The 70,210-nt window shown below is 32.3% G+C and overlaps 9 protein-coding genes, 1 non-coding gene and 1 pseudogene across 10 annotated transcripts in view; 2 read left to right on the forward strand and 9 right to left on the reverse strand.

Annotated features, from left to right (window-relative positions):
- Positions 1-3,036: 3,036 nt before the first annotated feature.
- On the reverse strand, positions 3,037-6,948 carry LOC105787519 (uncharacterized). Its single transcript, XM_012613941.2, has 4 exons — positions 6,788-6,948; positions 4,283-5,055; positions 3,641-4,069; positions 3,037-3,561 (listed from the first exon to the last, which is right to left on the reverse strand). The coding sequence occupies exons 2-4, from the start codon at positions 5,049-5,051 to the stop codon at positions 3,380-3,382; spliced, it is 1,380 nt and encodes a 459-aa protein (XP_012469395.1). The 5' UTR covers positions 5,052-5,055; positions 6,788-6,948; the 3' UTR covers positions 3,037-3,379.
- A 908-nt stretch (positions 6,949-7,856) lies between these two features.
- LOC105787520 (auxilin-like protein 1) lies at positions 7,857-14,457 on the reverse strand. Its single transcript, XM_012613942.2, has 8 exons — positions 13,867-14,457; positions 9,345-13,095; positions 9,193-9,268; positions 9,033-9,103; positions 8,889-8,954; positions 8,710-8,799; positions 8,351-8,527; positions 7,857-8,213 (listed from the first exon to the last, which is right to left on the reverse strand). Exons 1-8 carry the CDS (start codon positions 14,298-14,300, stop codon positions 8,178-8,180), a joined length of 4,701 nt encoding a protein of 1,566 aa, XP_012469396.2. The 5' UTR covers positions 14,301-14,457; the 3' UTR covers positions 7,857-8,177.
- A 9,492-nt stretch (positions 14,458-23,949) lies between these two features.
- LOC105787521 (gamma carbonic anhydrase 1, mitochondrial) lies at positions 23,950-27,931 on the reverse strand. Its single transcript, XM_012613952.2, has 5 exons — positions 27,692-27,931; positions 27,331-27,474; positions 25,695-25,820; positions 25,462-25,613; positions 23,950-24,629 (listed from the first exon to the last, which is right to left on the reverse strand). The coding sequence occupies exons 1-5, from the start codon at positions 27,804-27,806 to the stop codon at positions 24,351-24,353; spliced, it is 816 nt and encodes a 271-aa protein (XP_012469406.1). The 5' UTR covers positions 27,807-27,931; the 3' UTR covers positions 23,950-24,350.
- Positions 27,932-30,148: 2,217 nt separating this feature from the next.
- On the forward strand, positions 30,149-32,537 carry LOC105787522 (protein RER1B). The gene is made up of 3 exons (XM_012613953.2): positions 30,149-30,623; positions 31,865-32,045; positions 32,149-32,537. The coding sequence occupies exons 1-3, from the start codon at positions 30,280-30,282 to the stop codon at positions 32,197-32,199; spliced, it is 576 nt and encodes a 191-aa protein (XP_012469407.1). The 5' UTR covers positions 30,149-30,279; the 3' UTR covers positions 32,200-32,537.
- A 550-nt stretch (positions 32,538-33,087) lies between these two features.
- On the reverse strand, positions 33,088-36,371 carry LOC105787523 (uncharacterized). The gene is made up of 10 exons (XM_052627757.1): positions 35,079-36,371; positions 34,853-34,996; positions 34,571-34,748; positions 34,300-34,481; positions 33,885-34,021; positions 33,693-33,788; positions 33,530-33,599; positions 33,375-33,449; positions 33,255-33,300; positions 33,088-33,149 (listed from the first exon to the last, which is right to left on the reverse strand). The coding sequence occupies exons 1-10, from the start codon at positions 36,369-36,371 to the stop codon at positions 33,088-33,090; spliced, it is 2,283 nt and encodes a 760-aa protein (XP_052483717.1).
- Positions 36,372-38,486: 2,115 nt separating this feature from the next.
- LOC105787525 (pheophytinase, chloroplastic) lies at positions 38,487-43,244 on the reverse strand. The gene is made up of 7 exons (XM_012613955.2): positions 42,933-43,244; positions 42,728-42,832; positions 41,322-41,460; positions 40,903-41,073; positions 39,786-40,026; positions 39,612-39,703; positions 38,487-38,923 (listed from the first exon to the last, which is right to left on the reverse strand). Exons 1-7 carry the CDS (start codon positions 43,036-43,038, stop codon positions 38,647-38,649), a joined length of 1,131 nt encoding a protein of 376 aa, XP_012469409.1. The 5' UTR covers positions 43,039-43,244; the 3' UTR covers positions 38,487-38,646.
- A 1,069-nt stretch (positions 43,245-44,313) lies between these two features.
- LOC105787526 (tubby-like F-box protein 5) lies at positions 44,314-45,327 on the forward strand (annotated as a pseudogene).
- A 220-nt stretch (positions 45,328-45,547) lies between these two features.
- Positions 45,548-47,631, reverse strand: LOC105787527 (anaphase-promoting complex subunit 10). Its single transcript, XM_012613956.2, has 6 exons — positions 47,379-47,631; positions 47,231-47,291; positions 47,068-47,160; positions 46,865-46,935; positions 46,355-46,459; positions 45,548-45,921 (listed from the first exon to the last, which is right to left on the reverse strand). The coding sequence occupies exons 1-6, from the start codon at positions 47,555-47,557 to the stop codon at positions 45,852-45,854; spliced, it is 579 nt and encodes a 192-aa protein (XP_012469410.1). The 5' UTR covers positions 47,558-47,631; the 3' UTR covers positions 45,548-45,851.
- A 1,362-nt stretch (positions 47,632-48,993) lies between these two features.
- Positions 48,994-49,067, reverse strand: TRNAN-GUU (transfer RNA asparagine (anticodon GUU)). Its single transcript has one exon. It is a non-coding gene; the product is annotated as a tRNA-Asn (tRNA).
- Positions 49,068-50,200: 1,133 nt separating this feature from the next.
- LOC105787529 (U-box domain-containing protein 5) lies at positions 50,201-55,419 on the reverse strand. The gene is made up of 6 exons (XM_012613959.2): positions 55,006-55,419; positions 54,409-54,490; positions 54,026-54,211; positions 53,237-53,344; positions 51,334-52,487; positions 50,201-51,252 (listed from the first exon to the last, which is right to left on the reverse strand). The coding sequence occupies exons 2-6, from the start codon at positions 54,469-54,471 to the stop codon at positions 50,493-50,495; spliced, it is 2,271 nt and encodes a 756-aa protein (XP_012469413.1). The 5' UTR covers positions 54,472-54,490; positions 55,006-55,419; the 3' UTR covers positions 50,201-50,492.
- A 13,022-nt stretch (positions 55,420-68,441) lies between these two features.
- The window catches only part of LOC105787530 (zinc-finger homeodomain protein 6), a 2,197-nt gene continuing 428 nt past the window's right edge, over positions 68,442-70,210 (reverse strand). The window contains exons 1-2 of the mRNA XM_052624429.1: positions 69,929-70,210; positions 68,442-68,876 (exon numbers count right to left, since the gene is read on the reverse strand). The exon at positions 69,929-70,210 is cut by the window's right edge and continues 428 nt beyond it. Coding sequence (XP_052480389.1) covers positions 68,711-68,876; positions 69,929-70,210 — 448 coding nt within the window. The 3' untranslated portion in view covers positions 68,442-68,710. The remainder of the gene's footprint in view (positions 68,877-69,928) is intronic.

The following is a 70,210-nucleotide window of genomic DNA, read 5'->3' on the forward strand; positions in this document are numbered from 1 at the left end:
AGCTGTTCAATTTTGTCTTTTTTGGTCACCAGCTTACTAGTATAAAAATGATAACACCCAAAAATCTAAGATAGTTGCGACCAGAAAAGAAATTTGCTAATAGTTAGGTGACCATTTTGTAAATTTTCATAATTGGGTGATAAAAAAAACATAGTTGGGTGAATACTAATGTAGTTTACCCTTTACCTTTTTATTTATAAATTCTCGTCCAATCATTAATGTTGTTATTATTTTCCATCAAGATTTGTCAATTTAACATATTTATTTTCCGTCAATCATGTGACATGTCATAAAAGGGCAACCTGATAAACACGATAAGTTTGTAACTTTTGATAGAAAATAATAATGATTAGATTAGGATTTCTAAATCTAAAAAGTTAGAAGACTTAATTTTTAACTTTTTAATTATAGGGACTAATCTCAAATTTTACTAAAGTATAAGGACTAGCGACACATATTGATACCCAAATTAGACTTCAATGTTCAAATTGATACCCATATTTTTTTGTTCAAATTGATACATAAATTTAACTTTCGTCACATATTTTAGTCTATTTGTGTAACTTCATTAAAATGGGGCAATGTGAACAAGGGCGGCACTAGGGGGCTTGCAATGGCCAAGGCCCTCTCAAAATGGGAAAATAGTATTATTTTTTTTCCTTTAGATTTTATAAAATTATAAGTTAGTAAATGGTTAAGTTGCATTTTGGCCCCTCAAATAATAAAATTGTAATTTAATTCTTTAAAAATTATAAATATATAATCTAACACAATGATAAAATTACATTTTAATCCTCATAAAAATACATAACTTAATTTTAGTCTCAAAAAATAATTTTTGGCTTCGCCCTTTAAAGTGAACCAATCAAGTGGTTACACATGACAAGAAGAGCAGCTAATGACATGACATGACATATGTGCCACATGTCTAACATGATTTACCCATGTGGTCCCATTTTAACGAAGTTAAAAAAATAGACTAAAATGTGAGAGGAGCCAAATTTGAATACCAATTTGAATATTGAAGCAAAATTCATGTACCAAAAGATATATTTACCCCTTATGAATTTGGTGATTGTTGAGCAATGATTCAGCTGTTGAAGGGCTCTCACTCAGTACAATTCATATCCATCCCTAAATGAGTCCATGCCTTCACTTAATAGTTGCCAAAACATGCTACCACTAGCTGCTGCTCCTCCTTTAGCTGATGTATATAATTTGTGGTACCCAATGTCAAACAATTGGTCTCTCTTGTAAGTATTGGAACTGGGGTCTTTTCTTGATTTTCCAAAATTGGCGACAAGGATCGGATTTTGGAGGACGTATTCCGCGTCTCGAATGTGAGAGTCGAGCCAATGACCGACTTTTGGAGGATGAATTTCGTGTCTCGAATGTGAGCGTTGAGCCAACGACCGGCTTTTGGAGGACGAATTTCGTGTCTCGAATGTGAGCGTCAAGCCAATCGGTTAAAAATGGGAGCCGGTATTCATTGTTTGAGTTGGATAACCAGGTAATGTTAACAATGAGGAACTTGAAATTTTCATAAGTTGTATTTTTAAGTTTAGGATTATTCCACCAGACGTCCTCAAACCATGACACAGATGTTAAATTAATCTCTAAATTTTAAAATGTTTTAGTTAAGCCCTTAAAGATTAGGATTACATCAATCAAATCTTTTTGTCGGTCTAGTTGTCGGCTTGGACATTAAATGTTATCTAGAATCAGACGTGGAGCATATTTAAAATATGTGTTTCAAATTTTAAACATGAATGTAACTATTACTGGACAATTTAAATTTGACATGTAAAAAATTATCTACGCAGTAGATACATACTTGTTTAAAATCGGTTAAAATACAAAATTGGCCACCAAACTATATCACTTTTCTCACCTAGTTACCTGAATTTTTTATTGTCAAAAGTGATACCTAAATTATTAATTTTGTCACATTTTACTCAAAACACGATAAAAACCAATAAGAACATGACATGTCACATGTTCTTATTGAATATCTTACACTTCACTAGTAGAGTTAGACATAATTGATAGTTTAAATGCTACCTTTGACCAAAAAAAAAATTAAATACCTAAGAGAAAAAAGCAATATAGTTTAGGGGCCAATTTTGCAGTTGAGCCCTTAAATTTTGAATCACATATTTTAAATATGGTCCCATCTGTAATTAGACTGACTGAAGAACCTTATTGATACGACAATGATACCTTGAGGACTCGATTAAAACCTTTTTCAGGGACTAATTTAAAATTTGAGCATAATTTGGGACCTCTAGTGAAATTAACCCTTAAAGTTTACATGATAATTACAATTGATCAGGATATGAATGGATTGTTTTGCAAAATCAATAGCAGGAATCAAATTATTTGCTATGAAACCTGTTCCAATTTCCAAACAGGGATTAAGTTTCATCCTGAGAGGAGTTGATCGTCCATAAAACCCTTCTAAACCAGCTTCCACCAAGTGATTTTTGTCAATGGATTTTACATGATAAGCCATTTCCATTATCCAAGCCTATCAACGAAAGAAAATCAAAATCTCAAATTTATAAGGTTAAATTAAAGGTAAATATACGTTTTTGGTATCTGAATTTGAGTTCAATATTCAAATTTGACTTCTATCACACATTTTGTAATTTAGTTAAAATTAGATGATGTGGACCAAACAAATTGTTACACATGATAGATGGCATGACATGTGCCCGAACAAGTTGCTACACATGATAGGTACATCAATTGATGTGCCACGCACCCAAGGACAGTACTAGGGGGGTTGACAGAGACCCTGATCCCCTTAAAATGAAATTTTCATTTGCCAACCTTTTAAAATGAAAATTTTAGTTTTCTCTCTTTAGAATTTATAAAATTGTAAATTAATAGACGATAGAATTGCACTTTACCCCTAAAATGATAAAAAAATTAATCTTTTAAAAATTATAAAAATAAAAACTATTAAAATAATAAAATTACATTTTAGTTCTCATAAATATATACAACCTCCAAAATTCTTCAATAACATCAGTGTTAACGTACATATATATTATTAAATTATAATCATAATCATATGGTAGACAAAAATTCATTGGGTAACATTAACAAGGACCTATAATTTTGATAATTTCATGTCCTCCCAGATATCTGGGGAAGAAAACAACTCAAAAAAATTATATTGATTGCACTATACATTCCTCAAGATCAGATATCTCATGGAAGAAACTAAAGCAAGGATGAGATACTGCAATTATTATTCACAAAGGGAGAAAAGAATGTATTCGCGTCTTATTCTATAGCTACGGTGATCGACACTGACAGACAGATTATCACAAGCTCTAGTCTAGTACTGAATGATTAATAATGGCTTAATTATTTACTTGGCTGTTGGATTATCGGGATCTGGACCTTTTGCAATGCTAGCAGAAGATGATGCTTTTCCTGTTGGGAAGTAAGACCATGCCAAGGCTGCTGCCCCGAGGGTAATTGCAGTGGCAACCGAACCCCAGACCCATCTTTGTTTCCGTTTCTTACGTTGTCTTTCACGCCGTGCCATCTCTAAATGAAACAAACAAAAAATTCTGAATCTGGTAAATGTTGAGGGAAGAGGATTAAGAATGGGGTACAAAATCCTTACCTACAGCCTCTTGGTTCCTCTGAGACATTTCCCGATTCACGGCCTCATAGTAGTGGAGCCGGTCCAATAGTCGAGCAATTTCAAAGTTCTTCGATTCGATTTGAGCTTCCATCTCTGTCTCAAGCTCTGCTTTTGCGATGCCCCTTCCCATGGATAATGATACGAACCGTGCAATACCCATTTGCTGTCGCAGTTCTTCGGCTGGATTCACTAGTTCATCCTCTGTCACAACAAGAGGATCCACAGGCAGTGACAATCCCACATCACCAAACTCTTGCCCGATTCTTCGCCACTTGGATTGCATCTTGTTTAGAGCTTCTTCTGCCTGCTTCCTTTTTTCTATCTCCGTGAGTAAACTCAATCTTATTTCCCGCAGTTCAGCTTCAATATCATGGGGACCAGACTGTGGCAAACTCTCAGAAGATAATTCTGGAGGAAACAAGAAATCTAAGTAAGCCAAAACGACCACAATTAAATAAATTAAGCCAGCATTTGTCACGCTCCTAGTAAATCATATCAGGTTTTGAAAATAAAATGACAGTCATGCAAGAAAAATGTTTTACAGCTAAAAGGAAAAGATTGTGTTGTGTGCATCTATATATGAATATCACATACAGGCTAAATTAACACTCTACTACATACCATCCCATGCATCGAAAAATTCTACCCCCTGTGTAGCAAACCGTGCAGCACTTTCTGCCGCAGCATCATCTCCTCCCTCAGTATTACTTGCGACGCTCATTGATTCATTGGGATCAAAGAAATCTTCACTATCTCCACCTTTTTCCAAGTTTAATGCTCCAGGCTTCAGCACAGAAGCATCTATGGCTAAACCATTATTCATTTGGCTGCTTCCAACTTCACCATCATGGAAACAATTCATGTGCTCCTCCTTAATGGAACCGCCATGGACACTATTTGCCCGCTCTACATTGATAGGACCATTATGAGCACCATTCTCATGTTCCTCTTCATTAGGTTCATGAATGCTAAAAGTAACAGAACAATCCTTAAGTAGATCAACAGAATTGCCTTCTGCCAACTTTGCATTCCCATTAACCTCATCTTCTTCATGGGCTTTTTTCTCCCAAGATGATACATTGTCCTCGGAAAAGCTCTTCAAAAGGCGAGGACCACGACGCTTGTGATTGATGATGTAAGGAGAAGGAGGGAAAGAAGATGGCGAATCAGGCAGTGGGGTTGCCTCAGGAGTAGCATATAGGGCTGGTGATATTTGGGGGCGATTTACCTTACTTGTTACTGATGTACTGCTGCTCCTCTTCATCCTTGTGCTGGGGATAGGCTTTGGGTTCGGGATAGGTGGTTTTGAATTAGGATCAGAGTTGTTGACAGATCTGGAAGGTCCAGGTTCTATCAACCTGTCCAAAGCTATTGCTGTGAACGTCGGCATGGCTCTGCATGATCAAACAACAAAAAGCTTAAGTCACTAAACTACAGAATGAGAAAACCCAATCAATTAAGCTTAAAGTTGTTAACTTTTAGATGTAAAACTAAGCCACAATTTTTGTATGATAACAAGGAAAATAATGGATAATCTAAAATTCAAACATTAATACTTGTAAAGGCAATGAAGAAAAACTCATTGTTGCTACATTTGAGAACATTCTTTCCATGAACTTGAGAAAATTCAGTCAATTAAGCTTAAAGTTGTTAACTTTTAGTTGTAACAGCTAGGCCACAACTAATGTATGATAACAAGGAAAATAACGGATAATAAAAAATTCAAGCATTAATACTTGCAAAAACTTGTAAAGGCAACAAAGAAAATCTCATTGTTACTGGAACTACGTCGCTCCAACTCTTCATTTTCAGTGTCCGACACCTTTGTCCAGCACATGATATGGAGATATTGATATCCAACAATCCTCCAAATACATGGAAAAACTTAAAAAACTCAGACCATCACCATACCCCGTGAGAGATACTGACATCTGTGTCTGAGTAACATAGTTTGAGAACACTTTACTTTCCATGAACTTGAGAAAATTCAATCAATAAAGTTGTTAACTTTTTGTTATAGCAACTAAGCCACAACTTTTGTATCATAACAAGGAAAATAATGATTAATCTCAAAAATTCAAACATTAAGACATGTAAATAGTTTGTTCATCTTCAATCAGAAATCATATGGCTAAATAAATCTCAACTGCATAAATAAAAAATAAATCCTCTATACTAGCATGAAAGTTTTGAAGAAGTGAATCCAAAATTAATGCTGTTAGATGCAGCTAAACCGAAACTCATGAGAATTCCTATTGATTTCAAAAGCAGCCACGCAGAACAGAATTTTTTTTAATTTAAACATAAAGCATATTTCTATGTTAATTAATTCAAAACAGATCGGAAAAACCAAAGAAATACATACATACATACATACATACATACATACATACATACATACATACATACATACATAGCGTCACAAACTTTTTTCTTTTCACACCAGAAGCTATTAACAAAATTTATAACAATATTTATGTTATAAAATAAAAGAGTATGAAAAAAACTATTTTTCTTTTTTCTCAAAAAACAATTTGGGATTACTGAACCAGTGAACCATAGACGAAATAAATACATAAAGCAACAAATACATAAAGCAACGGAGTCATCACAGTATTTTGAACTTTTCGGGAAAAAAAGGATAATAATTGAATTAATTAGTAATCTGGGTCTAATAGACGCTGTCTATATTTTCTCTTTTCTTTGATGAAAGAAAAAGAGAATTCCATTGTATGCATGTATGTATTAAAACATACAATAATAATATACTTCTATGTTAAACAAGTTCCAAAAAAGGAAAAGAAAAACTAAAATTACAAACCGAGAAATAATAACACGAGAACCAATATGAAAATTAAAAAAGGCAAAAAAGAATCGTTAAGATAATTTCCTATTTTACATAACAACAAAATTTTAAAATAAAATAAAGACCTCGAACGATTCGAAACTGCAATTTTCTTTTCAAAAAAAGCAACTGATCGGTTACAATAGAGAGCTATTAGGATCAGCTAATTCAAAACCTGGAGAAAATATCCAAATAACGAAAAAAGGAAAAAAAAATCTAAACATAAATGAAAAGGCTTCCAGATGTTTATACAAATGAAAAAAAAGGAGGAGATTCATTACCTTAAATGCTAATAAAGAGCTACTCCTTATGGAAGAGACGCCTAGGCGTGAGCGGCGGCGATAGTGGCGGAGTACACGGTGGCGCGTCGAGAGAGAATTTAAAGTAGAAACAAATGAAAATTGAAAGACCACCTTCGTTTCCTTACCGCAAATATTTTAAACGCTAGAATTTTTTTTTTTTTTCTATTTAGAGCTATAAGCTGATAATTAAAGGAATGTCAAATTTAGCCTTGATTGGTGTGGAATGCAACGGTCAGTTGAGGAGGGATAGTTTGGGTATTTTGTGATACGTCTGTACGGATTCTGAATCTCCAAAATGCGTGGAAGAACGGGGAATGTCGAGTTACCGGTTTGTGAATTAATACGATGTCGTTTGTAAGGATGGAAAGGAACGGACACGCGGCAAAATTTGGTTCCTTGTATTATTGTATATATATCCACGGTATTTAAATATATAAATAAAATTAAAGATAAATTTTGATTTAATATATAATTGTTCTAATTAAATTTTAATTAAGATTTAAATATATATAATTTTATTTTAATTTAATTTTATATACTTAAAATATATTTTTTAATTTTATATTAAATAAATAAATTTACCTATTCATAAACTAATATTATAATTATAATTGTGTTAGTAAATGGTAAAAATTCAAACAATTGACTTGTTTTACTGCTCAAATAATAATAAATCATTTTGATATTTCCGGTTGACATTATTTTCTAATATGACACTTGATGTGTTTTTCTTATCCAATGTGATACTTGTATTTAACCAAAAATTATACATTTTGATAATTAAAGGTAATTGTGTTAAATTTTTAGTGTTTAATTCAAGTTTTAAAATTAATTTGATAGAAAATTCATAATTAACTAATAATATTAACAATTAACTTTGTCAAATCAACCCTAAAATCGAATATTATATTTGATAAATTAAATGCAAAATTAAACAAATTCACAATTAAAACTAAATTTATTCTATTAAGAAAATCATAAAAATTTCAAACATAAAAATATTAATAATTAACTTTCATCAAATCGACCTTAAAATCCACATTAAACATTTAAAAAATAAACATTAATACCATATTAAAAAAAATCTCGAACTCGAGTATGAGTCGGGCGGAGCAAGCTGTCCAGCCAATGAACAGTTGAATTATACACAATTACATGGAGTTCGTGTTCCATAGCCTTTTAACTAAGAATCTTTGCATCTATTTCTTTGGGCTTATAAATAGTTGAATTACACACAAGTACATGCCGTAGAAATATAGAATAGACAAAAAGAGGATCATTTACTATGCTAACAGTGTAAAATTTACAGCAACATTGCTTAATTGTAATGAAGCAATTCGCACCTGTATTTTTTTAAAAAAATTGCATTTTACCGCTCTTCTGAATTGAATCTGTTCCAAGCTTCCTGAAAATGAAAAAGGAAACAAGAAGTTAAGTTTTTATATAACATACATCGGTAATTGGTTTGGTTCCATTGAATTCTAGACCCCCCATCACTTATCAATGGCATGGACCGAGTTCGCAGGTAAGTTGGTAACTGACCTTTAGAAGATCGAAGACCTTTTCAGAAATGTATTTCTGATGAATGCTTGCACCTCGTTGCTGTAATTTGTCGGGATGGACGCAAAGAGTGGCTTTTCTGTATGCTTTCTTAACAGCAGCTGAAGTTATAACTTCGGTTAACGGAATTGGCTGCCAACCACTCTCTGGGCCAAGGATCTGTCAAATGAAGAAAGCTGGGGTTTAACTTGTTGTAAGGGTATCAAAGACATTAGCAATGAGAAATTTTGATATTATTCCAAATGATGGAAGATTAAGCATTAAGTCAATTAAACGACCCAGTAAACAAAGGAAATGATTATAAAAGCTTGATTGGAGAGAATTTGGATAATAATACATACGTATTGCAAAGTTGAAAGCAATGCACGAAGGTTCCCTTCTTTCCCACTCGACCACCTCTTGACATCGGCATCAAGAGATTCTGCTAATCTCTGCAATGAGAAAAGAAACAAGATTGTCGGTGAAAAATGCAAAGACAGTGTAATCGTGAAATATCTTCATAGGAAAACCCGAAGAATACATTTCTTTCAGCTTGCTCTCTTTGAGCAACAAGATCGCGCATGTTCTTTTCTTCGAGAGCTTTAGCCTGCAAAAATCCAAGAAATGTTATTTCGATATGCACTAAAAAGGTTCCCGGTTTTGTAGGAAGAGGAAGAAATCATACTGCACGTTCAGCTGTTCGTTGATATCTCTCCAATCTGGCTTTACACCTCTGAGCTGATTCACCTTCAACCCCTTCAAGTACATAAAGGAATTTTGTTTTCAGTAGCAGAAAGCAAAGAAGTATTAAAAGGATACAGTTAGTACTTCACAAAATAACCTACCATTATAAGCGGAGGCATACGGATATCTTAAACCACCAAAAGAATTGGTGCTCTGAAAATGCTGATCCTTCAGATCCTGAGAACTAAGATCCATTAAAATGTTGCATGGAACCAATGAATTTCATAAAAAAAGAAATTAAGGACACACTTACAGAGGATGAATAGCTGCTTCTCATTCCACTGTTTCTAGAAGAAGTCGAAAATTTATCTGACATAGACCGTTCTACTCGCTCTCTCGCCTCAGAAGCAGCCCTTTCAGCCATTATTTTCTCCACCGCACGCTCTCGAGCCTCAGCAGTTGCTCTCTCCACAGCAGCACGCTCTGCTCTGAGCCTGGCTTCCATAGAAGACTTCTCCCTAGCTTCTGCACATGCCTTCTCTAATCTCTCACGTGCGTCTGCCATTGCTCTTTGACGAGCTTCAGTAGTTGCTCTTTCTAGAGCAGCCTTCTCTGCCCTCTCCCGGGCTTCAGCATATCCCCTTTCACGAGCTTCGAGAACTGTGCTGTCAACAGCCATCCTATCTTTTTCCCTTTCTCTCTCCCTCTCTATTTCTTCTTCTATCTTTCTAAGGCGTTCAAGTTCCAGTTCTCTCTCTCTCTTTAGCCTTTCAGCCTCCTTATCTTCAGGTGTAAGGCTCTCAATAATATTCTTGTCTTTCCTCTCCATATTCTGACTTACCTTAACCTGGTGAACTGTTCTCTGAGTGCTTCCTTTCCCGTCCACTACAGATGCCTTAGCAGCTTCTGGTTTCCTTCCAGTTTCAACAGACTCATTCACCACTTGAGCTGACACATACTTATCCTTGTTTTCTTCAAGAGATGAGGAAACCTGGGCCTCCTTGATATTCCTTGCTCTTTCCCTCCATTCATAAGCAGATTTCAACCTCTGCTTGTCATTATTAGAGTCCATTTCTGAGACGCTGTTAATGTTCTCAGCATTTGTTTGTCCAATGCCAATTACAGCTTCATCGGCTTTCTTCACACCCTTATTTTGATGACGCAAGACTGAGATATCATCTTTTCTTAACTGGTTAGCTTTAACTTCTAAGTCACATGGCACCGTTCTGGATGCATTGAACTTTCCATCAACACCCCCTTGCCCCATTGCTTCTGTTCTCCTTTCACAGTCTCTAAATTCGGCCTCCATCTTTCCATTTCCTTCAAGAACCAACTCGTCAGTTTCTTCCAGCTCTTCAAAGTTTTGATCATTATTTCCATCCAATTGATTTTCTTTATGATTATTGATATGATCCTGTTTGTTTACCTTATTAGATATCACAGGATCCTCTCCCTCCCCATGCCGATGAGTTTCTTTGGCAATTTTCTGTTTCTTCCCGTTTTCACCCCTTGCAGTTTGCTGGTATACATAGTTTACTCCCTGCAATTCTTCAGTTACTTCCTGCTCAACTACTTTTTGGTTGACTTCATCTTCTGTATCTTGGACTGCTTTCACTGGTTTGCTGCAATCATTTTGCTCAACTGCCTCCTCTAGCATTCTCTGTCTCCTCTCATTTTCTTCCTGCAGACGTGCTTGTTTTAATCTTTTCTCATTCTCTATCTGTTCAAGCGCCATTCTCCATATCTTCTCACTTTCTTCTAGTTCACGTGCCTCCTTCTCTTTCTTCTCTTTCTCTTCTCGTTCACGTGCCTCCTTCTCTTTCTCTTCTCGTTCACGAGCTTCCTTCAATCTCTTCTCATTCTCTTCTCGTTCACGAGCTTCCTTCAATCTCTTCTCGTTCTCTTCTTGTTCACGAGCTTCTTTCAACTTCTTCTCTTTCTCTTCTCGTTCACGTACCTCCTTCTCTTTCTTCTCTTTCTCTTCTCGTTCACGAGCTTCCTTCAATCTCTTCTCAATCTCTTCTCGTTCACGAATTTCCTTCAATCTCCTCTCATTCTCTTCTCGTTCACGAGCTTCCTTCAATTTCTTCTCTTTCTCTTCTAGTTCACGAGCTTCCTTCAATTTCTTCTCTTTCTCTTCTCGTCCATGTGCCTCCTTCTCCTTCTCTTTCTCTTCTCGCTCACGAGCCTCCCTCAATCTCTTCTCATTCTCTTCTCGTTCACGAGCTTCCTTCAATTTCTTCTCTATCTCTTCTCGTTCACGAGCCTCCCTCAATCTCCTCTCATTCTCTTCTCGTTCATGAGCTTCCTTCAATTTTTTCTCCTTCTCTTCTAGTTCACGTGCCACCTTCTCTTTCTTCCTTCTCTCTTCTCGTTCATGAGCTTCCTTCAATTTCTTCTCTTTCTCTTCCTGCTGAACAGCATCTCTCAGCATTGTCTCATTCTCTGCTTGTACAAGAACCCGCTCAAGTATTATATCATTTTCTTCCTGCTTAGAAACTTCCCTCCAACTTTTTTCTTCGTCTTCTCTTTCTTCACACCCCTCAACTCTCTTTGGATTTGGAATATATTTACTAATTTCTTTCTCCTGCTGTGCTCTCTCTTTCTGTTCCATTGCCCGCTGAACTTCAACTTTATTTTCCTTTTCTTGAGCATTTACTCGTTTCTCACGTATTCCCAGTTCATCAGCTCCATTCGGTTTCTTACCATTTCCCGAAAGTTTCCGTGCTGTTATAGATTGCCCATTCTCCTCTGCACCAACCTCTTGAGCTGACTTTACCTTTTTCTCATGCCCTTTATGCCTACGGGCCTCTTTAGCTTCTTTTGCCATTTTCATGTCTCTCTCGACTTTCTCCAGTTCATGGTCTTCCCTAACAGCTTCAACTTTCATGTCACTTTCCAGTTGCTCCACTGCTCCGATGCTTGCCTTCTGAGATTTATACTGAGGCTCATTAAATTTCATGCTCTGGACAAAAACTTTATCAGTGTTTGTGTGCTGAAATCCCACTCTTGATTTATCTGTTCGAACCAATTCAAAAAATTGAGTTTCCTCCTGCCATTCATCAGCTCCATCAACTTCACCGCACTCTTCAATAGACCGGGATTCCTTCCCATGCTTCTCAACTACAAAATATTTGGACACATTAAAAAGCTTTTCACCTTCCATTGAATCCGGTGCCAGGGTTTTCACAGCCTTTTGCCTCTCCTCTCTAACAGATATTTTCGTTCCATTGTCTTCTTTTCCCTTGATGCCCAGAACTTTGTCATCTTTTATATCACTGGACTCATCGATAGCCTTACTGGTCCTTTCCTTCTTACCTTTCCCATCAGACTTTGAACCCAGTTTAGTAGAGTTTTCAATTCCTTCCCTCTTCCTCTCGAGTAATTCTTTCGCACTCTTCAGCTGTGCTTGAGCTTTGTCCATTGCTTCTTTCATAGCAGCAGCAGAGGCCACAGCGGCTGAGCTTGCATCTATCTCAACATCAAAGAAAGGAGGTGAACTATCACCCATTCCCTCTCCAGAAACAGCATGTTTAACACTTTGATGGTCTCCATTATTGACACGGACATGTGGCGGAGGTCTAGCGGGAGGTGGGACATGAGATGGCTGAGTCCTTAAGTTGATTTCGGAAATTGTTATGAATGACTCATTTGAACATGAGTCCTTTCCCTGGTATCGTCTTTGAGTGGAATCATATGCAAATGTTTGCTCACCAGCCCCATTAGCAGGATGCGACACAGTTTTCCGAAGATGTTTTTTCTTCACAACTCCTCCAGTGAACTCAAGATTGATATCATCCGTCGTATGCAATATTGGACTCTTGTTTTCTGTCTTTCCCAATGAAGTTTCAATTATATAAGCATATTCAGGTTCAGCATGCAGCTCAGCAACATGCGTAACCGCATTTGACATATCTCTGTTGCTTCTAACATTGGCTTTATGATACGATATATTGAACTCCATACTGCTATCGATTGGTTCATAATAATCTCCATTTGAGAAGTACTGATAATTTCCAGAATGGTCCGACCCTTCTGACAGAAACTCGGTTTCATCCTGCATCCTATAAGAGGCAACAAATAAATTCACCAACCAAAATCATACCCCTTACTAATCACTACATTAAAAATAAACCCAGAAAGGTGGACACCTCAAAACATAACATGCATACAATTTCTACATAGAACCTATAGCGTTAATCTGAATCAGTTCTTCAAAATAATATTAACTCAAAACACCAAAAGTAAATGTAAATAAAGCAATCCTTACATGCATTTTTCATTACAATGAAGAAGCAAAGACCTAGAACCCCATAATATATATATATATATCATCGCCCCCTATAAGAATGAATAAGTACATCAAAATATAAAAGTTGATCGAAAATATCAGTCCGCTCTCTTAGATTCCCCAAAGAACAGGTAATTTTCCAGTAACTATCATGTTAAAACTTTGGATTAGAGCAAATATCATGTTAACACTACCTCAAAAATTAGGTCAAATTATGGTTCTGGTCCCTCTACTATGCTAAACTTTAGGAGGTAGTCCCTATACTTCAATTTGGCATAATTTGGTCCTCTTACTTTCATAATCTATTAGTTAGTCCAAATTGTTAACACGTTAACTATTCCAAGTGTTCATGTGAAACTTTTTAAAAAATTTTGAACTAACTAATAAGTAGGATATCAAATTAAGCCAAATTAAAGCACATGGACTAAATTCCAACTTCTACCATAGTATAGGGACCAAAAACAAAATTTGAGCTAAAACTAACATATAGCTCAAAGTAAAAACTACAGAAATAAAAAAAAAAAAAACAAGAAAATGAGCATACCAAGCTTCATCGGATGAATCACCATCATAATCGTGACGATCACCACCGTCGGCTTGTCTGATCAGCTCCTCGTACGTAGCAGCGAAGTCCGACCCGTCGAATCCACCAAAAACCTCGGCGTAGTTAAACCTAGGGTTCCGTACATCAAACATCGCCCCGTTGCTGCTGTCTATCAACGGGAGATCCAGCACCGGAATCGACGCGCCTCGGGAAGCGTGAAATCCGCCGAAAATCTCGCTGTAATCCTCTGGCCTCGGCGACAAAGTCGGACCACCACCGGTACCGAACCTCTGAACACCACCGAAAACGTCGTCGTACACGGTTCTGCCTGAGAAGTTGTTGGCGCCATTGCTAGTTGCCGTTCGCTTGTTGAGTGTAGCAGCAGCTTGAGAAACGACCCTGTTTGGTTTCCGAGAATGTGAAAGATTTTCCATGAAAATGAGAGCTTTCCAGGATTCTAAACTGAGAGAGTTTTTATTTTTATTTTTTATTTTTTAAAATATTATTATTTATAATATTCGTTTGAGTATGTGTGTGTATTTTTTTATTTTTTATTTTGCTGCTTTTACAATGAGTCTCTGTCTCTGGCATTACTGAAAAGAAAGAGAGAGAGAGATAGTCAGAGGAGGAGGACGAAAAGAAATTAAATTAATAAAATAATAATCATGGAAATTACAGAAAAGGGCTTGTAATTTATTATTCTTTACTACAATTGCCTTTTAAAATTTTTTAATTTTGCGGTTACGATTTAAGGGAAAAAGTAAGGGACAACTAACATTTAGTCCCTGTATTTGGTATCTTTTTTCTAATTTAGTCTCTAAACATTTTTTGTCCACATTAGTTTCGAAACTTGACAACTTTTTTCCCAATTTAGTGTGACTTGGATTTCATTAAATTGTGATAACATGGCACTCTGAGCTTATACTACGCCATCACTTAAAATTTTTAAAATTTATATCAAATCTTAAAAATAAAAAAATTATTAAAAATCATTAAAAAAAGTTATAAAATGTTTAAAATTTTTAGGTGATGATGTAACACAATCTCAAAATGTCACCTTATCATACCTTAAACGAAATCCTAAGTTTAGGATCAATTTGGGAAATTTTGCCAAGTTGTGGGACTAAGTTGTCAAGTTTGGGGACTAATGGTTGCTTTATCCCAAAACTAATGGTTAAATTTTGCAATTAGTCCATGTACTATACATAAATTCATGTACTTGGATCTGGTATTTTTAGTCATGTACTTTTTAAATTTTAAAAGTTTAGTCGGATACAAATAGTATTTATTGACTATTCTGTTAAATTTTTTTATCTATTTCAACATAAGGTACATTGGCACGTCACGTGTAACTATATGATCATTCCATCAACTAAGTCGGTTTTTAACAGTAGAAATGAATGAAAATTTCAACAGAAAGAACCAATTTGCTCTTTAATCTAATATGCAATGACTAATTTGCTCATTTTTAAAGTGAAAATCTAACTCTTAGTAAAGGATCTCCGTAGTAATTTTACCAAAAAAAGCTAGAAAAATGGATTTAACTATTCTCACTTTTCATCGAGACTAATATTTCAAAATTCAAAAAGCATAGGGAATAATAATGATGAAATCGAAGAACAAGAACTAAATCTACAACTTTATGCATAATACACTTGATTATATATGCTCTCTTTTTTTTACATAATGCATAGAATTACCCATAGTCCCTCTTAAACCAATAAATAAGAGGATAATGCACTTCAGTGCACTTGAACCCACATCCTCTTGCATTGACAACAATGTCCATATCAATCGAGCTATAACTCAATCTGTAATTTGTTAATAATTTTAATTGTAAATCAATTTAATTTTGTTATTAAATATTTTCATGTGCTGTCTAATCGGTTTTCACATATTTATATTAAATTCGTTCTTATATAAATTTTAATATACGAACATATTTATCTCATATTAATATTATTGTTAATATAATATTTATTTTATATTCCTTTAGGCTTCAAATTTGATATATTTTGTTATAAAATTGGAACTGATTTATTTGAAGCTTTTAAAAACGATGTCCTCGTTTTGCAATTTTCCATTTGTAAATAATTGTTCTATTTTTAATATGTTGTATTAAATATGGGCATCTTTGGGTTTCTCTTAAAATTTAATATTTTTCTATTTATTTATTTTTTAGGTGGCTGACAGTTGAACCTTAGAATTTAAGATATAATAATCTTAATTTAGATTGTGTAAGAAGATGGAGAAAAAAATTGATGTTATGGGGATTAATTTTGAAAATGATGTATTTAATGCATATAAAATAATATAATATATTTAGGCATTTCTCATATAAAAATTATAGGGTAAACTATTAAAATAGTCAGTTTTATTTGTTTCGGGTTACATTTTAGTTACTTATGTTAACGTGTTGTAATAGTTTAGTTGCTGAGCGTTTATTGTCGTTAATGGTGTAACGGTAAGCTGAGTTGGCACATTAAATCATCATTTCAAAAAAAAAATTTAGGTTAAATTATATAATTGGTCCCTATATTTTTTTCATCTTGAGTAATTTTTTCTTTTAAATTAAAAGAGATGGAGGAGGGAGAAAAATAGAGGGAAAAGCAGAAGAGAATGGAAAATAAAGAAAAAAAGAGAGTTAAAAGAACGTAAAGAAATAAATTAAATTGCTTAAAACAAAAAATGTGGAGACTAATTGTATAATTTAACATAAAATATTTGTTTGAAATGATAATTTAACGTGTCACGTCAGCTTACTATTACACCGTTAACGACAATTAACGACTCAGTGACTAAAATGTTACAACACGTTAACGTAAGCAACTAAAACGTAACATTTCAAATATAAGTGACTAAAATGTAATCTGAGGAAAACAAAAGTGACTATTTTGGTAGTTTACCCTAAATTATACTCATAATTTATAATTGAGATAAATATCAAATTTATACATAAACTTTGTTCTAATATGCAAATTGATACATGAACTTCGATTTGATTCTGCACTTGAAACTTGAATTGTGGTTCACATGTATATATGAAACTTTGATTTCGATTCAAATGTATACATTTAAAAATTAATAAATACATTTGCTTTCACATCGGATTAATATAATAGCTTGTATATGTAATATATCAACTTAAAATGGTCTAATTTGACAATTACGTTAGTGATTTCGAAAAATGAATCAAATAAAAGTTGATGTATAAAATTACACAAAATTAAATTTTATGTATGACATTACACATTAAATCAAGTTCACGTATAGTTTTGGTATTTATCCCTTTATAATTTTGTTATAATTAATTAACTAGTACTACAAATGAAAACCAGTAAAGGTTTAATTTTGTTGTGGCCTCTTTACTCTTTAAACTTTTGAAATTTAATCACTCTATTTTTAGTTTCAACAATTTAGTCTCTTTATTTGTATGATTTAAAAATTAAAGTCCAATCGATAACATTATAAATGAAAATTATGTTAAATTTGAATATTTGACATTTTAATACTAAAATGTCTAATTTTAAAATTAAGAGATAATAACAAATTTAGCCCTAATATTATATATTTTATCACCTTGACCCTATTTTTTTTATCACTTTGACTACTAACGTTCAAATTTTAATCAATTTACTCTATTTTGAATAGAAAAATTTATTGAACTGTTAAAAATTTTAAAGGTACTAATCGACAACCCGCATGATAGTTTACATATTCTTCCGACTGACATGAATAAAATTTTAAAAGATTTCATGAAATTTATTAATGTTTATAAAATACAGTTGAACTGGCACATGAATTGTTATGTTAACATTGTTAAAATTTTCACGGATTAATCAACCTTTCCATCTTAAAATTACAAATCGACTAAAAGTTGAAAATCAACTACCAATATGATAAAAAAATTTAGAAAAAAATATTAATGATTAAATATATCATTATATTAAAATTAAAATTTATTTAGTTATAATAGTGAAGGTTTGAACTCTAGACTTAATTGTTAATATTCAGGTACCTTATCCAGACATAATAATCTTTGTCCCTGCATGATTTATTTATTTATTTAATAAAATTATTTTAATAATTTGATTATTTCAAAACTTCCAGCTGTCTTTTAAGCCCTTAATCATTAAACCCTCCCTTGCAATTTCTCTTTCTTAGCTGCTTTATCTATTTTCTTTGCCACTAATTATTATTCATAATTTCCAGCGTCCTTAAAAAGTGTGATATGAAACTGTGACGTCACATTATTTATATTTTTTATTAATTTAATATTATATTAGTATTTTTGTTAGATTTATTTATAGGTTGGATTATTTGTCTAAATTTGAAGGTTTGATCCGTTTTAAATTTATAATATTTTATATTATATTATTTTAGAACACATTAAAAAAAATAAAATTATATTAAATATATAATACTACTTTAGTGTAAACATTAAAATAATGTTAAGATGGCTATATAAAATTGTTAATAAATAAAAAATATTAAAATATTAAAAATTAAAAAATATAATATAAATATTTTTTTAAATAATATGGGCGTGTCTAAAATGAGCTTGGGTTAGTCTTTTGCAAATATGAGCGGGTTTGGGTAAAATTTTAGGCTTGGATTTCGGGTCGAGACGGGCTTGAGCAAGTATAAAATATGTTAATATTATGCTTAGACCCAACCTGAACCCGGCCCATGAGCACCTCTAATTTTCATCTTTAAAAAAATCAAATTCAAATGAAAGTCATAAAATTCAAGATGAAATTATTGATGTGGGATTTAACTATTGAAAATGAATAATAAGTTGTGTTTAGGTTAATTTATGGTTTTCATCCTTTACTATGCTCAAATTTTAAATTTAATTTGCATTTACTTTTATAATAACATTAATTAATTGAATATATTTCAATTAAAGTGATGGCTTAGATTTTTCTACAAGAAATTAGTGTAAAATTGAACCAAACCCTAAAATTGGGACAATTTGAATTAATTAGCAACATTATAAAATTTGAATAAATAAATTTATGTGAAATTAAAATCTTAAAACTAAATTTCAAATCTAAACATAATAAAAGGATCAAGATAATAATTTGACCATAAATATAAACATTGAAGCATACCCTCAAAATCATATTTTGGGTGGCTCCAAAATTAAAAAGAGGAAATTTTGAATATATTTTTTTAAAGGCAAACAAATGAGTGAAGTAGAAGATTAGGTTGGGAATATAAATGAGAATCCAAATAGAGGTGAGAGCCTGAGGCTAATCATTGGACCTAAAGTATAAAAAAGCAAAAAGAAAAAAATAATTAATAATTTATGAAAATTAGATATGATGAGGACCAATAGATATTAGGTATGGGGGATGGCATTAAATTCTTTGAAAATAAGAGGGTCCATAAAAGCAAAGTAGGATAAACATGCAAACTCACCTGCCTTTCTTTGGCAAGGTTTCTGATAGTGATGGGTGATTTTTGCAATTTGGGATAGCATAAGAAAAAAGGTTTATTTATAATTTAGCCCTTGAATTATATTTCAATTCTCAAATTGATATTTAAAGTTTTTTTTGTTTTTGTTAACGTGACATTTAAGCTATCAATTTTATCCGAGTTTACCATAAAAATTTCATTTGTAAAACCATAAAAATTTTGAAAATATTAATCATGTTAAATCATGGTGCATTTTTTAAATAGTAAATGTTGATTTTATTTAATTTTTTAACCATACAAACACTAAATCGAACAATTTTAGAAAAAAATCATTCAAAAGTGTAATTTTGGTTTTAGTCTTTTTATTTTTTGAATTTTGAAATGTAGTCTCTCGATTTTAATTTAACATAATTTGATTGTTTACTTTTATTGTTTATTACTAAATTTAAATTAATAACTCTATTAGCGTATATGTAAATTTATTATTAGTTGAATACGGTTAATTGGATTTTCAAGTGACATTACTTTAACAACAACAACTAACGATGTTATCAATTTGGACTTACTAACAACATTATAAAAGCATGAGGATTAATTTATGTTAAATTAAATCCCGATATAATAGAAAGACTAAAACCAGGTATTGCTTCTGTTCTTGATTTAGCTTACGGAGTCAAAATCAATACACTAAAATCTTTAACCTCCAACTTTACCATTTCAACCAAAGCTTCATTTAATTTTTACGTAAAAATTTAATAAATATATTTCATAATTTTTCACTCACATCGTAAACGTGACGTAATTTGTATATGTGTGGTTCAAACCGTACTTTCCGACTGATCAATCTGGTATTGGTTCAAGAACATTGACCACGTCATCAAATTTTGACGGAATCCAAGTTCAATAACTAAAAATGGATCTATTTGTCAAGTTAAAGTACCAAAATGATCAAAACAAAAGATACCAAAATGGACCTAATTGCTAAATTCAAGGACCAACAATTATATTACCCCTTGATTTCATTTTTCAATTTTATTAGCTAGCTAGTGTGGGTGATTTTGTCAAATGGTGAGAATTTGAAGAGAAAAAGTTAAATTAAAGAAATCCCAAGTTGGGCCCCTTGTGTTATCTTATAACCTTTTACCAAAACCATAAAAGAAGGCTAAAATTGGGCCCTCATGTTTCCCACTTTTTGTCATTCACACTATGCAAAGCTCAAAAATAAAAAAATAAAAAAAATCATTTTTTTTGTAATAATATTTCTTGTAATCAATACACATTATATCATACTAATAATTATTAAATTCAAAATTAATTTTTTTCCGACTTGAGTACTCATATTCGAATTTTATTATGCGTATTTACATATACGTGGATTTTCAATTTCAATTTAAATTTAGTTTAAATCTCAATACACACGAACCACGTCTGAATATATTCTGATAATCAAATTATTCATTTGTACGTGTACTAGTTTAATTCTTATCGTAATTATACAAATATGTTAATCTGTTTTCCCTGTTTCTTTTATGATTTTCTTCAACATTTTACGATGCTTGTTAGGGAGATTGGTGCCGATTGAGCTCAAGTTTTGCTAAAGAGAGGGGATGATCGGTTCATTTCTCTCTCTCTCTATATATTTGTCATTGAATGCTATTTTACTTTTCAATCTTTTAAGATTCTATTTTCAAGGGCTTTAAATTTATTTTATACCCTTCTATTTTTCTCAGTAAATTCAAAATATATAAATGTAGCTATAAAAATTACATATATTGTGATTTGTTATTTTCCTTAAAAAAAACCCAACTTTCCTCAGCATTCCTAATGGCAACTACTATTTTTTCCTTTAAAAATTATATTAAGAATTAAATTAAATTATATTTTATTTTTATCAAAAATAACAGTTCAAATAGCAAATTAGTTATTTCATTAAAAACTTCATCCATTTGTCTTGTTAAAAAATTGGCATGGCTAATTTTAATATACAGGACCAATTTTAATAATAGAAATAGATAGAGTTTTTAACATAAGGACCCGTTTGTTCTTTGATTTAATATATATAGACTAATTTAATAATTTTTTAAAATAAAAAAGTAAAATATAATCGAAATTTTAATACAAAACTCTCAATGATACTTTTATCGGATTAATCATATTGATTGGGGAGGAAGAGTTGAAGAGTAGAGGAGATTATATTATTATACAAATGGATATTATTAATCAAATCCCATGTTGTATTAAAATAATCAAGTGAGAATCATTTTGCTTGGTAAAGAAACTAACACATATATAATATTATATATATATATATATAAATTGGTAAAGAAACTAACACATATATAATATATATAGGAAATGTTTGGTCCTACAAATCAGAGTTGATGAGTGGTTGAGCATGTTCTGATATTAACCAGGATTTGAAACAATATAGTAATTGGTCCCTATGAATTAGCATGAAATACATAAATTTTTTTAGTACTTTTGCCCGGTTTTTTTTTTTTTGAATAATCTCATTGTAGGTTCTGATCATATCCACTCTTTTTGACATAATTCTTAGAACTACCCATAGCCCCTCCCCAACCCGTAAATGGGAGGATGATGTGTTTTAGCGTACTTGAACCCACGTTCTTCTTCATTGGTAAAAATGTCCATGCCAATCGAACTAAGACTCAATTAGTACTTAGTGGTGTTCAAATTTCGGTTAAAGCTAAATTAATTGACCGAATCGATCTAATTCGGTTAATCGATTTAATTTGGATGGAGATCGATTAATGATTTTTTGGAAGTCCGGTTATCGATTCAAAATCGGGTAATTAACTGAATTAACAGAACTTAATAATTAATACTACAAATTATATGTAGTTTTAGTTCAGTTAATTCAGATAATTCGGTTAAATGAACATTATCAATTTATTTTTTCGATATATTTTATACTTGTTTTAACAATATATATATATAAATTTTGGTTAATTCGCTAATCAACGAATTAATTGAAATATTTTAGTTCGATTAATTTTTTTGAAAAATTATTTCATTTAATACTGATTCGATTCGATTAATCGTTACAATAAAGAATGTCAAAAGATTTTTATTTTTATCATTACAATAAAAAATACAGGTTATGAGTAAATTAAGTTGGGAACTTTAAAAAACATAAAAATTCAAAGGAATTGGTGATTTGGTCAAAGGACAACCACTAGAAATTTTAGCCTGAATTTGCGGGTTTGTTTAAAGGAAAAGCAAAAAAAGAAATTAAAAAAAAAAAAGGAGCTAAACAAGCACGACCAAAGACAGATTGTGAGATTAGGTTTACTGTTTATTTGATTTTGTGTTGGAATAAATAGGGAAGGAAGTTCAATATTAATTGGTTATTTTATTTTATTTTAACTGTTAATATAATTGTAATTTAAAATATTTTATTTTTAAATTTTAATAGGTTTTAAAGAGGAATGGTATATCAATTGTGCTAGTTGGACTGATTTTAGATCGGATTAAATTAGGTTAAGTCAACATGGGTTGTAAATGTTTGACTTTGTGAAATTTAGGGTGGGTTTGGATCGGTGATTGGGTGCGGTGCGGTGCGTTTAGCTTACTTTTTATCTCACGCTACAATATCTAATCTCACCGCCACAGCTGTTTTTACACTAACCGCAAGTAAATGCACTGCCCATCCAAACTCACCCTTAGGTTTGTGAATCGAGTTTTTCAAATTCAAATTATTTTAAATTATTTCAGATTTGTGTATTTTTAGATTTAATTTATTTCGAGTTTGAATTATTTTTATATTTAAAATTCGACATATTCAGATCATTAACTGTTTTAATCAAATTAGATTAATTGAATTAGATTTTTAAGTTGAGTTCCTTAACCAAACCCAAGGCAAGCCACCCAAAATAAAGACTGGGTTTTCAGTTTAGAACCTGTTGGCAATGCCTTCTGTCCACCAGGCAACTTAGGGTAAGTTTGGATGGGTGGTGCGTTTACCTGCGGTTAGTGTAAAAACAGCGGTGGCAGTGAGATTAGATACTGTAACGTGAGACAAAAAGTAAGCTAAACGCACCGCAACGCACCCAATCACCGATCCAAACCTACCCTTAGTCGGTTTCTTTCTTTTTATTTAAAAAATAGATGAATTAATCTTGTATGTTAAATTAAAAAATAAATTGATATTTTTATTATTTTTATTATTAAATATCTGTTTGCTTAAATTAATTCTTCTAAAGTTTCATCTATTTCGCTGTATATTAAAAATTCCAAATATTTTGCTTCAATTAATCTCTTCAAGTGAAAAAAAAATCCATCAATTTCACTATCTATTAAAAATTTCATCCATTTTGCTTAGATTATCTCTCCATATCAACACTAGATACATGTGACAAATCAAATATCATTATTTGATTCCTCTATTAATCACATCAACACTAACAAAAAAAAAAAGATAAATTTTTAATAAAAGAACTATTTACTCGTTAATGTTACGTATCACGATTAATTTACTCATTTTTTTAATAGAAAAGATAAAATACCATTCAACTTTTAATACAAAAACCTCCATGATACTTTTACCGAACTAAATATTTAGCAAACATGGGGGAAATAAAAATTCAGGCACTTGCCTTCTTCAGCAGGGACCATTGAAAAGAAACATTTGGTTCAGAACTGTTGAAAGGAAGTAAACATTCATTATGAACTTGCATGCATCATACTGTCAGGACATCGTTTTTTTTTTTCTTTTTTAATTTTATTGCCAGTAAAACATATCTGTATATATATAAAGAAGCAAATTCATTTACTCAATTACTACCACTCAAGACTACCTTAGATGAGTTGCACATCCAGTTTGTCTTTGCCAGTTTAGCAACTACGAGGAGAAGATAGTCGTAGCCAAAATGCCGGAGTCGGCACCATGATTCAACTTTTAAGATCTCAGCGAGGCCGTACCCCAAAATTATTGGAACTGAAAAAGCAGCCATTCTCTGTATATCCGCAGATCATAACAAAATATCCGGTAACATTGAATCTCAAGAGAGTTAACCTAGAAAGGCATTATTGAGTATCAACGCCTAAGCGGTTTTGGGGACTTTATTGGGGAGAACATTATCGGGAAGGATAAGCTCGGGAGGTGTCTCGCGAACAACACCGAGCATTGAATCGTATTCCTCATCCCGACGAGCAAATTTCTTCCGCAGCATCTTCTCAAATTCAATTTCATCGAAGCTCTTTCCATTTTCTGCAGCATGAACTTGAGCTAAATTGGAATAATTTAAGGCTGACTGGGAAATGAAGGCCATCTCTTCTTCCGTTAGCTTCCTTAGGAACTTGGCCGGGTTACCTCCCCAAACCTGTAAATTACAAAGGAGAAAATCCGTTAATCTTAACTCAATGATAGGCACGGCAAAGCAGGAAGCTTATAGCTGCTTCAAAGCTTCTCATCGAGTAATGGCAGGAGGTTTCCTCAAAGGAATGATAGCAGGTGAGAGATCTACATTTTTTGAATTATCTGAATCCATAAATCTGCCTAAATATATCCTAGTCCGCAAAAAAGCCAATTTCAAAATTTTCAATCATTTTTCAAATATCAAAATCTGAAAAAATTTAGAATTCAATTCCACTAAAATTCTTTTATATATAAAATCAAAATTATAAGCATTTTATAACCAGTGGATTCGAATATCCAAATCCACATTCATTATCTAAAAAAGCAATGCAGATTTAGATAATGTACATCCGGGGTATCTATCTGCAATCTCAGCAAATAGTAATTTTAAAATCTAAATCCAATATTATCCGAATCCGAAATCTGAATTGCCATTAATTCCTCTCCCTCCAAAACACTTAAAAAATATGTAACATTCATTCCAACTGATACTAGAAATGCAAGTTGAATCGACTGCCATTAGAAAGCAGTACAGTCAACCAATTACAACAGCAATCTACAGCATTTTGCCCATCTATCGCTACATGTCATCTACATATGGAGTACTAAACTACTAAGTACTGTGTCTAACTCAAGAGTCCAAGTGTGCCTATTTAAGAAAGAACGAAAATATGTTTCATGTATATCTCTAAACCAAAAGAAAAAAAAACAAAACAATAACAAAGTTATGAAGTTAAATAGAATCTATAGGATTTAAGCAAGATTAACACCCAAATTTCAGTAAAGTGTCCACAAACCTCTCCACATGGGATCCTAGTGTTCTGCCTCACAAGAGCTCCGGCAGCAACCATGGCATGCTTCTCAACATAAACTCCATCTAATAGGGTAGCCCCCATACCAACGAACGCTTCATCCTCAACAGTACATCCATGTAAAACAGCACTATGACCTGTTCAGTTTTTATCAGTAATTACATTTTCAACATACTAAAACTGCAGACAAGGACCACTTTAAAGGACAGGACACTCACCCACTGTAACATTACTTCCGATAATAGTTGGTAAAACCTTCCCACTCAAGTTAGATTTTGCGACATGAACAAGGGAGTTATCTTGGATATTTGTTCCAGACCCGATGCTGATGCTGTTAACATCACCTGTGCGCATTGAAAATCAGATTCAGAAAAGAACAGCCAACATGGACTTGGCATGCAACAACACGCACATATTAGAGAATGGAGGGAAGAGACGAAGCAATCAGAAAGTTCAACAAGATACAAAACTGGGAACTTTTACATCAATATCATTTTCAATAGGAACAACAAAAATGGATGGATCAAGGTTCGGTCATGAATTCTGAAGTCTTGTATCACTTTGAGAGCTAGATAGTTACTAACCTATGAGATTCATATTTTCATTTATCATAAAAGCAACATGATCCAAAATGTAGTGAATTATAGCTTGTATTAAATGAACATACCAGTTTTGGTCATTAATCATACAAAATATATTTTCATTATAAGTTTCTAGCGAATTCCAGCACTGTCACACAAAAAATTCTTAATTCTGAAGTTGCACAGAAAATTCAATTTAACCTCCTAACACACACATATGACGGAACAAAGGGAAGAGTCGAAGCAACTAATCAGAAAGTTTAACACGATACAGAAATGGGAAATTTTTTACATCAATCTCATTTTCAATAGGAACAACAAAAATGAATGGATCAAGGTTCGTTCGGTCATGAATTTCTGAAGTCTCTTATTACTTCGAGAGCTAGATAATTACTAGATATGAGATGCATATTTTTATTCATCATGAGAGCAACATGATCCAACACGTAGTGAATTATAGCTTATGTTAAATGAACATACCGCTTTTGGTCATTGATCATACACAAGATAGTTTCATCATAAGTTTCTAGCGAACTCCAGCCCCATCGCTCAAAAATTCTTAATTCTGAACTTACACAGAAACTCCAATTTAACTTGCTAACACACATATATGAGAGAACAAAGGGAAGAGACAAAGCAATTATTCAGAAAGTTCAACAAGATACAAAACTGGAAGCTTTTACATTGATCTCATTTTCAGTAGGAACAACAAAAATGGATGGATCAAGGTTCATTCGGTCATGAATTTCTGAAGTCTCGTATTACTTCAAGAGCTAGATAATTACTAACCTATGAGATTCATATTTTTATTTGCCATAAAAGCAAACATAATCCAACATGTAGTGAATTATAGCTTATGTTAAATGAACATACCTTTAATCATACACAATATAGTTTTTCATTATAAGTTTCTAGTGAACTCCAGCTACATCACTCAAACTTTCCTAAATTCTGCACTTACAGCACAAGACAGAAAAACATGTATACCCTGTGCTGAAACACATTCTCGCATCTAAGCCACATAATTGCTTTCACTTATAAAACATCATCAATGTTCTCAAACGTGGATCTCGATAGCAAAATGTTTCATCTAAGAAATGCAATATGTAAAGTATGATATCCCTATCAACACATTTGTTGCAGTAACAAGTATCATTAGCTTCATTTTCCTAAAAACAACACTTGTTCAACTATAAAATCATCCAAACCCTAAAAGTTCGATAAAAACAAATGAGTGAAAAGAACTAAGAAAAAAAAAATTAAAACTGCTTACCTCTCAAAACACATCCATACCATATAGAAGAACCTCGTCCGACCTGAACATCACCGATGACAGAAGCGCTAGGTGCCACGAAGGCATCCCTATCAACAAAAGGAGCTTTGTCGAATACGTTCATCAGCGTCCGATGCCTCGACACTGACAACAAACCAAATACAAACAATTACTTTAAAAAGTCAGCTATAACCGGTCAAGATCTACGCAAATGTAGCTTCGTATTTCGATTGATGAAAAGGTAATGGTTATTACATCAAGAAAATTACAAAATTGCATATAAAACCGAAGCATCGTAGCTAAATTGATCCAATCACGAAAAAAAATTGAAAGAGGTGTTAGGGTTTTAGGGTAACGTTACGTTGTTCTTGGAAGTAGTAGTTGCCCTGGAGGCGGCAACCAAGGCGATCGAGAGCTTGGCCGGTTTCTCGGACCCAGAATCCAACGGTGTAGATTGCTTTACCCAATGTTCCCATCTTCTACTTCAGATTGATGGAGAAAAGAGACTTGAGGGTGTGAACAAAAAAAAAATAGCAGCTGAGAAAGTGAAGCTTTGGAACTGGAGAAGAATGGAGATAAAAAAACTGTACCCAGCGTTTCAGTAACCATCTTCCCGTTCCATACGGTTACTTGTCCTACAGTTCCTCGTTGTTAAGCAATCATTTTCTGCCACGTGTTATTTTCCATTAAAACCATCGTTTTTAAACCTGTCGGTTTTAGGTTGTTAAATTATATTTTCTTTATTTAGAAAAAAATTTGTACAAATTAATTTATGTGAAGAAGATCAAAGAGTAAATTAATTTTTTATTAATTTTTTTAATTTGTACAATTAAAAAATTGATGTGACTGATAAAATAATTAGAAAATGACATATAACATGTCACGTGTATCTTATGAATATCAATTTTTAATTGTAAAAATTGAATGAATTTTTAATTTAATGATCCGTTGATACATAGAATGATTAGAATAAACTATTCGAAATAAAACTTGAGCCTTGTTGAGGGGGACGACTCCTCCGAGAAAAATATTTGAAGTGTCGTCTGTAGAAGAATCGATATGGTTCTCAACAATCGTAGGTATTGTCTCGGGACTCGAGTTTTATCTCCAGACTCCGCGAAAAGGTCAGTAGGTCCACGATGTGGGAGCACCTTGGTTGGTGGATAGAGTACGTACCTAAGGAACACTTAGATGATAATCAATGAAGTTGTGTGCGATGTGGACCAAAGTACCAACCAAGGCAGTGGTACCATGTTTTCTTGAAAAGGCTAGTTATGCATTGGTTGATGGTTTGATCCACATTGCGCGTGATTTCATCGATTAATTATCTATGTGTTCATTAGATATATATTTTTCCAACCAATCAAGGCATTCCTACTTCGAAAATTCAAGTTATCTCATTGTTTTAAATATAAAATATTTATTTTTATGTAATAAAAAATTAATTAAATAAAAAGGGTTTAAGTAACATTTTTTTTATATTTCATAAATTGTCTAAACACCTCAATTCATGTTGCTTTAGTCTCGAACCCACAATTAGAGGTTTCATGGGTCGGGCCAGGCTTAAGAATGATATTAATATGTTTTATGCTTGTCCAATATTGACTTGACCCAAAATTTTACCTAACTCGCCCATATTTATAAAACTAACTCAGGTTCATTTTAAGTTCGCCCATATTATCTTTTTAAATTTTTTTAAAAATATTTTTATTATTCTAAATTAATATTTAATATTTTAATATTTTTATTTTGTCATCTTAATATTATTTTAATGTTTACATTGGAGAAGTATCATATATTTAGTACAGATTAATTTTTCTAATATGTTAAAAATTATATAATATAAAATATTATACACTTAAAAAAGGGTTTGGTTAGAGCCTTAAATGTTCAAGTCCAAATCAAACCCATATTTTAGATAAGCCTAAATTTTTTGGCCTAAACCTTTTCAAATTTTTAGTGGGCTTTTTGGTTTAAGTGAGTAGCCCGACTCATAAATAGGTATATTCACACTGGCTTGCTTGGAAAATTCAAATGAACCTAAACGTCTTATATCTACAACGATACGACCTGAAATGATTTGAATTGAAATAACCCAAAATTTTTTTTAAAAATAAAGTAGACTTAATTCATAAACAATATGGATTTAGTCTATATACTCTAATTTAATTTAATTTATTATTTCTTTAATTTTTAATTTTCAATCATGATGTATTTAAATTCTTTAGGTCAAATTATGCTATTAATAAAATACTATATGTAACTTATGAATTTAGTTCATATTTTTCAAATTGATCACTTTTAGTTTTATAGTTTTTGAAATTTGAAATTTCAGTTCTATCTCAAAACGGTGGTCGTTGAACTCATTTATTAAAATGACCTTTTTTTTGTGTGTGCGTGTATTATGTGAAAATGACAGGTAGACATAATCCCTAGACTATGATTTTCATTTTAAATTGATTCTCAAAGTTTAAAAACGTTCTAATCACATCTCCACACTTTCAATGCTATGCCAATTAAGTGACAGGTCAGGTTCTAATCGATCAAGCCTATAAAGTACGGGAATGTAATTAGAATGGTTTAAAATTTGAGGACCAATTTAGAGTAAGAGTCATAGTTTGGGGACCTTTGATGCAATGTACTCTAAAAGTGTTACAAACTATTAAAAGGCCCGAGAAAACGGGCCACAAGGCCCAAAATCCAAGAAGTTTCATCTCTCTTTAACGGCCACTTTGTTTGCCACGTAGCTCGTCACCTTTTTCCGTACAGAAAAATTAAAAAATCCATTTTACGCAGTTATTAGAAAAATAATTGAAAAACCAGAGAATCCAATAAAGTATTTGCTGAAAGGCCCTTACCCAATTTTCAACTCGAAAACCCTAAAAACTGTTAACTCTCAAAGACTCGAGCTTTAACTTGCAAAATCACCAACTATTTGTTTTTTTTGTAATGGAGGGATCGGAAAATGACGGAAATGTTACGCCGATCGCGACGTGGAAGACCGAGTTCTCGAGGAAGTTTCAGTATTTTCTCGACAGGTCAACACCACACACGATGGAAAGGTGGCTGGGTACATTGGCGGTGGCGATGATCTATGTTTTGCGGGTTTACTACGTTCAAGGGTTTTATGTAATTTCATACGGTTTAGGGATTTACGTATTGAATCTCTTGATTGGGTTTTTATCTCCTAAAGTTGATCCTGAGCTTGAAGCTTTGGATGGTGCTTCGTTGCCAACTAAAGGTTCTGATGAATTCAAGCCTTTCATTCGTCGTTTGCCTGAATTTAAGTTCTGGTAAATTTCTTAATTTGGTGTTTTCTTGGATGTTAGGTATTAACCGTTTTATGGTTTCCTTTCATTTCTGCACAAATTAAGATTACATTGGAAAATTCCTGGGTCTAATTATGGTTTTAGTCATTTTACAATGTTGAATTTTGAAATATAATCCTCCTAATTTGACATAATTTGTTCTGCTAGCCTTACACTGTTATTAGTAGGTCCTAATTGATAACACCAGTAGTTGCTGCCTTAAGGTGATGGTATGGAATTATTTTACTGTTATTCGATTGCACAGTTAGAGCAATGCAGAAATGTTGTCAATCATTTTCGACCAATAATAAAATTTGATGTTATTTTTAAAGAAAAATCCATGTCATAACAACTAGCGTAGTTTACCAATTCAAACCTTTTATTCATTATTTACATGAGTTTAAGTTCTAATTATTCCTTATTTTGATGTTTTCTTGTAATGTATTAAATTTCCTTTCATTTTTCCCAAATTAAGACTATATTGGAAAATTTCTGCTTACATCTGTTTTATGGGATAAATTAGTATCACGTGGCACTTTTTACTAATGATACATGTTATTAGAATTTGGATACCGTTAATTGGGAGCTTTTCCATATCAGTTGGAGGTGAACTTATCTGTCTTGCATAGACATGGACAAATCCTAAAATGCTTAGATGAGTGTTTCATACTGTTTGAGCTACTTTGCAGCATCCAGTAACTGGGCTTTTCATGTTGTTTGATTGTAAATTGATTTGATATGCGGTTCTTAAGAAGTTGCTTAATTTCAATTTATCCATTATGCGTAAGTTTTATGGGCTTTCTGTCATGATTTTAGTAAAAGTTTAGCTTAACGTGAGTGTTTTCCACTATATTTGAGCTAGCTTGCAGCATTTGGTCACTGGGTTTTTTATGTTGTTTTGATGTGTGGTTCGTAGGAAGTTGTAGCTTAATTTCAATTTTTCCCATTTATGCAAGTTTTTAAGGGATCTCTGCCATAATTTCTGTAAAAGTTTAGCTTAATGCAAGTTTTTTCTACCATTCAAGCTTAGCTTGCAGCATTTGTTCACTTGGTCCATGATGTTATTTTGATTGTGTATTGGTTTCTTGTGTGGTTCTTAAGAAAGTTGTAGCTTAATTTTGAATTTGTTCCATTCATGTAAGCTTTTAAGTTGTCGACTTCTGTTCTTTTTCCTTGTACACAGTTTTGAAGTAATATTTTCACTAAATATTCATTCGTGGTCTAAGGTATGCCATCACAAAGGCCTTTGTAGTTGCATTTGTATTGACTTTCTTCTCCATGTTGGATGTACCTGTTTTCTGGCCAATATTGCTATGCTACTGGATTTTTCTATTTTTCCTCACAATGAAACGCCAAATTCTTCACATGATCAAATACAAATATGTTCCATTCGACATTGGGAAACAGGTATTAGTTTAGCTGACTAACTTCAGTAAGTTCCCTTTCGTTTTTTTCTTTCAATTTCTTCCATTCTTCTTGAAACTTATAGTATGTCTGTTCATATCGACAGAGGTATACCAATAAGAAGTCTGCAAGTAGTAGTGGTACACCAAGAAACTGAAGGGTGATGACAAAAGTGAAACTTGGTTAGCTAACTTGTTTTTGGTTGCTTTTAGTTATCCCAAAAGCAAAACAGAACATGCATGTGTTAAAGTTTAGAAACTTTCTGGATAGGATGTTAAGGTTTTTAGTTCGGGGTTGTTGTCTATGTAGTTGACTACTTGTACCTATACATACTGTTATGTGGTAAAACTAGGCAAAAATAGAAGGTTTTTAGTTTGGGCTCTCATGTATGTAGTTAACCACTGTTATATGTACTGAAGAGGCTATTTTCTCAATGTGTGGTCATACTAGTTGATAAATATAGCCAAGAAACATATCTTGAGACATTCTTCTTTATGTTCTTCCCTCCAAACTTTTCTCTCTCATACATGTTTGATAGTGTTATTACCATTGTAAAGTTCGTGACACAAATCTTCGAGGAACTCAATTACTCAGCATCTGGTTTAAATATGGCTTATGCACAAATCTAAAGGAGCCTTGATTTTCATATCTTTTAAGGATGAGTGGAGGGGGGGGTGTTCACTTCAAAAACCCTCACCCTTAAACTATCATGTATGCATGTATGACACAATAGTAGCCAATGTTGTGGGGACTCGAACTTAGAAAAAAATGAATATACGTGAGTTGGACATTTACAAGTATGCTCGCACTCGAGTTCAAAGTCCGTGAAACAAATATGCAAAATTAGAACTGCATTTCATTCATTGATACAAGTCAATATGCTTCTTCTGTTTGATAATTGAGCTCCATTGTTCTTATCCAAAACCTAAAACCCATTGTGATAACAATACTTCTACCACAATATTTGCAGTAAAAGCTCCTATTCTGAAAATTTCACTATTTACTGCAGCAAAATGATTTGAACCAAAGCATAGTTAACCTAATATTACACAAACTGATTATTACCAGAACTCTTCCTATATATGCCTATAAACTTGGCCACAAACTCTGCAAAAAAGAAAAAGAAAAAAAGAGAGAGCATAAACCTAGGATTCTTATCAAACTTTTAAGACAAGACGTAATTAAAGCATCATAAGAACAGACAGAGTTTACCTTCTAGTTTCAACAAAGCACTTGTTCCTGTTGGGAGTCTCTTTTCCTATAATAACAAACTTGAGTTAAAACTTTTGCCTGTCTGCAAAACAAGAAGACAATTGCAGGAACTGAACTTACATAGTAACCATGCCAGTAATAAAGTTCCCTTTTTAAACCAACTTCAACTTTCTTAAGAAACTCTTCTACCAGCTTCTGCAGCATGTTAAAAAACTATCAGAGAAAGGGATTCTTTGCAGCTTTTATTTTTCTTTAAATGGTTTCAAATTCATCACCTGGAGGACCAGTTTAGGATGAACAAAGTCCCCAAGAAGCTTTTGAAGCTTAAGCCTTACAAAAGGTAACCTGAAAAAATCATGCATACATATAAAGTGTCATTGTTGTTCTTATTTGAAATCAAGAGGGTGTTTTCGGAACAGAAAAGATAAAAGAACTTGCCTTTTATGCGATGGATCGGCCAGGATTTCAGTTGCAAGTTCTGTCAAGACCTCTTCCCATCCGAGTGGAATAGGTTGGTCATCAGCAAAAGGATAGCTGCAATTGCAGGGTATATCACATTCACATCTAAGAACAAATATGGAGCCTTTATATCTTAAATCAATTTATTGGAGATTTGCTTTAAGTTCTTACTTGTGTGCTTTGCAGGCTTCAAGTGCCATGATTGCTTTCCTCAGGTTTTGCTTTGATTTGGCAGCAATCTTTGCAGCAAAGTTCATATGTAGTTCAAAGTCTTCTTTCCTTGCAATTTGGATAAGTATCTCCATGACCTGCAGAATCGACAGTCGTAGCAGTGACACGATTAGATCTTAAAGCATTTTGTAAGGAATGTTATGATCTGATCAACCCTATACACCAACATTTCACATGCCTGAACTTAGCCAAAAGATTCATCATTATGATACCATTGCAATACAAGCATATTCAGTCTTCATATCGAGGAGCTCGGAAAGGCCGAGGCGGGTCCATCCCGTAATACAAATTGGAAGCAAACCGAGGTATGTTGATATAATATGAATTATACTGCAAAACTTGTAGGAATACTTACTTCATGTGTTGCCGGGGCATCTACTTTTATAACTTTGCAGCGACTCTTTACTGATTCTAGGATACTTATGTCATCTTCACAGCAGATTATGAATTTACACGAATCCGAATGACAGTCCATGATCCATTTGATCAAGTGATGAATATTCTCTGGTGCCTTGTCAACATCATAAAGAACTAAAACTGAAAATATACATAGAAACCTCATTAGCTACAAGTCGATTGCTTTACATACAAGAAACTAAAAAAGGAAAAAGAAAAAAAAGCTAAACCTTTGAAGTTTATCTTGAAATAATCATTGCTGACTTCTGGGATAGTGGTAAAATTGGTGCTTATTTCCTTAACTAATCCCATTAATGCATATTTCGCATTTGTTTCCAAGTGTACATTAAGCTGTACATGATGAGCACTTGAAGCAATTGAAACATGAACTTGCTTTGGCTTTTTTTCCTATCCACATATTCAAATCATAAAGATGTCAAACTCTAGAATCAATGGTGATACTGTCATCTTCAGGCTATATATATGTATGTATATATATATTATATTTTTACCTGAACCTGGAATTGCCTTAATTCATGAGATACATTCCAGCTAGCGTCACCATACATTTCGCGCAGGGAAGCCATTGTTAGTGCTTTTTTCCCTGAACCAGATGGTCCTTTGAGCAATATATGAGGACAATTCTCATGGGATGCCTAAAAGTTTAGCGTAAAACATTACGTTTTCGTATATCGAATAACTTGCATCATATGAAAGACTTTTAGGGGCAGGACTTACACTTACTAGTTGCTTCAGAAGCTGAGTTTCTTGTTTGTGACAGGTGAATCCGTTCAAGGAAGCTGGTTGGTATTTATCGGCCCAAAACTGCCTCAGTTTTTCGACAACAAATGCCTTCCCAATGAACGAGGCCTCATCGAAGGATTGTGTTTCTCTTTTGGGTGATTTTTTTGAGGTCCTGCAGGATCCTCTCCTCATTACACATCCAAACCAGGTTTCGTCTTGCCTCTTTCGTCTATTGGCTGCAAACTTCTCCGAGTTTAAACTACTCCCACTAGTATCACTAAGCTTGGAGTTTAAACTACTCCGTCTGCTAGTAGCTGAACTTGGAGTCATAGTTGTTCTTGATAAACCGGTGTTTGACCGAGCTTTTGGATCGATATTTCGGTTGGCCATTATTCGTTGATGGGAAGTGGGGTCTTTTCGGGGCAACAATGGTGGCTTGGGGACAACATGGTTTCCGAAGCCACCATTGTTTGGCAAGCCTTTCTTCTGCATTGCCAAAGCTGCAGCATCACGAGAAAAGAAGATATCACCAGGTGAAATGGACTCTGTGCTTTCGAGAATGGCATCATTATATGTAGGACTTTTAGGAATCTTTGCATTTGCAACTATTTCATTGATTTCACCTACTGATTGTTGTTTCCCGAGGGAAGCTTCTCTTTGCTTACGAAACATGTTCCTTCCGATTGGTGACGGTGTCCTCTCCCCTCTTTGTCTCGGCGGTGCAGTCACTGATCGACGATAGTTTGATTTTGCACTCCCTCTACCACCCTCGATAAGCTGCCCGATCATTTTTATTTCATCTCTTGTAGGAGATCTACAACTTTGCTTCATGTTTAAGCCAGCAATCTCACCATTTCCCGTGCCATCATTCAATGTATGCTCCACTCTCCCCTGTTTATAAGGAGAGACATGCCGCCGATGCTCGGGTTTCGGCAAGGGGCTTATGTTCTGACCATCATCCCTTCGTGTCTTGTAAGGAGACTTGCTGCTTCCATGTCTCCTTAAAAGTGGATTAGTTCTAGGAGGAGACCCTTTATCATAATCAACCTTCAGAATCTGTCTTCGGCTCAGTTTCAAAGGACTAAGGTTTCTCGGAAAATTGGACTTAATGTTATCCGCTTCGACAAGATCTGATGTCCCGTTGTTTTGGTTATTATGATCATGCCAGGGACTTTCTTGCCACTCAGTCTCCGTATCTGACGGCTCGTATCCACTCCGCCTTTGCTTCAATGGAACTAACACATGAGGCTGGCCACCTTTGCTATTGCTCCTTGACAAGCTCTCCATTTCTATGAAACCTGAAACCAAAACTCTTAGCCAACAGGTACTTTTCTCTTTCTCATACCGGTTTTAAGACAATGTTTAATAATGTCTGAAAGATCATCCAAAGAACCATGAGCTAAGATGCTCATTAAATTCGTTGAATCCGGTGATTACAAAGCATATGCATCGTTGAAGACTATGGCCATTGAAATGGACAGTTTTAAAAATAACATTTTTATTAACTAATTTCACAGCTTCCTTATTCTTTAGTTTCCTGTAATTTCTAAGCTTCCTTGTCTCATTCTTCACTGCCAGTGTCGTATAAACGACCATTTCTATACTAATAGATGCTCTTGTTGCCTATTAAAGGTTAAACTACACTAGTAGTCACCCAACTATTAGTAAATATTTTTTGGTCACTCAATTATGAAAAGTTACATAATGGTCACCCAATTATTAGTAAGGTTATTTTTTGTCCACCCAACAGGAGAAGTTACAGAAATGGCATAATAGCAATTTAATCCTCAATATTTATAAATTACATTAATTTAGTCTTGATTTAAAAAAAATTAATCCTCAACATTTACTGTGTGCAATTTGCTCTTTTTTTTTTGTAATTTTGCTTTTCTTTGTAACATTGAAGATTAATTTTAAAAAATGAAAAAGTTGAATTGGGTGTTACCATTTCTTTGTACATTTTCAATCAAATTTAGCTGATAAATTTGTTTTTAAGCTTCTTAGGTGAAAGAGTTACAAAGGAAAGCAAAATTGTAAAAAAGATCAAATTACATCATGTGTAAATGTTGAGAGTTAAATTTTTTTAGTATCAAGGTTAAATTGATTGAGTGCTAAAGTTGTTATTATGCCGATTTTTAAAGCTTCCATCACCGGTTAATTGGTGACCAAAAAGACAAAATTTGAATAGTTGGATGACTAAATAAAAAATTTACTAATACTTAAGTGATTATTTTATAACTTTTTCATAATTGAATGATTATCAATAAAAAATAGTTTACCTTAAAATGTTATTATTGTGTATTAGAGTGAATTGAGTTAAAATTTGATTTCTCTTTAAACAAATATTGTAGTATCAGTCGACAATGTTTTTGGAACTAAGAAAACAAGGTCAGCATCTTTTGGTTGTATTTGTCTGTGTTTTTTAGCTGTAAAAAAATTACCCAAGGTGTTGCAAAAAACATTAAAGACAACTTGAAATATTGTCATTTAGATTGCATACAAGGCCTTCCAAAAATAAAATATATTCCATTTGACCCTAAATGCTTTTGTTTGGATTATTTAAGGTTAGGTTTCGAGTTATTCTTGTTTGAGATTTGAGTTGTTTGGATTATTTAAGATTATTTATTCCGGTTATTTCAAATTTGGGTCATTTTGGATTTTAATTAATTAGGATTCAAATTGAATAGATAAATATTATTAACTTTCTATAATCAAATCAAAATTGAGTCGATCTTATATTCAAATTAAGTTTTTAAGTTCGGGTCAGATGATGTAGTATCTTAAATGTAAAGATCTTAAATGTAAAGATATTGCTATTTAATGGGACAAAAGTGCATAAATTACAAATTTTTATTTGACAATTTCCTAAACTAAATATGTTCCGATCAAATTTTAATTTTAAAAGTGCTTTTAATAAAAGTAAATATTTGATGTATTATTCATGCTTAATCTCCTACACTGTTAATGAATCATAGCAAACGAGATGTATAAAACTACTAAGGAAGCTCTCGTGGTAAGAGTCGAATTGTATTTTGTTTCTTTTTCTTAAAAATGGGTAAATTAATCCATATGCATTTGATCAATGAGTAAATTGATTATTTCTGTTAAAAATTTCATCCATGTTTACTATTAAAAGTTTACGTAGCTAACAGAATAATCAAAGAGTTACACATGATGTGCAATGTATACCTCGTGCTGACATATAATGATCAATTTTTAACAGTAAAAATAGATAAAATTTTTAATAGAAAGATCAATTTACTCTTTGATCTACTGTACAGGGACTAATTTTCCCGTTGTTCTAGTAAAGAGAACAAAATGCAATTGACTCCTAATATGGGATTCCATGGTATTTTTACTGCAAAGCAACAATTTGTTATTAGTATTACCAAAAAAAAGAACTTGTAATAAACAATTATAAACTGTCTTGCATATACATGAAAAATGGATTAATATGGTGAGATTCATGGGTTTAATTCAATCAATGTATTTACAATTATATTACAAGTAAATCCTATTACCAAAGAGTGATTAGATATAATGTCATAAAACTGGGTATCTTTCACACTGTTTGGAGAGAAGAAGCTTTTTTTGCTATAGTTGATAACCAATCCACCAAAGCCTTATTAGCAAGTTCTGGGACTTCATCGTGCGGACAGTGTCCCGCCTTTAGGTTTACGAGTGTCGTGTTCGGGTAGAATTCTTTGATCCTGTTAGCCTTTGCCGGACCGACCCAAGGATCTAAGTCACCCCACAGCAACAGCAACGGACATGTTAGCTTGCTCAAGAAACTGTCTAGGGTGTACTCGGTTTGATTCAGCATGAACCGTGTCATTAACCTGCGGTTAACCAATGGGAACAAACAGTGAAATCGAATGAAGGTGGGATAAAACGCATATGAACCGGTGGCAACAGCTCATTTTTCCAAGTTTTTTCATGTATTAAGGGTTAGGGAAGAAGCTAAAGATGAATCATAAATTTTTGGAGGGTCAAAATGTAAAATTATCATTATATTAACTTGTAATCTTTTAATACCATTTCTGGGCGGCGGCGGCCTCCCTGTCTACGCCCCTATTAGGGGGCTTTATATTCCTATAATCACGTTTGAATATGCTTCGGATATGGGGTTCCAACATGATTACTTTGAGAATTTTGTCCTCTCTACTAAGAAAATGTGTAAATTAATTATTTTACATTAGATCAAAGAGCAAAAGAGTCCTATTAAAAATTCATCTATTTCTACGGCTAAAAACTGACCTATGTACGCCAGCATGCCACATGTAACTATCTAGTTATTCCGTCAGTCATGCAAGTTTTTAACAGTAGAATTGGATAAATCTTTTAACAGAAAGTATCAGTTTGCTCTTCAATCTAAAATATAGGGACTAACTTGTCTATTTTCTTTATTAAAGGGCATAAAATGTAATTTAACTCCATGGTACTTTTACCGTTTGAATATGCTTTGGACATGGGCTTCAAACACTGAATACTTTGAGAATAATAAAAGAGTCGGAACAACGTAGATACCTATAGTACACTTCTCCGGCGTTGGGATCATCCGCAGGCATTTTAATGGATTCCACGAGATAATCATCCACATTGGAGGTATTGATATATACCTGCATTACGAAAACGATGCGATATTAAAAATGTACGATAATCAGTGAAGAACCTGATTAATTGAGGCTGCAAGTAACGTGCATTTTTTAGGACGGATTCGATCCGAGTCGGTTGCTTCGCTTGCCAGAACAAAACCTGAAGGACTACACGTTGGAAAACTTCCTTCAATGGCTTTAAAACAAACTTCTGCAGGAATGTTTCCTCAGATTCCGTGGTTTTAGCCTTCGTGTCTCCAAACTGTCCTGCGGAATTCAGCAATGCCAGGCCAACCACTTGTTCAGGCAACCCCACCGCTGCAACCAAAGCCGTGAACCCTCCAAGACTGAAATTTACAATGAACAAAAGACTGTCACAAGGGATGCATTTATCTAAATTCGCAGATAAAGCAACAATGGGTGCCTAGTATGAGAAACCTTTAAACCCGACTCGGAGGATGAATATATCCTCATCATACAGCGAAACAAAACCAGCAGTCAAGTAGGTTACTTTTGATCTTATAGAAATTGTAATCTAATACATCGGTGATCATTCGAAGATACATGAACAATCGGTACCAGCTTGAGGGACCAAACCGAATTTTACGGCCGAGAAACTCATTGAAACACGAAGAACGAAAGTAAAGCTCACAGCAAGCTTTATACTAATGCAAATTTCGGAATTTTGGCGGTAAAGCTGAAGCTCTTCGCTTGGAAACTACATCAATTGGGTAAAAGTACCATGGGGGCTCTTGTTTTAGGAGTTGGATTGCATTTTGTTCCTTTTACTCAAAAGATAGGCAAATTAGTCCTGGTACATTAGATTAAAGAGCAAACTAGTTTTTCTGTTAAAAAATTCATTCATTTTTATGGTTAAAAACTGATCCTTACATGTCAGAATAAGGTACACGTGGCTATCAAGTTATTTTGTCAACTACGCCAGTTTTTAACAATAGAATGGATAGAAATTTTTAACAGAAAGGATTAGTTTGCTCTTTAATCTCACGTATAACGACTAATTTATCCATTTTTTGAGTAAATGGGACAAGATGCAATTTGACTCATACTATAAGAGCCCCTATGGTACTTTTACCGCATCAATTGTCATCAAAGCTTCATGTTCAGTGGTTATTCGGACTCGTATGCTGATAGCATTTAAAATAACCGTGCAGTTAAGATTATAAGTCATGAGAAATAACTATTAACTGGTTCTCAATTGCTACCTGTTTCCGACTAAAACAGTTGGCTCTTTTACGACCTCCTTCAAAAAATCGACAACTTGATCTCTCCATATCATTGCATCGTACTCAATAATCGCTTTCTCGCTCCACCCAAATCCTAGCAAGTCTATGGCATAAACTTTGTAGTTTTTAGCCAATTCAGGTATGTTGTACCTAAAAAAGTTAGAAAAATATAATGATCATTTAAGGCACATATGATGTAGAACCCGAGATCACAACACCGTTTCGAGCCTCTAATTCTCCTCGTTCCACTTTCACCAGAAACTGTGATTAAATATAAAATCGAAAGGTACACTATTTACAATTCAAACAACTGAAAATTGATCCGGAAGTAGTTCGGGTCAGTAGCTACTCAAACCCTTTTCAACTACTCGGATTTGTATGAGCATTAGATAGCAAACCTCCAATGGAAAGCTGAAGCACCAAATCCATGAATAAGAACAATAGGGAATCCTTCTCCTTGTACTACGTAATGTATTTTCCGACCACGCCATGTCCAAAAATTGTATCCATCTGGCTTGAACGGTAATCTCTCCACTCCTAAACAAACAAACAAAAAAAAAACCCCAAAATTCAGCAAAAGAAAATCATGAAAATAGATCGAAATTCTTTGTTCTTGAAAGGAAATGTATATTCCCGAAATGCAGCTTAGGTACAACAATCTCAACTTTAAACTGCCCTATGTGAACAAAACCTAGTTATGGTCCAACAATAGTTTGGTCTTAATCTAAGACAAAACACATAATTTCTCAGCTAAAGACTGCCCTATGTATTTTCCAACCGTGCCATGTCTGGAAATTGTATCCGTCCGGCAAAAAACCAAAATTAAGCCAAAGGAAATCCCAAGAATATAGAAATATTCTTTGTTCATAAAAGGAATTCTATATTTCCAAAATGCAGCTTAGGTACAATCTCAACTCTAGACAGCCCTATGTGAAACAAAACCTAGTTACGGTCCAACAATAGGTTGGTCTTAAACTAAGATAGAACACAATTTCTCAGCTAAAGATTGCCCTATGTATTTTCCGACCGTGCCATGTCCAGATATTGTATCCGTCCGGCTTGAATGGCAATCTCTTCCCAGAATTCTATATTCCCAACATGCAGCTTAAGTACAACAATCTCAATTCTAGACTTTCCCATGTGAATAAAACTGAGTTATGATCCAATTGGCCTTAATCTAAGACAGAACACACAATTTCTTTACTAAAGACTGCTCTATCTATTTTCCGCCTGTGCCATGTCCAGATATTGTATCGTCCGGCTTGAACAGTAATCTCTCCAAAGAATTCTCTATTCCCAAAATGCAGCTTAGGTACAACAATCTCAACTATAGAATGTCCTATGTGAATAAAACCTAGTTATGGACCAACTGGTCTTCATCTATGACATCACAATTTTCTCAGCCAAAAAACTACTACTTCTGCAAGAACCCTAATTCCATTAAACAAACACAGAGTTCAAAAAGCAAAGAACAATTTAACCAGTGGTTAGAAAGGTTAAAATATGCCACAAGTCCCTGTACTCTTCAAGAATTTGGAATTTAGTACCTATACTTTTATTTTCAGAAATTTAATCCTTTTAGTTTCCAGATTACAAAATTCAAGTATAATCGTTAACACTGTTGTTTTTCTTTGGTTAAGTGTGACATTTTGAAATAAAAAATAATCAGTAATTAAAAAAAATGATGCTATAATGATCTGAATTTTAAAATCTAGAAAAGTAATTCCTGAAAATAAAAATATCTAAATTTACAAAGAGTAGAGGGAGTGATGGCATATTATAATCTTTAAAATGAAAAACTAACCTTGAACAGGTTCACTGGTCAAAGAAGATCCCATAACTGAGACACCAGATGCCACAATCCCCTTCAAAGCAAAACCCCTCCTGTTTATCATCTCACATTTGCTTCCTTCAAGTACAATGGCAGATTAAACAATAAAATAAACAAAACTTCCAATTTTTTAAAAAAGAAGAAGAAGAAGAGGATTTTGAGCTCAGAATCAGCTTACTTGGTTGAAAATTGATTCTTGAAGGAGCAAAGAACCTGCTAGAGATTGGGTTTAAAATTTGAGTCCTAACTGAAGGTGAGACACCACATGAAGAAGATGAAGACATGTTTTCTAAAACTAAAACCCCCTGAAACTAACAAAGGAGAGGCCTTTAATTAATGGCTGAGAAGGGGAAAAATGGGGTTTTTAAGAACATGAATGAGAGACATTGAAAGATACAAAAGGATGATATTTAAAGACATGGTTTTTAAAGGTTTAAGGTTCTAAGCCGGCCATTTCTGTGGTTGCTGTAACTTTGAGGAGTTGTGGCTAAGTCCAAGCCATGCACCGGAGTTTTGATTTTTTTTCCTCTATAAATCTTTCCAATTTTCAGACATTTTTAGATTATTTACGAGGTTTTTTACTCTATTTGTTGCAATTACAAATTACAATTGATTACACAATACTGAAAAATCTCGAAAAATTCCATGTCCATATGAATCCAAAGGGTGCCTTTGAAAAGGAATTCCGCACACATATCTTGCTGAACAATTAAAAAAAAGTCTAATTTTGATTTTAATCCCTTTCTATATTAAAATTTGATATTTAATATAAAATGTCCTATTTTTAGTTAATTTTTTGGGGATAAGGATTTTTAAAATTTGTAAAATTTCCAATAATTTTAAGTTTTATTTACGATTTAGTCTTTGAACTACACCCATTTTTTCAATTTAATATTTATAGGCCGATCAACGCTTAATCAATGGCCACATCATCAATATGCATGACATGTTTTATTTGTTGAATATGCTACCTATTTTTTAAGACCATCAAATTTTGGACTAAAACCATAACCAAGTAATAGTTTAATTACCAAAATGGAATAAAATTAAATTTCAAAATGAAAAATAAATATAATTAACAGTTTAAATCATGAATAAAGTCGATTTTTGAATCAAAGCTATAATATTTCAAAGATGAACTGAAGATGCGAAGCAGGAATTTTGCTATACACTTGAAAAAAAGCTATACCAAAAATTCTTTGAAGATTAAATTTTGTATCTTTCATAATTAAGTGACTAAAAGAATTTTACTAATAGTTAAATGATATTTTATAATTTGTCGTAGTTAGATAACAAAAAAAAATACTAATAATTAGATGACTACTAGAGTAATTTACCTTAAAATATTTTGTTCGATAGTCTGCCCTTTGTTATTGTAAGGTTGTGAAACATAGTGTGCCATTTTCTTTGGGGTTACTCAGCTTTGTAGTTGTTTCACATCTTTTTAGCCTAATAATGTGTTCAAACCTTAGAAACCTCATTGAAGATATTGACTATTATGAAGCTTCCTTGCTTTTTGAGAGTTAAGTCACTTATGTTGCTTCTTCGATTTACAGCTAATGGAGAGCGGTAAATTGCTGTTGGCGGCAAGAAGGGTCCGAAGAGCAACGTTCACAGACTTCATTATATCGTTGGCTGCAGATGACTTTTTGAGGGCGAGCAACACATATGTCGGTAAACTAAGGCAAGTCTTGCTGTAAGTTTCTTTGATCTCTCTTCTTGTCCATGATGAACACATTGAGATTTCTTTTCAGGTCTAAATTTTTGGGTACCAAGTTCACCATATTCGACAGTCAATCGCCTTGTGACTCGATAATCCCATCAACTTCCCGATCAAATCTTAGATTCAATTTCAAGCAGGTTTCTCCAAGATTACCGGCATGCAACTACAGCATAGGTGGCATTACCTATGAGCTCAACGTACTTTGAGCACAAGGACCAAGGAGAATGCATCGTTTTTTGTACTCAATTCCTGTCTCAGCTATTCAGGAAGGAGGCACTGCTCTGACACCATCAGCATTTATGCAATCCTTCGATGAATTGATGATAGACATCATCTCCCCAAGGCTCCCGGCCACACTGGTATTCTCTCTTGGCTCAGGAGAGCCGTTAACCCTTAAAAACAAGGCTCCTATGAACAGTTACAGTGCTGGTGCCTTAACTTCAGAGGGAGTGTGACCATGGCTTCTGTTAAGAATTTCCAGCTTGTTGCAGCTCTTGATCCATCTCATAACATATCACCTGAAGAGCAAGAGAAGGTAGTCTTACAGTTTGGGAAAATCGGAAAGGATATCTTCACCATGAATTATGGATACCCTCTATCTGCTTTCCAAGCCTTTGCAATCTGCCTAAGCAGCTTCGACACCGAAGCGGCTTGTCAATGATCACTATTGGTTAGAGATCCCAAACTAGCCTTGTATGTTATTTTATCATCTTAGAATCAAATCTAAGCTAACAACAAATTCTTATATCCACTTGATTTGTTTTGGGGGACAAACTCTATTTGTACACACTTGGGAGCTTCCTTACTTTAGTATCATCCCAGCCGAAACTCATCTGAACCGAAAATGAACCAAGGCCTACAATACAATCAGCTGCCTTACTAAAGCAATGCCTGGAATCCAGGGACCTTTCAACATATATGAGAGCAATATTCCAAAGTATACCAGATGATTTGAATCTCAAGTTGGAATATGCATTCCCAACTTCAATATTTCAAATGATGATAAAACTTTGGATTAAATACGATATATGACATGGGAACACAAGGAAAAAGGAAATTGGTGTGCAGAGTGACAAATCAAAACATATATGGACTTTTCTTGAATAATAGAATGTCACAATGTCTAAAGACAGAGGAAAATGATCAGAAAAGAACCCGAAATGGGATACTATCAAAGCTAGTACCATCTGAACAGCACAAGCACAAGGGAGTGAATACTGACAATATCATTCTCTTTTTGTTCCTACCAACATTGAGAGATTTACAGACTCCTCATAGTTCTAACGAGCTCGGTTCTCTTCAATCAGAGACAATATTCTACATTTCATATGCCATGTTCATTTCTACCCCAAGCTAGCTATTACGTCACATCTATTACCTCACAGTGGAGTATGTAATGAATTCCCTTGACGTAAACTGGAATGGTTGGTGTGGAATAGGATTCCTGCAATGGAGCATTTAAACATCAAAACAAGTATAAATAAAAACATTGGTGATCCAAAATGGTAAAAGTACTATGAAGGCCTTTGTACTAGGAGTCAGATTGCCCCTTCTACTAAAAAAATGGGCAAATTAGTCCTTATACATTAGATCAAAAAGCAAACTGGTCCTTCTGTTAAAAATTTCATCCATTTTTACTGTTCAAGATTGGTCCCTGTATGTTAGCTATGCTAGTTTTTAACAATAGAAATGGATGAAATTTTTAACTGAAAGGAGTAAATAATTTACTTTTTGATATAACATACAAGGAGTAATTTGCCTATTTTTTGAGTAAAGGGGGCAAAATGCAATCTAAGTCCTAGTATAGGGGCCTCTACGGTACTTTTACCTTCAAAAACTTATGCACAAAAAAGATGTTTATGATGTATGGTACATACGGTCGAGGTCCATAAACTTTGATTTGGCGAACATGAGTATCTCTCCCGTTAAGGTGATTTGACAAAACCACAATTTGCAACATAAATGTACTGACAAAAGTTTCACTGCAAGACATTTTCATTAATCAATCAGTATACAAAATAAATCTCTGCTTGCTAAGTGCAATTTTCTCGATAATTATGTAGTATATGCATCTTTGTGCTCAATTTGCAAACTGTTTATATTAACTAACAGCAGAATAGCAATATAGAACTAACTATTAACATTGTTACTTAAACAAACAAGGATACAAAATAGTGAAACATCTCCGTTTGTTTTGACTTTTGATCCATACTATGTCTTCAATGGCACTCCACATGGTACCAAAGAAGTATTTCCAAAGATTTTTGAAAAAAGCAATGAATTAGTATCTTAAACAAGATTAACAGCATAGCAGCCAACAAGAGAAACAAGATCGATTCAAATCATTCAAAAAAAGTTGCACTGAAGCAAGCTTTTTTCTCACTCACCGAGGATCATTTCCAGATAATGAAAGATAAACCCAACCAGTAGGCTTGACAAGTTCCACAGTTTTAATCTCCTATAGAGAAACATTCACATACAAATTAAACAACATCGTAAAGATCTTACAACCACTATTCGAAATGAAAAAAGAAAAAAAAAAAAGACACAACAACAACAGCAACAACAAAGAAGATAGTACATTATATACCTTCAAGTTATGAAAGCCATCACCAGCTCGAATAGAGATCTTACTTGGTGTGTAGCTCTCATCAAGCTTGAAATCCACATAAAGTACAACTAGCTTCAAAAACCCATCATCAAGAGTTAATAAAAAAAACTTTGATTCAAACAAAATCAAAATTCTCCATTACCTGCAACTTAACTTTCTTCTGGAACTGAATGTTAACTAAATGAGGCTGGGCACCATCTGATCTGAAAAACCAATTAAAAAAATGAAAACAAGTGAGAATCGAAAGTAAAGTTGGGTCAAAATTGGGAACAGATTTACGTGTTTTTAACTGCCAATAGGTTTCGAGATTGTCGTCACGGAGAGAAGAGACGCCATTGCCAGTTTTACAAGAGCTGACACTCCAAGCTGCTTTTTTGCCCATTTCTCTCAGGTCATCTTCAACGATTAGGTGTTGGTTTCCTCCTGTGATCTTCCCTTCTTCTTCCGATTCTGAAGATTCCGTAGCCATTTTTGAAATTGAAAAACCCTAATTTTATTTTCTTTTCAAAAAAATATCCCCGTTAATGCTAAAAGCCCTCCCAAAATATAAACAGCCATTTAAAAGTTAGGAAAACAGGATTGGTGTCTAATTAAATTATTGTTATTAAAAAGTTATTTTAATTAAACATTAAAATTAATTGTTATTAATAAAATTTAAAAACTACAATTTTTTTCAAAATGGTATATTTTACCTAAATGATTATAAAGAAGTGACATAACTGAAAGAAAAATTAAATATAAAAACATATTGGAGGACTTATTTAAAATGTAGCAAAATTGTACGTTGAATTATTGAATATAAGCAAATTGGAAGGACTTATTATGAAATATAAATTGTAGAACACCACTAAATTTTATATAAGATTGAGGAGGGTTTATGTTGTAATTTTCCCCATGAATTATTTTTTATTTTCATGCAACATGCAAATTTTTATAATAAGAACACATTTGAAATTTAAGTACCTTGATATAAATATATATATATATATATATTTATATATATAATATAAAAATAAAAGGTAAACTGCATTATTAGTCACCCAACTACAGTTTTTTTCATTTTTGATCACCCAATTATGAAAAATTATAAAATTATCACCTAACTATTCATTTTTTTTTGTTACCATCTGGCTAACCTGAAAATGAAAACACCCAAAAATAAAAAATATTTGGATGACCAAAAAAGACAAAATTGACTAATATAGTTGCATGACCGTTTTGTAACATTTCATAGTTGGGTGACCAAAATAAAAAACAAAAACATAGTTGGGCGACTATTAATGTAGTTTACCCAAAAAATAATTAAATTTTAGTTGAAATGTTGGAAAACATGGTGTTTAAATCCTAAACTTTATTTTAAAATAAAAGTAAATTTATTTTAAAAAGAGATAAAGCAACGTTTAGATCCTAAACTTTTTTATTTACATTAGTCTTGAAATTTGATAATTGTTTTCAATTTTATCCCTAAATTTGATTTCATTGTGTGATGATATGACACTCTAAGATTGTGTTATCTCATCACCTAATTTTTTGTATTTTTTAGATTTTATATAAAAATATTAAATCTCAAGCGATGATGTGGCACTTTGAGCAAGTAACATGTCATCACACCTTAATATAATCCAAGTTCAGGGACCAAATTGAAACAAATTGTCAAGTCTTGAGACAAATGTGGATAAAGAAAAGTTCAGGGGCTAAGTTGAAAAAAAAAACCCAAAAGCACTAAAACCATAATTAAACAAGAAAATTATTAAATAGAACCAAAACCATAAATAAACAAAAAGATTCTAGTCACCTAATTATGACAAATTAATATAAAGAAGTCAAATTTTAGAAGGACTAAAGCCTGAATTAAACCAAAAGGACTAAAACCAGAATAAACCAAAAGTTTCAGAAAGACTAAAACGCTAGAGGGAGGGGTCGAACCTCCGACCTTATGGTTAACAGCCATACGCTCTAACCGACTGAGCTACTCCAGCACGTGATCAAAAATCAAACCTATTAAAGTACGTATGAATATATATGTATGCTTGTGTATTATCTGAGTGTTCTTTTTATACAGCTTGAAGCTCTTTGATCAACATATAAGGTTATTTATATACGTATATACACCAAGTTCAATTTCTACATGCAGACTCTGTTTATAAATTATTAAAAAGGAACCCAATATCTTTGGCTATAGTTGCCAGTAATGACAAAGAAAAATTAGGGACTATATAAGATTTAGCAATAACATCCAAGGATCAAGAGTGCAAATAGCTTGAATAATTAATGTGTGTATTGAAGGTCCTTCATTAACTTTATATGGGGTATGCATGTCACCAAAATTTAGATACCTAGCTATCAACATTAAGGCTCCTCAATCCTCACTAACCCCACCATTGGGGCTATTGTCATCAATGCCAATTCATTGAAGTAACCTACCAACATCCATGTATATATCTATAGATATATGCCAATTCATTTAAGGCAACCATGTTTAACACAACAGTAAATATACATAATATCATCTATATATAAGAGTGAACTTGGTAAAACTATTATGGTAACATTATATTAAGAGTCGAATTATATTTTATCCTCTACTTAAAAACATAAATTAGTTTCGCACATTAGATAAAAAGCAAATTAATCCTATTAAAATCCCATTAATTTCTATTATTTATGATCACGTATTACTATTTGGTTACTTGAATTAATTCCTCCACGTAAAAAATTCATCAATTTCACCGCTTATTAGAAAATTTTCTATTTCTTATGTTAAAATTTCATTTATTTTACTTGAATTAATCCTTCCATGTTAATATGAGTTACACATGACACGCAAAGTGTTATTGTCTAGTTGCTCCATTAATTGCGTCAATACTTAACAATAAAAATGGATGGAACTTTTAATAAAATCAAGTTACTCTTTGATCTAACGTACATAGACTTGTTTGTCCATTTTAAGTAAAAAATGACAAAATACAATCTAACTTTCAATATAGGGACCTCCATGGTAATTTTCCACATGAACTCCATTTTAACTACAAAAATTATATATATATCATTTCATGTGTATGTATGTATGCATGCATGCCTAAGAAGGTAAACAGATACCTAGATTTGTAGATACAAACAAAAATTCAACCACTTGCTGGAAAACTGTACATTCATAAGAATTATACAATCAGGATATGACATAAGATATATCATACAAATAATCATAAATCAAACCTAAGAAACTAGATCGTGGTAATTAGTACTGTTCGAGCCGGACAAAATCATTTACCAACTAACTACATTTAGTTACAATATGATGATATCGGTTCCTCAAGTCTGGCAAGCAAAGTGTGTCCCAAAAAAGGGGAAAGAATCTTACCAGGGAGGATGTTTGTTAACCCGAGCATGAGAAAATCCGAATTTCATTTCTTCTTCTTTTGTGCACTGGATCTCGAGAACATAGATAGTTTGACTCCGAACAATGACTTATGAGACTTTTTGTCTTTGGGATAGTTGTTGGCATCTTCGGAAATGACATTGTCATATTGAAGATGTTCTTGTTCATCATCATCATGGTTCGTATCTCTAAGTAACCGTAGCAATTCCATTGCGCTTGCCTTTCCTTTATCACTCCCGTTGACAGATACATCGAAAAGGGCAGGGAATATATCGCATTCATCCATTACTAACTGACAATATTCAACGCGTTGCGAGCACAATGCGAGAAGAATAGCCAGCGCATGCTCTTGGTCCTCTTGAGTGCCGGTCTCGATTAACATAGCAATAGAAGTAATACATCCTGGAGTTTGAGTAATAGAAGCCCGGGCTTCTTGGTTGTTGCACAAGTTTCTCAGCACTACTATGCAGTGCCTTGCGAGAGAAGCATCTTCTAGGAACGGGACAAACTTTGGGATGCATTCAAAAGATGCTAAATTGGAACAAATATCGTGGCTCGAGGACAGATTGTGCAAAATTTTAATGACTCGTTCCTGGAATGCTGTGATCTTAGAGTTGAGAATATTTAAAATGGAAACAAGAGCACCAGATGCAGCAATCTTAGACCAACAACCGCTATTGCCGGACAGTACTTCAATAATGTCAAGAACCTCTTTAGTCACTTCTGAGTCGAGAGATGATGATAGCAGGCTATATGCATCTTCATTTAAGTACCTTATCCCGCTCCTGCATGAGGCTCAAGGAATGAAAATGTAAAAAATAAAGGTAAATCATGGTACAGATGCAGCACATGCATGAATTCATTACCTGTGTTGGCTCACATAAGTCAACAACAACTCAAATCCGGCTCTTTGTGCTCTACTATTGTGCATATCAAGAGCAGAGCTCAAAAATTCAATCAACGGTTCGATGAAATTCTTGGATGACAAGGACATACAAGCTAATTCGTCACGTTTCAAATGGTTTCTCATATCTTCAACCATTTCGTATTGTGATTCCCAATCAAACTCGGGAAGCCTACATAGAGACTCCAAATTCATTTTACTTGCATTGCGAGGATTCTGATATTGGCGAAGATCATCACTGCCCCGCTCCGGTTTCAAACTTAACCCATCTCCAATCTTGTTGCGTGATCCATCAGAAGTATAGCTAGTATCTAAAGATCCAAGTGATACATTGCTGATGTCAACCGGGAAGCGCATATCATATATAGAACTACCAAAACTAGCTACGGAAGTGGAAGAATTTTCCAACAGCTGAAGCACATCTGACTGCAAGCTCGGGTCTTGAATAGTGATTCCATACTTCGCACACCATTTTGATATCAGATCCTTCATGACAGTATTTGGTGTCAATGACAAATGAGCCAGTTTCGTTTCGGATTTTGGACATGTATCATTACCATCATCGAACCACTTTTGGATCCAAAACCTTTCGTATGTTTGTCCCGAAGCAATAACAACAGGATCATACATCAATCTTAAAGATATAGGGCATTTAAATTCCTCAGGTGGTATTAATCCGCTTAACTTATCAGCTTCAACATCGTGCTGCTTATACTCCTTGTGAGATGCCACATCGGGTACATTACTGGGGTTATTAACCGTAAAAGCTCCTTCATTACGATCAACCGTTTTGTCTGTTTGCTCCCCGATAATCAAATGACCATACTTCCTTAACAGATACAAAAGATACTTCAAGATTTTCTTCTTTTGTATGTCAGTATCTGCGACCTTTTCCATCAACTTCTTAATGGATCTTTTCTCTATCAAGATGGCTTTTGAAGACGTAATATGAAGTCGAGATGCTGCCTTTTGAAGAGCACTCATTTCAAGAAGTTCCATTGAATCCGACGTTGTTGCTCCCTGATGAAGCAATTCTCTAACAACCTTTCCAGCCTCTTCTTCGAATTTATCAGGGACGAAACACGCAGCTCGAAGATCATCAACAATTTGAGAGATCTGCACTGACATTCCATTATCAGCTTAATCAAAGAACTTGACATATGGAAAAAACGGTATCTAAAACAAAAGGGTTAAAGTGCCTAGGTGGTCCTCGTATTATAGGGACTGGATCAATTTAGTCCCTATACTATAAAAAAGAATCAAAAAAGTCCAAATTGTAACAAAGTTAACATTTACCATATAAAAACTGTCTTGAAAATTTTTTTTCAATTGCAGTTCAATTTCAAACAAAAGATTTCATTTACAGAACTATAAAAACTTTAAAAATATTAACTTTGTTAAACAATAAACGTTAACTCTATTTCAATTTAGCCTTATTTGATTCTTTTTAATAGTACAAAGACTAAATTGATTTATTTAATTGTAGAGGAACTAATTTGATCAGGTCTCTATAATAGAAGGACCTCTCAAGTACATTCACCAAAACAAAAGTATAATTGATTTGGCAGTAAGGTGGCTCCAGGCCCTATTGGAGCTAGTTTTATGCAAAAGTCACGGTTGCTTTTCATGAATTTGTAAACTTTCAAGGGAACAAAAAGCAAGAAAATATGAACCCTGTCCGAGTTTACAAGTTATCCAAACGTTATATTGGCCATGTTGGACCATCCTCAATCACTAAACTAAGATTGCCAACAATAAATAACGACAAGCTAATTAAAGAACAAATGGGATTTGATCGATCATTTTCAGACCACTTGCTTGGGGCAATAGGAAACAAGAACAATAAGACATGTAATTTGACAAACCTCGACAGCAAGCATAACTGGAACCATACTCTGAATTTGGCATAAACCTTGTTCCAAAAAATTCTTTGATTTTTGACACCTCGAAACTATAGCATCTGTTGTTATTGCCTGAAAGTGATTAAGGAGAACTATCAACCAAAGGGTATAACTTGGTCGATCAAATGAGCAATAAAATAAAGAGAAAGGAAATTTTCTATTTAAGCTCACAAACACCAACAAAACATTTCCATGGAGGTTCTATTTCTATAAAAGAGGCCAATAATGAAAAATTGAACTCTTTGGAAGACTACAAGATATCATCAGATTGTTAAAAGTATCACAGAGGCCCCTATAGTAGGAGTCAGATTGTATTTAGGCCCCTCTACTCAAAAAATAGGCAAATTAGTCCCTATATGTTAGATCAGGGAGCAAATTGATCCTTCTGTTAAAAATTCCATCCATTTCTACTATTAAAAACTGGTCTCTTAACGTCAGCACAAGTCTGGTTATTCCGTCAGGGATGTCAATTTTTAACAGTACAAATAGATAAAAAATTTAAAAGAAGTGACTAATTTGCTCTTTGATCTAATGTGCAGGGACTAATTTTCCCATTTTTTGAGTAGAGGAGGCAAAATGCAATTTGACTCCTAATATAATGTCCTCTATGGTACTTTCATCCATCAGATTGTTATAAAAGAAACAGTCATGCAACAGCCAGATTGTAAACTCATACTTGTTTTAACAAAAACCCGAAATAGCAATAAACTCTTCCTTCATAATCAGTAAGGCAATAACCACAAAAATACACACCAGATACAGTTTACTCGATTCGTTGCAGTACTGAAGGAGCAACTTTGCTCTCTCAAGTGCATTGTTCAATGAGCATAGTGCCTTTATTCCCAAGGAACATCTAGGTCGAGCAGCTTCAATCTCCGGAAATATCTTTAAAATTCTATCAACAAACTTCCTAAGCTCTGTGCACATCAAGTGGTGCACCTACAATCAAAGCATACCATATTAGACGAAGATCAAACACCTTAAAACAAACATGGTATGATGATATGATCCTTAACATATAAGCAAAAAAAAAAAAACACAAACAAATGCATGTAATTATTCCCCGTTACGATCAAACTATACAGTAGATTCCAAGTTAGAACAGAAAAAAAGTGAAACGAACTCGAAAATAGTACCTTAAAGGAACTAGGATAGGAGTCAAATGGAGTCTCCCCTGCTTCAATAGCATCAGTCCCCATTCAATATATATATCCCTGACTATATATAAACAAAGAACACAAGTCAAGTAATTAAACAGATCAAAAACTGCAAACAAGCTATAAATGATGAAAATTGAAAACCCTTTTTTTCTATATGATTCTAATGGTGACATTTTTAAGTGTAGCCCAAAGATTTGCATTAACTATGCATCTTTAGCTCATAGACTTTGTGCTAAACTTCAGTCAATGAAGAAAGATACGATATATGTATGAATATATATATATCAACCAGGCCTCTGTACCCCACCATATAAATGATTAAAACCCTTTTACTATATTGATTCATATGGTGACATTTCTAAGTCCAACTCTATGATTTTTGCATTAATTATACATCTTTAGCTCATAGACTTTTTACTAAACTTTCAGTCAATGAAGATAGATATAAAAGAAATGACAAACATAACAAATTTGAAGCATGAAGATGCAATATTTTTCTTGAAAGACACTAATTTTGAACTTAAATCATGATAACAAAATTTATGGGATTTGTGAAACAAATTAGGGAATTACCTTTCTTGTGAAGATATAGAACAACCCCAAATGAGCAGAGAACTTGAACCAGTTGAATCGAAGACTCTATTTTTAAGCAAAAAATAAAAAATAAACACAACCAAATTTAAACGAAAAAAATTACAAAGAAGAGAATTTCAAGCCAAAAAAAGCAAAATTCTTGCAGCTCTACCATAGATGACTAAAGTGAAAAGAAAACAATAGTTCAAGTAAAGCTTTAAAGATGAACAAATCGATTGCATAATCTTCTTGCTTACAAAAAAAAACAGCTTTTAAATTTTTTTTTTCAATAACCCAACAAAAAATAGTGAAATATTTAGCTGTTTAGAGCTCTTCAAAGATAAGGCAAACAAGAAAACCAAAAACCCAACAAAAAAAAATCTAATCAAAAGCTGTAAATAAAGCTGCTTTTTTTTTTTCTTTTGGACAATGAAAAAGCCTTTGCAAAGAAGACGATAATGATATTTAAAAGAAAAAGAGTTTCTTAATTTTGATTATTTTTTGGGGGAGAAATAAAATATATATATAAAGACCCGTCAACTGGCTATCTCCACTCATAATTTTTAGGTTAAATTGCACCCAAGATCACTGAACTATTAGCAAGTTTATGTTTTGGTCAATTAATTTTAAAATGTTAGAAAATGATCACTAAACTATTCAAAGTTTTCATTAAGTTACTGAGCTGTTAAAATTATTGTTGTATGACCTTCTCCTTCCCCTTCTTTTCTAGAGTTTGGTTTTTCTCATGAAACAACTTTCTTTTTCGATTTTGACACAGGCCGTCAAATACTTAAATATAAGGTATGTTCTTCTACTCGTCAATAGATACTGATCCACCATACTGATCTTTGAATCATCGCTTAGAGCTTGCTAGCTGAAAAGAAAAAGACTTAACAGTCCAGTGACTTAAATAAAAACTTTCGAATAATTCCGTGATCATTTATAATTTTTTAAGTTAAGTAACCAAAATACAAGTTTACTAATAATTTAGTGACTTGGGCGTAATTTACCCATGATTTCTCGAGAAAGATCAAAGTTTTCAAACGTTTTGTAACAGTCACGCGTGTTGTCCCACACGCCCTCTGGTGGTGTCTGTGATTGATTTACTGCCGTTGATCTTCATCGTGGGTCACTTGATTGAATCCAACGGTGATGTGAGGGTAGCTAACTCGTGATGTTGACCAAAGAGACGCTGACATTTCTACTTGCAGTCTCTCTTGAACGGTTTAAGGTGCGAGATATCCGTATATTTGTATAAAATTTTAGGTCAAACTTTATAAATGGTCCCTGTATTTTTAAACGATCCTATTTTGGTCCCAAGATTAAAAATACATGTTTCGAAAAAGCTACGCCTTGGAAACCTGAAATGGAAAATTTTCTCTTTAGACTTTCTAAAGTCTATAAATTCATAAGTTAATATTTGATTCGAATTTTTTTAAGATTATAAAATTATATATTAATATAATGGTGAATTTACATTTTACTCCTATAAAAATATATAACTTAATTTCAAATCCCAAAAAATTCTAACTTTAGCTCTAATATCAAACACACATAGCATAAACAACATCTTGTAGTCTTCCGTAAATTTTAATATAATATTTATTTGATAAAATGTAATTTTCTTTCTGAATTTTTTTGACAGAATGCCTACAACTATCCATAATTCTTCCCCTACTCGTAAATAGGAGGATAATGTGCTTTACCGCACTCGAACCCACATCCTCCTGTATTGACAACAATGCACATACCAATTGAGCTAATACTCAATCAAAATGATGTTTTTAATAAACAAGCTAATCAGCACATTCTATATACATATATATTATATTTTAGTCACTTACGTTATTGTTTTGTTATGAAGTGGTCACTCTACCGTTAAGCTCCGTTACCTCCCTAACGACGATCCTACGTGGCAGTCCAAATGGGTTTTAAATGCCAACTTGGATATTTTATGTGGCAGTCCAAATTAAATTTATTTACTTAAAAACATATTTTCATCCTAGAAACTAGACATCCAAGTTGACATAAGCCCATTTGGACCGACACGTAGGACTGTCGTTAAGGAGGTAACAGAGTTTAACGGTAGAATGACCACTCTGTAACAAAACGATAACGTAATTGACTAAAACGTAACATTTCAAACATAAGTGACTAAAATGTAATCTGATGCAAACAAAAGTGACCACTTTTGTAGTTTACCCATTTTTTTATTTTGTTAAATTAAAAGTGGATTAAATAAATAGTTGGTGGCTAATGACTATTATTTATTACAATAAGAGAATTTATACAGATTCCTAATCCATTAATTTAAAATTTTATTTTTTAAATTTATTCTTCTGTGTAAATTATTAAAAAAATTATTCTTCCTTTGATTCTTTATCCGATAACATATAATATATATAAATATTAACACTGGACTTTTTTTATTATTTGGTATTACAATATAATAAATATAAATGCCTCAACTGAAATCTATAAGCATAGACTTTCCTTTTTAATGGTCAAAAGACTAAAATCAAATTCAACTTGAAAAAGGAGGGTATATTTGAAATAAAAATTCTAGTTTTAATTCATTTAAGAAGAAAATAATAAAAAATTTAATATCACGGAATTATAATTTTATCATCATATTAATCTACGCTTTAAATTTTGTATATTGATTAAATTAAAATTTATCATTTTGGAGGCCGAAGCTTTGCTTCTCCCTTAACAGTTGCAAATATATATATAATTTTAATTTTGATTCGATTATGAAAATAATTAAATTTATTTATTTTGTTGTATGCGCATAATTGAATTAAAGTTTGAATTTTATTTATATAATCTAATTAAAATCAAGTTTAATATATATTGACGAGGGATTTTCAACTTTTTTGGGCGAAGTCTACGAAACGTTGTCTATCCAGAGTTGATAGACCCTTTAACAAGTTTGGTATTGTCCTTTGTAGGGTTTTCTCTCGAAATTTTTAAAAACACGAGTGTAAACAAACTTGGTGGCAGAGGCGAATCTAGGGGGCTGGCATGGGCCCCGGTCCCCCCTAAAATAGAAATTTGCTATTTAGGCCTCTTTTTTAATTTAAATTAGTAAAGGTAAATTTGTACTTTGGCCCGCTGAAATTATAAAAATTTGATTTAATTCTTTAAAAATTACAAAGATATACACTATATAAAAAATTAAAATTTCATTTGGCCCCCTAAAAAATTATTCTGCCTTCACCCCTGCCTGGTGGGTTGCTCATGGTTCACATTGTCGAGCATTTGATGAGATGCTCACACTTTATGAACTTGCTGCCTCTTCGAGCACTCGAACTCTCCATAAAATTAAGAGACAAAACTCCATCAGGAATAATATTAGACATGTTGAGAGATTCTTCGAGTGAGCAACACTTCGTAATACAAAAATCGAAAATACTCTTATTTAAATAATAAATTATTGGTTAAAAGACGTCATAAATCCTTGTACTCTTAGAAAACTTGGAATTTAGTCCCTTTACTTTTTAGATTTCAAAATTCAGGTCTCACTACTAACACTGCTTTTTTTATTAAATTAAAGGTCATTACAACATCGTTTTTTACATTACATAGCCACCAAGTGAGGTTTCTTTTTTTATTATTTCAAAATGTCACACTAGAAAATTTAACAGTATTAACAGTATGACCTGAATTTTATATTTAAAAAAATAAAAGGACTAAATTCATAAAAATAAAAGTATAAAGACTAAATTCAAAATTAAAAAAAAAGTAAAAACGCTTGTGAAATATTTTAACCTAGTTTATTTATCACTTTATACATTGAATTTATCTTCAATTATTACCACTGAGAGTGGGAAAGGACCATGCTTCAGTGCCACTTATTGCAGCTAATCATTATTGAGAAAAGCCCACCCCTCGCCGAGAAATTAAAACGTTGACCAACTTTTTAATTTAGGTCTAATTATGCTCTTAGTCTTGTAACTTTTATACTTTTGAAATCCAGTCCTCCAATTTTTAATTTCTAGAACTTAATCTCCTACTTGCTTGATTTAAAATTTTAACAATGTTATTAATTGAATTAAAAATTAAAATATCATATATTTAAATTTAAAAAATAGTAATAATGTTATCATTAGATTTTAAATTTTAAATCAAATAAGTACATGAATTAACCAAGTTTTGGCATTAAAAAACAGAGCAAAATTGGATTCTTATATGACTAAATGTGAACTTACGTCATGTATAAAAGAATTTGTGAACTTACATCACGTTTTAAAGACCAAGTTTTTTAATGGAGAAAAATCCTTGCACCCACTTTCCATTTCCACTTATATAATCATTACAGACAAAGTTGACATAAATTTAAAGGAGTAATCCTTAATACGGACGGTGCGGTTCGGATTGATAAGCGACTTGCAGGAGTTAACGAGTTTGATAACTTACAAGCTGAACTTTGGGGAGTTCGGGAAGGCTTATGACGGAAAAGGGGTTGGGTATTACTCATTTAATTGTGGAACTTGATGCTTCTCATCTGTTGGGCACTTTCATTGAAGATTGCTTGCTCTTTATTTGAGAGGGTTGGGCATATTTTTATAAATCGAAATATAATCAAACAAAACTCACACGCGATAACTGCACACGTGGTAATTATGTATGGTGGAAATCGAACATGTGTACTGAATAATTCAAAACGTTAATCTTTGCCAACAATACCAATACCTCATTGGTAGATATTCTAATTACCGGGCATAACAAAAAAGAAAGTTAATGTTAAAATCAAACACAGATGCCTTGATTTAAAAAATGCAACATTTTCAAACCTAAAGCTAGAAATAGTCAACTTAAACTAAGTCTATTTTCGTATATGAATATACAAGAGATATTTTTGCCCTATTAAGCATCATTTACTAAATTAAAATGGGAACAAAATGGGCTGCTTAATTTCAACCACAAGTTAAAAACGCGTTGTGTCGAGTTTAATATACCGAGTTAACTCAATTGAAGTATAATTGAGTTTTTAATTATAATAATTATAATTTTTAATTTTTAATTCAAACGGCTGATTAAGTTTAGTTCGATTGGCATCGGTATTATTGCTACTGTAGGAGAACGTGAGTTCAAGTACTCCTATTTATGGATTGGGGAGAGGTTATGGTTAATTTTATGTATTGTGTCAAAAAAGCAGATATAATCAAAACTTATAATCAGAATATTCAAAAAAATTAATTCGAACGAGTTAAAATTTAGCGTCTTAAATCCTCATTAATCTCACAAAAAATTTATAAATTTTAATTAGACCACCAATTTTCTTTTTTAAAAAAACTCTTTAAACTCCTAAAATTTTTGGAAATTTTAGTTAGGCCCTCTGAAACTTAATCTCATTATCTGCCATTGAATATATATTATTGAAGGACTTTTGATTCTTTTGAGAAAAGTTGGACACAAAAACCTGTTGAGTATTTACCTCTCAAAATGTCCGATATTTCTTTTCGGCAGAGATTTAATCACAATGTTGGGCCTGTTGAGAGATTCATCGACTTCAAATAAACAATGCTCTTAAAAAGTTAATTAGACCCCCAAAATTATTTAGAAAAAAAATTCTTTAAACTCTTAAATTTTATGAAAATTTTAGTTAGGCTTTCCAAAACTTAATCTCGTGATCTGCCATTGAATATAAGGACTTTCGATTCTTTTGAGAAAAGTTGGACACGAAAAGCCGTTGAGTATTTACCTCTCAAAATGTCCGATATTTATTTTCGATAGAGATTTAATCACAATGTTAAACCTATTGAAGGATTCATCGACTTCAAAAAAATAATACCTCACAAATTTCTTTCGAGAAAATTGGAAATCTTTCTGTATATATTCGAGAAAATGAAATAAGTCCTAATCTATCTTAATGAATAAAATAGAGCATCAACAGCGACGGATAAAAAGAGTTGAAGATTAGGTGAAATAGAAAAGCAATCTTAGCCATAAAAAATTCCTAAGTTGTTATTTGCTAAATAAATAAAGAGTTTATATTTGTTTTTACATCGGGTTGAATTAGGGCGAATTTGGAAATTTTATTTAGGGTCGAAATAAAATTATACAATTTTGGAGGGGCTAAAGTTAAAAATTTTGTGTTAAAATGCTTAAATTACATTATCTTTATTATATTGGAGGGCCAAAATGTAAAATTTTCATTTATTGAAAAACTAAAAGAATTGATTTGAATTATTTATATTATGAGAGGGGCTAAATGGATATTATCCCTTTTAACAAAGGGGTTGATTCATGTTTTAATTAAATATTTTTATTAATATAAATCGATCGAAATAAAAATATTATTATCTAATTATACTCCGAATCATGAGCCGGTCCGATCACCCGACCCATGAGTTAAACCGTGGAAAAGGACTTTCCTGTCAATTTCCAATCGACGCAACATCCCAGCATAAAATAAATTTTGTCATTGGCCCCTACAAAAAGCAAAAGCAAAAAGCATAAAAAAAATGATGCTTTAGTTTTGTATACATCTATTAATTTTATATATAATTATAAATATTTTGGAATAACTTTGTTAAAGATTTTTGGGTTAATATAACTTTTAGTTCATAAACTTTACAATTAGGTCACGTTGGTACTTGTACTCTTTTTGTCTACTTCGATACTTGAACTTAACAACTAAGTCTATTTTTTTGTACCTAAACTTGACAAATATAAAAGCTTGATGATATGAACATGATTTAGTACCCGAGTTTGACACTTTTTCTGATGTGGTACCTGTGTTATTTTTTGGTCAAATCCGGTACCCATATTTGACAAAAGTTATATATTTTGGTACCCAAAGGTAATGATGTTAATTTTTTTAGTGTTAAATTCAGGTTTTAGAGTTGATTTGATGAAAATATACAATTAACTAATAATATTAGCAATTAGCTTTCATCAAATCAACCTTAAAACCCGAAATAAATCACATTCATCGGATTGTATATGATAAATTAAACACAAAATTAAATAAATTCACAACTATAAATTTATTCTATTAAAAAATTATAAAAAAATTCAAACCTATTGATATTAGCGATTAATTTTCATCAAATCAACCCTAAAACTCTAATCGAACACTAAAAAGTTAATATTGTCACCTTTTGATACCAAAATATACAACTTTTATCAAATACAGGTATCGGATTGGACCAAAAAGTAACACTGGTACCACATTAGAAAAAAGTGTCAAACTCGAGTACCAAATGATATATTAAGCCATCTCAAAGTGTCATGTCATCACATTTTGATGGAATCAAAGTTTCAGTGACCAAAATGGACCTAATTGCCAACTTTAGGTAGCGATTGGACTAAAAGAAAAAGTACAGGTACCAAAGCAAACTTGATTAGAAAATTTAGGGACTAAAAGTTAGAGTAAGCCTTTTTTAGAGCACAATGAAAAATTATTTGTAAGTTTGAAAGAGTAAAATACTCCCATAAACTATTTTGTAAGTTTGAAAGAGTAAACCATTCTCAAGTCATAACATTATCTAAAATAATGGAAAAATCATACATCAGGTCAATGATGTTTTCATGATGTCAATTAAGTAAATAAGTGAGACTAAAATTCCTTGATATAATTTCACACAATATATAAGTATGTATGTACTTTTGGTCCAATTTAGTTGGTTTAATTTTTTCCTCAATCCTTATATTTTTTAGAGTTTTGAAATTTAGCTCTCTACTTTTAATTCCATAAATTTAGTTCATTTATTCGTCATATTCAAAAATTAAAATCACATTGAAAATGCTTTAATGTATTCCTGTTAAATTTGAATATGTGACATTCAAGTGTCCGAATTTGAGTCTCACCCTGCACAAATCATGTGTGAGTTGTCTAGATTTATATATGGCTTAAATCTCACCTTATTAGAGTTCTGCCCGAAGTTATTCTAGTCCAAAGTAGGTTATATTCGAGTTGTACTTTGTAATATTTAATTTTTTGGCTATAGTGATTCAGATATATAAAATTTTTAATTGTTAATCATCATGATCGTGAGTGATCCCTTTTAAAAAAAAATCATTTACCGATGCTATCAACTAAACTTTAATTTCTATATTAGACAAGTAGAATGACCGAATTCTTGAAATTAAAATTCAAAGAATAAAGGGACTGGGTGCATAATTAGACCATAACAATTCCATGAAAATTTCTACCATAGGTTGACATTCATCAAACTATAAGTATCCAAAGTCAAAGTAAATGAAAAGGGTTTGGGGATGATTGCTAACCTTAATTAACCCATAAATCTTTACTAGCTTTATTTTATGTTTATTTTATGTTAGATTTTTATAATAAAAAACACGTAGATTTTACGTGAAAGACTTTTATCGGGAAAAATTACGGACAGAGGAGGAAAAATTCACTAAGGTTGAAAAAACAACAATACAAGAGGTTTTCAGCTATATCCAGTTTTGCCTTTTTATTTTATTTTTTTAATAATTTATAGTATATTTTAATTTTACAAATATTTATATATATCATTATAAGTTATTCTGTTCAAATGTTTTTATAATATATATTTAGTTTAATTTTCTAAAAATTAACATATTTTAAAATATCATTTAAAAATTTTGAGAAAAAGCGAGGTGAGATCGAAGAATTCATTTCAGGGTTAGAATTGGAGTTGAAAATAAAAATAATAAATAACAATTGGGTCAAAATAGATTCTAGTATATACAAATAGAAATCAAGTCGGGATCGAATGGGTAAAAGATCACCTTATCTCGTTGTCGTACCTCATTATCATAGTTTGAAAAATACTCACTAGTAAAGTGTGATCGCATTTTAATTCTAAATTAAAAAAATAAGTAAATTTTAAAATTAAAAAATAAAAATAAAAACATCATAATTAATTACTCGAGTAGTTTTGGTTTGTTCCCATTTCAACCTCACGAAACTTGACTTCGCTCGTCTTTTTCAATTGTAAAATTTGTTTTGAGTTCCCTTATTAATTATGTACCTTTTGGAGGCTAATAACACGTTTTTTTTGTCTATATTTTTTCTAATGTTTACATTAAGATTAAACCTGTACACGAGTCCACTCGAAAAGTTAAAGGATTTTGGTAAAATATAGATTCGAAAAATGAGCTTAGACAAAAAAATAAAATCTATTTAGAAAACGGGCCAAATCTCGGGTAATGCTTTTTTGGCATGGCCCAAATTTGCAAAAAGGAAAAAAAATTGTTGTTTTCTTATTGTTTTCCTGCTATTTTTTTCATATTTTGCTGCCATTTCACTATTATGTTATTATTATTTTGTTGTTATTATTTGGATGTTGTATAACTCTTATTTTATTATTAATTTTGCTATTATTTTAGAGGCATTTGCTTGTTAAGTAGCACATATGCTAGTGTTATATTTAAGTATAAAATTTTTAATTTATTTTCAATTTGTTGAGAAACATTTATTTTAATGTTTTAGTATTTTTTATGTATTATATTTTTATAAAAATTATATAAAAATAATAATATGGACGGACTGAGCTCGACCCGGGTTTTAAAATTTTTATCCTGATCGAGTTTTGACAAATTTAAACCTATTTATTAGATCCAATCAAACCTAAAATTTTGTCAAACCCGACCCGACCAATGAACAGGTCTAATTAAGATATTAGAAAAAAAATACTTGCAACAAAAAATGTAAAAACGTACCTGCATGGCAAGTGGGACAAGGATAAAAATACTAGAACGTAATAAATGAGACAGGCTATTTCACGTTGTTTAGGACAAGGATATATCTTGGTATGTAATTAAGTCCAAAGTTAGTGATTCATGGATGTCGACTGATACTTGCAACAAAACCTACCTGCATGGCAAGTGTTTGACCACTAATTTAATATCTAAAACTTTTTGACTCGGGTTAATTGCATAAGACGCATTTAGGGGTGAAGTCAAAAATTTTATTTAATGGGTTGCGATAAAATTTTAAAATTTTATTGTAAAAAGAGTTTAATTTGTAAGAGAGGTCAAAATTACAAATTTTCCATTTATTCGAATGATTGAAGGATTTAAAGTGAATGATTAATACTTGAAAAGAACTGTTAATGATATTTTCCATTCCGGCCAGGGGTCAAATCCCTTGCCTCCCCCCTTGACTTTGTCTTAGTCAGTATCTGTTGATGTTATAGTTACAACTCGCTTTGCAACTGAGTAGTTTGTGACTTTTCTATCTCGATATTTTGTAAAAATCTTAAATAAGGGAATAAACACACTTCAGTACGCTCAAATCAACGTCCTTCTGTACTGACAATAATGTTGATATTAATCGAACAAGACCCGATAAACTAAACATTTTATTGGGCTATGTGACATAAACCCTTCACTAACCCTAACTTATTCATTTTGTTAGACAGTTGATTATTCATATTATATACACAAGTATGATACTTTATTTAATCCTCCAACTTACCATAAAAAAATCATTCAAAACACAACATGTTGTATATGACATTCTATCTGTAATATATATATTAGTGGCGGAGTCAATAGCTCTAAAATGGAAAATTTTCTATTTAAATCTTTTATAATTATAAAATTATATTTTGACTCTCTAAAATAATAAAAATTGATTTAATCTTTTAAAGTAATAATTATAAAATTACATTTTATTATCATAAAACGACCCAAAAATATTCTAAGTGCACCACTGACATTTTATCTATAATATAATATGGTATCTGACATTCTATCTATATATATATATATATATACAAGTGGGTGAAAAGTTGACGTCCACGAACTAGACCTTAGAAACAAGCTGTTGTACCATTTTTTTATAGTTTTTCTTTAAAAGAAATACAGGCTGCTTCAACTTTATTTAAGAAAATATTTAAAATTAAATTATGATTTAGTAGAATTATACATATAAGATTTTAATTTTTATTTAAATTTTATAAATTATTAACATTGTAATAAATTAAATATAGTTTTTAAAATTTATAAAATTTTGATTAATATAATAATAAATAATATTTTAATTTATCAAAAAAATTATAATTCAATTCTAGTCCCTTTAAAAATGGTAAAATTATAAAGAAAAACCGAAATATTTGAACTTTAGACCATTGTGAACCCAAATAGGCTGTTGCGGCCAATTTTAGGAGGCTCGAATGGGTACTAAGCCCCAAGGCTCAAAACCCAATTTCTTTTTGTTTATAATGGTCTTGGTGGCAATATTTATTCAACTGATCCACAATATTATTAAGATTTTAAATTGGTCACTAAATGTTAATAACATTTTTAATTAAATCCATAAAGTATCACTATTGTATTAATTAGGTATTTTCGCCAGTTTAGCCATTAGTTCCGATGTTAAATGTTATAACCATGAGTATAAATTTTCTTTTAATTCTCTCGTATTTTAGATTGATAAGTGTTGAGGGTTTTTTTTTTTATTGAGAAGAAGTCTATCAAGTGTTGTCTGAACCCCTTAGCATGTTCAGCCCTAAACCCTAGGCCCTACATCGTTGGGCATCCTAAGGAAATCTGAGCCGACTAATCACCAAGTTACAAACATTCAAGAGATTCGATGATAACAATTTAGGGAATTTATATCAATGGAGTTTCGTAGCATGTTGCTACGAAATGTTTTTTTTTAATTTTTAAAAATAATAATGTAAAAGTTTTCAATTAATTTCTTGGATGAAATATTTTATTTTGATATTTTAATTTATTTAAAAAATAAATTCATTTTGTTATATTTCAAAGGATGATTATTAAATATCATATTTGTATTTTTAATTTTGGCAACAACACATAATTAATAATATATCAATTATGGGTGGAGTAGGATGTAATAATCCTCCATGTTGTTAGGCAATTTTTTAGATTTGAATCTGCCTAAGTTAATCTAACTCATGCAAAGTAAGAATTCGCGATAGAATTTCTCTAAGTCATCGAAAAGCGGAAGCAACTCAAAAATAAAAGAGCAACGAAAGAACAGAAAAATCACAAGAAAGAAAAAAGTGTTTGAGTAAATGCTCTTAATAATATTCAATTACTACGAAGGATTACAAATGAGAGGAAATGACTCTATTTATAATTGAGCTTCCCTAGATCCAACAATACAGGTTAATCTACATCAACGGACGAGATTAAGCCAATCTACAATTTGAGAAGCTTAAGGGATTTACATGAACCTCTAATATTATCATGACAACCCTAATTTTTCTTTAAGTGTTTCACTAAATCACCAAAGCTTCAAGTAGATGATTTCTCCACATGTTTCACAAATCGGACTAGTTCAAATGTGTCAAGTGAACCTCATTTAATCACTTGACCTTCATGAGATGCTCTTTATGCGTTAATCACGGGATTTGATCTGCTACTCGTGACAATTGCACCTAGTAAAAGAAATTAACACTGAATCCTATTTTAATTTTTAAATGGAAATTGATTATGATTGTTGGATATGTATGCTACCAAGTGCATACTTGAGAAAATCTGTATTGGGTTTAAAATTATACTTTTTAACTTTTTTAAAAATTTAAATTTAAATTTAAATCCTTTTAGCACTAAATTATTTATAACTACTTTATTTCAACCTCTTAAAATTTCATGGTTTCCTTGTTCCATTAATTTGTCATATTAATGCTATTGCGAAAAACTCATTTAGGTTTTGAGCAAAAAAAAAGTTAATTTTAACCGATTGAGTTTTAGCTCGATTGGTATGGGTTTTGTTGCTAATGCAGAAGAACGCGAGTTCAAGTGCGTTGAAGTGTATTGTCTTCCTATTTATGGGTTAGAGAGGAGTTATAGATAATTCTAAGTATTGTGTCAAAGAAAAAAGTTACATTACTAGAACCTATAATGAAATTAAATTAACTCAAGATTAAATCTTGTTTTATATTAATATTGGAGAGTATATGCGATGATTTGATCTGACCCTTCAAATCATGTCGTAATGCATAATTTGAAATCACTATTTTTTTTAGTATTCACAAATTCTTCAAGATTTAAACTCATATCATATCATGATACACGTTCAAGAAGTGTTATGTTTTGTTATTCTTAGACGCACATTTATAGTTAACCTATATCTTTATACAAAAAAGTATGAAAGATAAAATCTGAATTACTCAATAGATTATATATAAATTGATTCGTTTCAAATAGAGTAAAATTCTTTTTCTTTTTGAAGAGTGGATGCGGGGTGAGACGAGATGAAATGGTTTCTTTTTGTTTGAGTAGTGGGTATGAATCAGTTATGATAATTACTTACTCTGCCTCGCTCCACTATATGAAATTATCATTTTATTAATATATATAAGCTATTAAAAGAGTAAATTTGTAATAACGTAATGTAGAAAAATTCATATATTTTATGTTTAAATATTTCGTTTAAGAATTATGTTTAAATATTTCGTTGATTTAAAAAAGATTGGAAATATTAAAATAAATAAATAATATTAAATTAAAACGGAACGAGATGGGATCGGATAAGGATAGATGCATTCAATATCTATAAAAATGACAATAATTTTAAGATTATACATTAATCGTGGAGCAAGTCGAGTGGTGAAATAAAGTGTACCAACTACCAGCTATGAAGTGATATGATACATTTACAATCTATCCATTTTACCAATTACAATCTTTAAGATTGTAAAAATTGTAGTTCGGATTCCTAAAAAGTGATATAAATTATTCTTCGTATTCTGATTCAATTATACATCATGGCTGTTGTTTCCCTAAACAGCTAGACCTCCTTACTCAGCCACACGTTGCCCATTGCAATGCCACGTTTCAACACCAAAGAATTTTGAGGAAAATAAGTAAATAACCAACAAAAACAACACAGCATCTTCAAATATATCTGGCTTTTGTTCTTGGTCTTGGTTACTGCACTACTTTCCTTTTTTTTCCTAAGAAACAAACAAAACCTTTACAGAAAATAAAAGAAGAGATATGGAAAACTAGAGGCAAAGGTTTGCTTGGGAAGTGAAGAAATAAAGTGCAAGGTGCTGCCGAAGACATCCAAAGTACTACTCATCACTTGAGAATTTATACATATCTTGTCAAGAGGAGATCGATTCTTTGGATAGAAATTCTTGAAGGGTCATTGTTTGGAGTTGGTTTGAGCTTATCTCTTCTAGCATATAAGGTATTTATAGATATGGAATAAAGGGATGTTTCTCTTTAGGATTATGTATGAGCATCACTCATCAATGATTTGAGTAAAAATCATTGAATCAAATCATGGAATGATCATATACATATATATAATAGTTATATAAATTATAAAGTCAAACATTCAAATGTCTCATTTATTTTTAGAGAAAAGAAAATGAGAAAGATACTATACCTTAAGCTTATCAATATACTATATATGCAATTAATATCCTTTGTATTTACCCAATTTCAAGCACTTCCTTTGAAAGAATCTCTCAACTAGGATAAGTCTCCTTCAACCTATATTTCTTTAATAAGAAATTAGCTAGAAAGTATGGGATTTAGTAATGAATTAGATGATATTATTTGACTCACTCAATATAATTTTTTTTAATATATTTATTGAAGCAAGTTGAATAATATTAAAGAGGTAAATACTAATTACGAATTTACTGTTCTATGATCGAAGCTAAATCTTTAATCATATCGATATCATGAAACTCGTGAACTTCCGTTTTGGCCGGCTTTAATTCTAGAGGTAAAATAGAAGATTTTCTCATGGTAGGGTTGAGCAACCAAAGGTAGAATGATTAAATGGGACATATATATGAGAACTGTTTGGGAGAAAAGAAAAAAAAAAAAAAAAGGAAAGAAGAATACATAAAAATTTTCCCATCATTTTCTTTTCTCTTGTATATAATATGAAAATTACTTCCCATTTATCCTAAATGTTTAAACAAGTTTGTAAGAATTGTAACATGTCATAAAAAAAATTGAAAGAAAGGAAAATTTTTGTTGTTCTTACATTTGTTTCTTCTTCATGGCTTGTTTATTGTTGTGCATCCATACTTTGAAAACTTGTCGCTTAACTCCCACTTGTGAACAAAACATCTGCAATTCATGTTCATCTTGTTTTTGGATTCTCCATCCCAATGTCTCAGCAAATTCCATCATTTTTTCCTTTTGATCTTGACTGAACTTTGTTCTAAATCTCTTCTTTGATGATTGTGGAACATTAATAAGTTCATCATGTCTCAGATCTTCACTCGAAGACTCCTCCGCCGTGCCACCACCGCCGCCGCCAAAG

This window comes from Gossypium raimondii, chromosome 2 (genome assembly GCF_025698545.1).
Source record: "Gossypium raimondii isolate GPD5lz chromosome 2, ASM2569854v1, whole genome shotgun sequence".
NCBI classification, from domain to species: domain Eukaryota; kingdom Viridiplantae; phylum Streptophyta; class Magnoliopsida; order Malvales; family Malvaceae; genus Gossypium; species Gossypium raimondii.

Bases quoted from the DNA above. Each gene is read 5' to 3' on its own strand.
- LOC105787519 (XM_012613941.2), bottom strand. From the start codon at position 5,051: ATGCCGACGTTCACAGCAATAGCTTTGGACAGGTTGATAGAACCTGGA. The intron at 4,070-4,282 runs GTATGTAGTAGA...TGTTTCCTCCAG, and splicing joins ATTTTTCGATGCATGGGATG to AATTATCTTCTGAGAGTTTG. The intron at 3,562-3,640 runs GTAAGGATTTTG...TGTTTCATTTAG, and splicing joins GAGGAACCAAGAGGCTGTAG to AGATGGCACGGCGTGAAAGA.
- LOC105787520 (XM_012613942.2), bottom strand. From the start codon at position 14,300: ATGGAAAATCTTTCACATTCTCGGAAACCAAACAGGGTCGTTTCTCAA. The intron at 9,269-9,344 runs GTAAGTGTGTCC...CTTAGTTCTCAG, and splicing joins GAAGCAGCTATTCATCCTCT to GATCTGAAGGATCAGCATTT. The intron at 8,214-8,350 runs GTCAGTTACCAA...TTTCATTTTCAG, and splicing joins AGGTCTTCGATCTTCTAAAG to GAAGCTTGGAACAGATTCAA.
- LOC105787521 (XM_012613952.2), bottom strand. From the start codon at position 27,806: ATGGGAACATTGGGTAAAGCAATCTACACCGTTGGATTCTGGGTCCGA. The intron at 25,821-27,330 runs GTAAGCAGTTTT...CAATGCGCACAG, and splicing joins GTATGGATGTGTTTTGAGAG to GTGATGTTAACAGCATCAGC. The intron at 24,630-25,461 runs GTTTGTGGACAC...TGTAATTTACAG, and splicing joins CTAGGATCCCATGTGGAGAG to GTTTGGGGAGGTAACCCGGC.
- LOC105787522 (XM_012613953.2), top strand. From the start codon at position 30,280: ATGGAGGGATCGGAAAATGACGGAAATGTTACGCCGATCGCGACGTGG. The intron at 30,624-31,864 runs GTAAATTTCTTA...TCGTGGTCTAAG, and splicing joins TTGCCTGAATTTAAGTTCTG to GTATGCCATCACAAAGGCCT. The intron at 32,046-32,148 runs GTATTAGTTTAG...TCATATCGACAG, and splicing joins CATTCGACATTGGGAAACAG to AGGTATACCAATAAGAAGTC.
- LOC105787523 (XM_052627757.1), bottom strand. From the start codon at position 36,371: ATGGAGAGCTTGTCAAGGAGCAATAGCAAAGGTGGCCAGCCTCATGTG. The intron at 34,482-34,570 runs GTTTAGCTTTTT...GTATATTTTCAG, and splicing joins TTTCAAGATAAACTTCAAAG to TTTTAGTTCTTTATGATGTT. The intron at 33,789-33,884 runs GTAAGAACTTAA...CTGCAATTGCAG, and splicing joins GAAGCCTGCAAAGCACACAA to CTATCCTTTTGCTGATGACC.
- LOC105787525 (XM_012613955.2), bottom strand. From the start codon at position 43,038: ATGTCTTCATCTTCTTCATGTGGTGTCTCACCTTCAGTTAGGACTCAA. The intron at 41,461-42,727 runs GTTAGTTTTTCA...TTGTTTGTTTAG, and splicing joins GACCAGTGAACCTGTTCAAG to GAGTGGAGAGATTACCGTTC. The intron at 39,704-39,785 runs GCACGTTACTTG...TTCGTAATGCAG, and splicing joins TCGAATCCGTCCTAAAAAAT to GTATATATCAATACCTCCAA.
- LOC105787527 (XM_012613956.2), bottom strand. From the start codon at position 47,557: ATGGCTACGGAATCTTCAGAATCGGAAGAAGAAGGGAAGATCACAGGA. The intron at 46,936-47,067 runs GTATATAATGTA...GTTTCTCTATAG, and splicing joins ATGGCTTTCATAACTTGAAG to GAGATTAAAACTGTGGAACT. The intron at 46,460-46,864 runs GTGAGTGAGAAA...AATGTCTTGCAG, and splicing joins TTATCTGGAAATGATCCTCG to TGAAACTTTTGTCAGTACAT.
- LOC105787529 (XM_012613959.2), bottom strand. From the start codon at position 54,471: ATGGGGACTGATGCTATTGAAGCAGGGGAGACTCCATTTGACTCCTAT. The intron at 54,212-54,408 runs GTACTATTTTCG...CTTTGATTGTAG, and splicing joins CCTATCCTAGTTCCTTTAAG to GTGCACCACTTGATGTGCAC. The intron at 52,488-53,236 runs GTTTGTCAAATT...ATGTCAGTGCAG, and splicing joins CAGTTATGCTTGCTGTCGAG to ATCTCTCAAATTGTTGATGA.